Source organism: Sceloporus occidentalis, unplaced genomic scaffold (genome assembly GCF_023333645.1).
Source record: "Sceloporus occidentalis isolate IW3139 unplaced genomic scaffold, rSceOcc1.0.p SCAF_143, whole genome shotgun sequence".
In the NCBI taxonomy this organism is placed as follows: Eukaryota; Metazoa; Chordata; class Lepidosauria; order Squamata; family Phrynosomatidae; genus Sceloporus; species Sceloporus occidentalis.
In genome coordinates this window covers 870,295-942,383 of record NW_028317123.1, presented here as the reverse complement: position 1 = coordinate 942,383, position 72,089 = coordinate 870,295, and the positions used below count along the sequence as shown (strand labels likewise).

The following is a 72,089-nucleotide window of genomic DNA, read 5'->3' as shown; positions in this document are numbered from 1 at the left end:
TTTCATTCCGCAGCAAATTCTATAGAAACTAAACGCTGCTAATGTATTCAGAGCACGCCTTTTCCTGACACGCCGATGTCGCCGGAGGGCTTTCGATGTCTGCGATCGGGAAGGTGTCTGAAAGCGTGACGCATTCGTAGTAAAATCTCTCCCTGTCGGTTTTTTCTTGGTTTAACCTTTTAGTTTCCAACGGCGAAAGCGCTCATAATGTCCTGGAACACAGCGAAGAGCGTCTCGCTATCAGAAGGCAGTCGACGTCCCTGTTTATTTTGGACGACGGTCCTCTAATTAAAGCTTCTGTCCCCATTCTCGATGTGCCTCTGAAATTACCCCCCAAAAACCCTCTAAAGATGAACCATGACTCAAATGCCTTCGTAGATTTTTGATATATTCGCTGCCACTTCGATACCCAGGTTGGTGCCAGCGGGGATCACTTCTACACCTAGGGGGGGGGGGGCCGTGCAATGCCGCTACTTACTCCATCTCCCACTCACATGAAGTCTACGTGTCGCTGGGTGAAGCGGCACTTTAGGAGATGATGTCATATGCTAGCACTCTGCTTTCTCAATGATACAAAGTCCACAAGAATTAAGGACAACAGCCCCCCCCCCCCATAAAAGGGGCAACAAACCCAGAGGACAGCCTACCCCGGCCATCTTATTTATATTATGGAATACAACCCTTAAAAATAACGTCACATATTGAAAGTGATAAAACTGTTTACATCATACGTACATCTATGACGAAACAAGTTTATTTCTGATTAAGAGTCAGACTAAAGCAGTTGACGGTCTTTGAATCTTGGAGGTCATGTTGGGGTTAGGGTTGGGTGAGTAGGATTTGACTCCACCGGGGGGAGGCACAGACCACACACAGTATACTAGCGAGGGGGTCATGCGTAGTAGACTCGTGCATTTGGGTTTTCTCTAAATGCCCCTCAACCCCCTCTGCAGACGGATCCACGGAGAGAGAGAGAGGTGCAGAAACGCTTCTTTACCTCCGCCAAGCCGTCTGGGCTGTTCTGCGCTCTTGGAGAACTTCTGCAAAAGGGCCCGAGCCGTGGGGGTGCACCGCAGAGACAGCCTCTCTCCTGATCCTCCAATCGGGGGAGAGGGTGCGCGCAGAGGCTCCGCCCTTTTCACAGAAGCACTCCAGGAGATTACTGGGGAGAAGCGGACAAAGAAAGAAGAACAAGAGAAGTGGGGCTGCGGAAAAGGAGACAGGGACACTGAAGCGTTCGGTGGAGAAGATTGAGAGAGCGAGTGAATGAATGAGTGAGTGAATGAACAACAGCAAATTGTTTCCAAATGGAAAAACCCTCCGAACCTGAAACAAACTTCTGTTTTCCATACATTTTGCTTACACCCTGTGATAATAAATATACATTAAGATATGGTGCGGGGAACCCCCGGCAAGTAACCTCTTGCAATCTGCGTGATCCTCCACCAGTCTAACAATTTAATTGGTATAAAGATGCCGGTTTCGGCCGGCGGATTATAACTGCACAAAAGAACCAGTTCCCCGGCGATCTGTACAGATTATAAGAAAACTAATGAAAAGCAGCGTCTTATATTAGATTCTGATATAAAAAAAAAAAAAGTGCATTTATATACTGTATGTGAGTATTGCTATATTAACCCCTTAATAGCCCATTGTCAAGGTTCTATGTAGAGACTCACCAAACGTCTAATACCGGCCCTCATGGAAACCTTGAATTCTAAAGATACACTTTACCTGCATTCAAGCAGGGATATCAACCATAACATAACTGGGAGCAAAGGCACATATGATCACAGCTGGGGTAGAATAGGAAGGGGTCAGTGCCAGACTGTGTGACTGAGAACCTGCCCCCTCACCCTGAGACTCAGGGGCAAATCATGAGTCCCTGGGTATGTTTATATAAACTATTATAGAATATAATATTATACATTATTATTATATATATTATAGAAACACCAGCGTATGCTAGATGTGTTTTTTTGTGGCCATTTATTGGAACCAGTAGATTGTTGACACGGCCCATAGCCCATAGCAGACCGCCCCCCCCCCCCCCGTCTAGTCACCCCTTTCTCCTGCTGTAAAGACTCAAACCTTAATCAGTCGTTGGTCTCGTCTTAGATTCAGGAGCCGTATGCCTACCCCATGCATGTTTAATCCCCCTCACTGTATAAACTCTACCACCTCTGCTGGGAGGCTGCTTATCTAAACAGTTGGCTACATTACTAGCCGGACGAGCATAAACTATCTCTCTGCTGGGACAGACGCGGCCTGTGAGCGCCAGCAGCCCGACACGGCCCCGTTCCAAGAAATATTCACCAAACGGAACACTCCACATTATCAGCAAGACAAAAACAAAATGTCATTTTTTGTGAACCAGACCATAAAAATTTATTAACAATTGTTCATTAATGCTTCCGATGCATAGATCCCAAAATATACAAATGTTTTTTTGTTCGTACAGAAATAGATTGTCTTTAAAAAAAACAAAAAAAAATAAACATCTTTATAAGAGATTACTCTGACCACGACTGCACGGCTGAGAGGTTTCTTAGGATTGCATCATCGTGTGAAGACATATTTGTCCCAACCATGCTGGAAGTATTGCATCACTGCGTATAAAAAGATTGCTTTTTCTTATTAACTTAAATAACATTAAAATTGAGCCAATAACGTCCGGATTACATGCAGAGTTAAAGGGTATTTTTCACGTTATTAAAAAAAAAAAAAAAAAAAAAAAAATTAAGAAAAAAATAAAAGGCACGCTTTGCAACACTGACAAATGACATGTTTTCGGGTTAAATTATTGTACCTCTAAACATGGAGGTAAATGTGCTTTGTTACCTATCCATTGCTTAAATGTGGTGTATTTTGTACAAATTTTAAGAAATGTCCTCATTTTAACATTTTTTTTTTTTAACCTTATAAATATATAAAAAGATTCCATTAAGTGCAGCGAGCGCAGTCTGTATCCGATAAACTCCGCCTCCCGCGTCTCTTAAAGTGCCAACGCATTGGGTACCAGGGGGGGAGCCAGGGATGCGAAGCAAAGCCCCCCCAACTCCCATCAATCCGAGCCAGAACGGCCGAAGGCTGCGAGAGATGCCGGCCGAATACACTGGAAAGGTTAGGGTCGTGTAGTCTTTGGCCTGATCATCGCTCCATCTGATGGGTTATTGCATAGAAGGTCCATCACTGACAGAAGGGGGGGGGGGATGGGGTATTTGAAGGGGTAAAGGGGCATTAACCAGTACCCTTAATGGTACGATATACGACTTCTGATGATATGCCTATCCCATGCACGTTTAAACTCGCTAACTGTATTAGTCTCTACCACTCCTGCTGGGAGGCTGTTCCCCTTATCTACCACCCTTTCACACAGATGCTCAAACTTCTAGAGGATAAGAACTCGAGGTTGAGGTCAAATTAAGATTGGATCCTCGAGCGGCGCATCCAGCGCAAACCACTCCAGCTCTTTAAAAATAAACCGCAAATTCCGCTAAAATACAGATTTATCACCGGGGCTCCCCAAAAACTGCAGCCGCTATTCTAGAAAGTCCTGGGGTTTCAGGGTCACAGGGCGGCTCGTAAAAAGTGCAAGTCTTCCCGTCCAATATTAAAGAGAAACGGGACAGGCGTAGCAGCTACAAGTGATCCATATTCACCCCCCCAGCAGGAAGCCTCATCGGCCTCTCTTTGGTTTGTTAATGATTAAACGGTTAAGAGCGGCGCAGGAATGCACGGGCAAACACTCAACCTGAAGGGGTTAATTAACCCTATCCTATCCCAGAACAACAAGGCACGCCGAGGGCAAGAGCCTCAGCAAAAGCCAGGATAACCTACCCCACGCTGTACATGAAGACACGCCAACTGTACAGTCCACAGCACCAGAGGGGTTAAACTATCACACAGAAGCCCCCCCCGTAGTCGCACCGCTAGGACACTTCTTTTAAAGCTGAAAACATCCCCCGTCTCCAAAACTGGTCTAGTTTTAAAAAATAATAAAAACCTGAGAAGAGAGGTTCTGCAGCAGCTTGGTCGGCCGCCACAGAAACACATACCTTTGGACTGGACAGTATACGGCCCCGGAGGCTCGCTTACGTTCTATATACATACAGGTACATTTTGTGCGCTTTAAAAAAGGGGGGGGGGTATAACTTTCAGCTTGGGAGGGGGGGGGGGCAAAGCCCTAAACGCCCTGCACATCGGGGCTCCTGCCCATCACATTCATACAGAGGGGGTAAAAAAAACACTTCACAGGAGCCCAGAAGGGATCCAGTATACGATGTAAATGCCGAGTAACATTCCTGATACGGCGCGCGCTCTAGCGGCCATCTGCGGAACTGCAGGCGTCACAAACGTTAAACACCTCCGCCGGTAAATGTTTGAATGAGAACATCCCGGGGGGGGGTATTTGCCCTCTCCTCATTAACCCCTCCAGTGCAGCCCAATTCCAATACAGTCAACCCATTTCTTCAGCATAAGGACAGCCCGACATAAGAGTTATTTGCACCCCCCCCCCCGTTATATACATATAGTGCTTATACAGGAGGGTCACCGGGTACCGGCAGCTCTATAGAGTTTGCACAGGGGGGGTCCGCACCCCCCGCGGGGTATCTGCATCTCCACGTGCCCCGGGTGCCCCTCTCCCAAAGAGTCATTCCGTGCCCCGGCTCAGCACCGGCCCGTGGCCGCCAGCAGGGGCTCGGGCAGCTGCTTGAACAGGTTCCGTAGGGTCGCCAGCTCCCGGCTCAGCTGCTCCACCTTCTTCTGCAGCCGCTCGTTCTCGGCGCTGAGCTCCAGGACCTTGTGCTGGGTCTCCATGTTGCGGATCTTCGCCTTGTCCCGGCTCTTCCGCACCGCGATGTTATTCCGCTCCCGGCGGATCTTGTACTCGTCGCTGTGTTTATCCAGCGATTTCTTGCACTTGCTGCCACCCGCGCCGTGCCTCCCGTACCCGCCGCCACCCTTGCGATCGGACGGATTTGGGGTGCCGGGCGGGCTGCCCGAGGACGTGCTGGAGAGGTTCCCGTTGCTGCCGCTGGGCACCGCCTGGTACCCCAGAAACGACCGGATGGTGAAGGGGCCCCCCCGGGCTCTGCATGGCCGCCTCCTCCCGGGCCTCCTTGGACGAGCCCTTGTAACAGTCCAGGGACTCCAGCACGGGCTCCACCTTGGTCTCCCCGATGTGGGGGAACCCGAGCAGCGCGGACGGGGGGTGCTGCTTGGCCGCCCCGCCGTACAGCACCGCCCCCTTGCGGCCGCTCTTATAATCGTCCGCAGACAGCAGATCCACTAAGAAGTCCCCGCAAGGAGGCTCGTAACCCCCGGCTCCCCCGAGGGCCACCGCCGCCGGGCTGCCGGCCCCTGTGGAAGGATCCAGGTACGGACTGAAGTCTATGGTTTTCTCGTGCTCGCCAAGCTCCGAGCCCGGGAAGCCTCTGCCCCTCCGGTTTAACTTGCCCCCTAAGCCGGCCAGGCCGTCCGTGGCACCAGTGGCGGGGTCGTAGTAAAAGTGTCCGCCTTCCATGGATCTAACGGCCGGCGGGGGTGGTAGACATGCTGCCGGATCCCAGTGGAGCAGGCGTTGCATCAAAGCGAAGGGCCGGTGACGGGGGGTAACGGGCCGCTGTCCCGGGGGTCACTAGGCTGCTCGGGGTATCACGGCTCCGGTTTGCGATCCAGTGCTACTCCGCGTGTCTCCCGTCTTACTAAACACTGACTGCTCGGGCCGCTTCCCGGTACAGCGCTTTATACGCCTGCGTGACGTCACCGGCAGCTTGTGCCCGGTCGGAGTCATGGCAACCGTGACGTTGCCGCTGACAGCTCCACGCCGCTCCGCCGGTCCAGGTGCGCACAGGTGCCGGGGAGACCCCCGAGTGCGGCAACACAATGGCGCCCACCTATTCCATGGCAGAGCAACAGCCGGGGAGGAATAAAACACTACGCCGTTTATTAGTACCAAACAGTAGGCGTGTACAAGGAGAAATTACCCCAAGAGCTGACAGTCCAATATCCCAGACCTCAGCTGCTTCAGAACATCTTAGCCAACTCAGCCATATTATTATAATTTCTATATTATTCTTATTATCTTTATTATTTATATAATTTCTATATAATTATTACCTATGTTATTATTATTATATATTATTATTATTATCTATTATTATTATATATTATTATTATTATCTATGTTATTATTATCTATTATTATTATTTATTATTATTATCTATGTTATTATTATTATATATTATTATTATCTATGTTATTATTATTAATATCTATTATTATTATATATTATTATTATTATTATCTATTATTATCTGTTATTATTATTATATATTATTATTATATATTATTATTATTATATATTATATTATTATTATCTATGTTAATATTATTATATATTATTATTATTATCTATGTTATTATTATTATATATTATTATTATCTATGTTATTATTATTAATATCTATTATTATTATATATTATTATTATTATTATTATCTATTATTATCTGTTATTATTATTATATATTATTATTATATATTATTATTATTATATATTATATTATTATTATCTATGTTAATATTATTATATATTATTATTATTATCTATGTTATTATTATTAATATCTATTATTATTATATATTATTATTATCTATCCTATTATTATTATTATATATATATATTATTATTTATTATTATTATTATCATCCTCAGAGCTGATTTTCATGATGTTTATTTGAGATAATTCCGCAGTATTTCTGGAGCGAAACGAACCAAAAATATTACATTAATAATTAAATTATTAATCAGTATATTCTTCTTATTATAATCATGTTTACATTATTATTACCCGGCACAGATAATTAATATCAGATTATCATCCCAGTAACATGCAGTTACATTGGCGTGGCGTTTAATTAAATCCAAGATGGACATCAGTTGACGCCAAACAATTAACCCAGTCAGGAACGGGTTAATAAGTGATGCCAAATACGTAACCCTTACACAGTGAATTAAGTCTGACTGTCTCTCCCCCCCCCACCCCGGCATGGAATGTGGGGGGCCAATAAAGTGTGAGGTAAGGAAGTTTGACTTTACTGAGACGGGGTACAGAAGTGGAACAGCCTCCCAGCAGAGGTGGTAGAGGGTAATACAGTGACGGGATTTAAACATGCATGGGATAGGCATACGGCTCCTGAATCTAAGACGAGACCAACGACTGATTAAGGTTTGAGTCTTTACAGCAGGAGAAACGGGCGACGGGGGCCGAATGGGGCCGATCTGCCGGCAGATTCTGTTTCTATATATATATATATATATCCCAGTATGATTTGAGTTGAGCCAGACCACAATACTGCGTTATAGTTGTGATGATGATGATGAAATAATCAATAATACTGTGCTGAAAATACCCCCGTTTGAACGTTATTATTTTATACATTGTACAGGGAACATTTTCTTTGTGCTGAGGTGTAACGCGGCGCCCGATCCGCCGCCCCGCCTTCCAAACAGCTTTTTTTTTATTTTTTGGTAACTATTTATGAAAACAGAAAAAAGCCCTTTCCTCTCTTTTACCCCCTGCCCCCCCCCGGTTATTGTGAAACGCGCAGCGTTGATGTAATTGGCGTCTCCGGCCGCGCTTCCTCTTCCACGCGATGTATCGAGAAATAACGCCACGAAATCCCCGCTAATTCATTAATAACGACATCGACGAGTGCCACTGAAACCCCGGGGGGGGGGATATATAACCATCCCTTTCACGGGGAGGAAAAACTCGCGCAGATCCCGAGAACAGGAACCGCAAACTTTGTTACTGCTGGCAAAGCGGGACATCAGCTTTAACAGCTAGACAGACATCTGGAGCTTCGGCCGAGCAGATAACGGGAAGCTTGTGGGGCAATCATGTGGTGGGGGGGGGGTTATTGCAAAAGCCAACAACTGTTTCCAACTGTGATAAAGCAGGAGCACTTTCCGTGCATGCGCAGAGTTTGACACCGAATCTCAGGGTTTTTGCCCCAATCTTAGAGCGAAGGGGCAGATTCTGGAGCCGACTCCTTACTACCCCCGCTGGGATCATATATAAGACCCCCAGTTGGTGCTTTTGCTCCCAGTATGTTATGGCTGATATCCCTGCTTGAATACAGGTGTCTCGATTAAGTGCATCTTTAAATAGACAAGTCACAGTTTCCATGAGGGCCGGTGATCTCACCCCATTGTACAGCGCTACGGAATACGATGGTGCTATATAAATCGTTTTCTACATAGTAGTATATTTTATTTATTATTCGTTTTTGCTGCCTTTGGAACTCGCTGGGATTCTATTAATAAAAATAATACGAAAATCTCCCAATCATCACGGATTTGGGGTTGGTGAGCGTCTTGTTTGTGTTATTTTTTTGGAATGATGTAACTATTAGGGAGGAGCAGCGGGTTCTGCGCTTCCTTCTGGTAACTTCTTCCTTATCGTTGCAACATAGACTATAGTTATGTATGCGATGGAACAATATCTGAGAGAGAGAGAGAGTGAGAGAGAGAGAGTAAGAGAGAGAATGAGATAGAGAGAGAGAATGAGATAGAGAATGAGATTGAATGAGAGAGAGAGAGAATGAGATAGAGAGAGAGTGAATGAGATTGAATGAGAGAGAGAGAGAATGAGATAGAGAGAGAGTGAATGAGATAGAGAGAGAATGAGATTGAGTGAGAGAGAGAATGAGATAGAGAGAGTGAGAGAGAGGCCGTATATAGAAAGTTAGCCTCGTAATCTTTCAGCACATTAGTGACCTCCAGCTCGGGGCGTACAGAGGAGGAGTAAAGATCAGGGAGGATGATGCTGTCTGAAGAGACGGACCCTGGTCCGGCCCCCGTCTAGTCGTCCGTTTTTCCTGCTGGAAAGACTCAAAACCTTAATCAGTCGTTGGCCCTGGCGTCAGGAGCCGTGTATCTATCCCATGCATATCTAAATCCCCTCACTGTATTACCCTCTACCACTTCTGCTGGGAGGCTGTTCCATTTATCTACCACCCTTTCAGTAAAGTAAAACTTGCTACTGTGACATTTAAACCGCTGCTCCCCTGGTGTTAGATTCCCGTCTCTCGTTCTAACGTTTCTCCTCCTGTGGAATAAACTCCCCTCCAGTACTTCATTAAAGTCGCTCTCCTCCTTTGATTGTGTTAAAGGGAAGTAAAGAGACACTCTGGCCATCTTAACCCTTTCAGTGCCTCAGACAGTCTTCATTTGGTCCCTCCTTGCAATCCCCCCATATGCATCTCTCTTGCCCACCCTACCGTTCCTAAGCTTACAGGAGACGTGCTTGGCCAAGAAATGTCTTCTACTCACTAAAGTGCATGCGCAGGATACTGATCACCAGCTTGCTCCAGCATCGGCTTGTGTGAGAATTCCAGGGGGTCTAATGGGACCCTCCGCGCGCATGCACAGAAAGCAATCCCATTGATTCATTGGGTGGGCTGCGTAGGGCATGGAACGTTCCTGGCATCGTGCGGGTTGCTCAGCGGTAGCCCAGAGGTAGGAGTTAATCTGTACCCCGCGTACAAACGATAGGGGGGGGGGGGATTTAACTGTTAAATGCTCTATGAGTTCAGTAGTAAAAGTTGCTGCAGAGAAGCTTTCCTCTTCAATGTGCTGCAGGGGGTCCGGGGGTCTCCACCATAACTTGTATCTCAGTTTCCTCTGGTATACCGTTCTGGGTTCCTTGATATGATGGGTATCTGGAGAAACAGTCCCTGCACTCTCCAAGTTGGCACCTATGGAAGCAATTTATTTATAAACAAAATACATGATTATTTGTAAACAAACTACGTGTTTATTTATAAACAAAATACTTTTGTGTTTCTGTTAGAGACTAAAGGAGTCTGCAGATAGATCGTCAGCTCTCCGCCACGCATGGATTGCAAGCACAGGGGATCTTATACCCTGTATATTATATCGTATATTGTATATTATTTATTATTATATATATATATATATATATATATTATAAAATATATAATATATAATATATATTATATAATATATCTATATTGTGTATTATATTATATATATTATATTGTATGTTGTATATTATTTAATATTATATATATTATATAATATATATTATATGTATAATATATATAATATATATTATATAATATATCTATATTGTGTATTATATTATATATTATATTGTATGTTGTATATTATTTGATATTATATATAATATATAATATATGTATATTGTGTATTATATTATATATTATATTGTATGTTGTATATTATTTGATATTATATATATTATATAATATATGTATATTGTGTATTATATTATATATTACCGGTATATTGCAAGTCTTATACCCATTTATTGATGATTATTCCCTTTTGTCAGGATGCCTGCGAGGGACAAGCTTATCGAGTTTTCTTTCCATGATGTCCTAATCCGAAATGTAACAAAAAGAAAGGCAACAAAATGAACTTTTTGTTAACTTTAAACACAGCGCCACTTTTTGGAACTTAATTATCAATGTCTATGGAAGTTTCCAAAATAAAAATCTCTTCAACATTTTTGAAAATTAGCTCTAGGGTTGTAATCCATATTTTTTCTAAGGGTGGTATATAAAAAAAAAATCTGGTGCAAATTGTGGTCTTATCACCATAGCAACCAGTGGAGGGATTGCACTGATTAGATTTCCTGCTTTTGTATCAAGATTTGTTTTTTTATTTACATAACCTCTAATGTTATAATAATAATAATAATAATACTATAATAATTAATAATAATTAATAATCATATTTCTCTGATCACTTTAATGTATAATTTAAGCAGCGTCTCCCCCTAGTGGCCGGTGACGCGCAGAACATGTTCACCTTAACCACATTGTGAAATGTTCCCGTAACTTAACTATTTATGGGAAGTAGCGCAGTGAACTTCTTTTGCTAGATTTCAAGTGAAAACCTTGAGCTATTCTAAGTACTGATTCATGACTCATTTTCACTTTGTTTTTCTAGAGAATTGCTGTTTCGTTTTATATATATAGAAAAAAAAAAAGAAATATCACTGCATTTTTTAAAATCTGAGAATTCAGTATTCTTAAGAAACCTAATAACATTTTATCTTGGTGTTTTTAGTTTCTGGGGTAATGGAGTTAGTAGATTGGCCCCACTATCCAGAAAGTGATTGGCGCCCGTGATTTATGTACATGGGCATGTAAGGGTTAAGGAATCAGGAAGAAACTTGTACTTGCCAGGGCTGGCCCTTTATAATGGTTTAATCTGTACTGTATGAAGGGCCGAAATTGGCCCTGTATGCTGCATAATTAAATCTAATAAGAAATCCCGCCTCTTTAACTATTTGTTAAGCAGGGATAACTCAACCATTAATGGAGGACAAAAAATGGGAGGTTTTACCCTCCATTGAGTTAGCAACCTAAACAATTTAGCAAATCAGGATTATTGTTGAATTTCCTTTTTTATTAATGAATTCTATAGATACAGATTGTAAGCCTGCGAGCCGGGTCCACATTACCTAATGCATCGGTTCGTAATAGTCTCTCGGTTCTAGTTTTGTCACACGCTTTTAATGTATGGACAGTAAGGAGATCTATACAAATAAACAATAATAATAATACTAATAATAATAATTCAGGCTGGGTTTGTTGAAGCTCATATACTTTTATTCAACTGAACATTTAAATGAAGACATTATAGTTGTTCTGAGGTTTGAACACTAGGTGGCGCTATAGCTTGTGCGGAAATATATGTCACCCAAATGTACAGGCGGAGAATAAAACATAAATAAAGTGTTCTTGCAAAATTGAAGGAGCAGTATCTCTGGTGAGTGAAAACTTTAATTGGGACAGTCCTAATAAATCTGCTCCCTTCCACTTACATCCATGCGCACACGCTATCCCTGCGTGCACACCGGGCGGAGGTCGCACGTGCGTCATTTTTCACCCTTTAAAGTGCCAAAGCAGCACCCTAGAGCTACACAAATGCATACCACCCAACCTTTCAGATGTCTAAAGCGGGACACCTGTGTTGGGGATATGTCAAGGGGGTGGGCTAGCTCCATCGTTCTCCACCTGCCCACCTTTCCCTCCGAGACCCCTCATAGAGCCCTGTGTGGCGGCCACGTTGGAGCTGCAGTGGAGATCTGTGAAGCAATTAATTTCACAGCTCCCTGGGCCAGTCGTTGGAAATGAGAAGATCTCAACAATTGGTCCATGATCCCCACTGCCCTCAAAAGCCGGGACTGACAAGAGGTAACCGACATACCTGGGAGCGCTCCGGGTGAGTCTTTGGGTCACCGCGGGGAATCTCCAGGTCAGGAGAGCGGCGTTGAGGGATGCCCTCCGCCACTTCCCTTCCTACCACTTACAATTTTTCCATTGTTGTCAGCGGATCGCCCACCAACATCAGGGACCCCCTACCTGCACTCATTCATACAACTTATAGAAAAGATGGACAACAGCGCAGGGAAAGTGATGGGGTGGGGGGTATGAAGGACACCAGCAAGTAAAAAAAATGTAGAAATATGTTTTATTGAATTGATTGGTATAACAGCGATGTTTCTAGTAGCTAAGAAACTGGTAGACAATAAAACCAAAAAAGGTAAAACTTAACTTTTAATATTATTAAAACGAACTGCCCCGCACAGCCACTAACGACCCTTCCTGAATATAAAGAGTTAACTTCTCTATAAACGATGGAAAACCATAAAATAAGCTGCCGCAGAGGGTGAGCGGGTACTACTAAAAACGCAATGTCATTAAAGTAATGCCATTTAGTGGTTTATTGATTTCCATTGGTTTTAAAGGATTTAACCCTTTATATTCAGGACTATAAAGCTAGGAAGGATCGCTAGACTTAGCGGCAGTGAGTTTCTCCGTGCACCCGTGCATTGTGTTACGCGGGTCAAAGGAAGAAATGCTGCATACAGCACACCGAACGCATACCGGCCCCCGAAAGAACGTGCCATGGGGCCACAAATTGCCACTCCTGTCAAAGTGGGGAGACCCGGCTCTGCCTATGGGCTATTATTGGACTTGGACAAAAGTTATGTAGGGAGAAGTCAATAAAGAATATTATAGAATTGGGTTGGTGGTGGGATTTTTATATATAATAATATTAGAAGTTAAGTTTTATGTTCTTTGGTTTCTGGGGAACTCCCTTATTCAATTTAGAAGAAGACAAATAGAGAGAATTTTCAATGTTTCTAGCATCCCGTATTTCAGAGGTATTCTCTTGATTCTCTTTGTCTCAAATTGTTATAATAAAGTCCCTAGTTTTAGCTACTTGTGTCCCCGTCCATGACCATCTGCTGGAGCTGGTCCTCTACTGTGTCCTCCACTTCTTGGTTCTTTGTAATCCAATATATAAAAGAATTACAATTGGGACCAAATTGCTGGGCGCCCAGGATAATTACTGTTTAATTCTGAAATCATGGTATCAACAGTGAGATCACAGCAGGTGATCCCCAAATCCTGTACAAGAGGACCAGAGCCGCAAACACAGTTCCAGGAGGTCACGAGAGATGTGGAGCTTAGAGAAAATCTTTGATAAAACCAGGAGGCACCGACCCCGAAGCAGTTTCTGTTGTCTCCACTCCTGATCTAGTCCTTGAGGAATATACCACAAGGTGTACAGGCTTTGGAGATCCAGTGCTTCCAGTTTGGTCCTTGACCACGGAAATGGCAACAGGTTGACTGACGCCTATGTGTCCAGAACTGCAGGGTCTTGGGTATTTACCGAAACACTCAAGTGTATCAACACAGTTCCTGCAGGTCCTTCGGTGGTCCGTGAAGTGACCTGCCAGCTTAGCAGGGATCCTGACCTCGGACGGTCTACATGGTGACCTATTCACTGGGGCCCTGCAGCCACCACAAACCACCGTACACATCGTCTGGAATAAAGACAAGTCTCTTAAGACATTTAAGAAGTTTGGTTTAAGTAACAGGTACATAATGGGGTTGTAGAGCGTAGAGGACTTTGCAAATACTGCCGCCAGAGCAAACGCCATGGTAGGAACTTGTGTAGCATCTCCAAATGTTGCCCACATGGCCACTATTGCATAAGGGGTCCACGCCAAAAGAAATCCGATGCAAACAGCCACACTAAGCTGGAAAAAACACAGAGTAGGTGTCACTAATGTAGCCAACATCATAATGTAACATCTAAAACTAAAAGGCACCATCCTCAACGGTCAAATGAGGTTGTAACTTGGATTTGGAGACCTTCCACTTCACTCCGAGTCAAGCCAAGTGCATAAGAAGCTCTGACATTTGATGAATATGCTAATTGTGTATTCTCCCTCATTATAATAACGCTACAGCACCTGCTGGAGCTCTAGAAATGTAAAGTTCTACATAAGGGATTCTAGAACAAGCGAGGTGATGCAGGACAACCTTGTAGTGTGCTTCTTCCCAAAATATGGGAATGAGCCTCATATTTTTAAGCTAATTAATTACATATTGTAGTTAAATTGTTTATAAAATAAATGTTGATACTAAACTTTTTGGTACATATATCACCCCCCCCCCCAATTTTCAAAGGGGCAACATGTAACACTTCTTTGTTTAGGGAGTGTGGTTGGCATTGTGGGATTTTCTAAGAATTTGAATGCGACTGTGACTTATCGAGTGAGGGATGTAGGCAGAGAATAGCATATTCCATCTTAGAAACAGAGAAGATACAATTAGGGTAAGGAATAATCTCCTTTTTTTGGTGATAAAGTTGCTATTCTAATTATCTTTGGCCAGACGTCATTTTAATGAGATTTCGCGCGCACCTGTCGTGAAAAAATGACTTGGTGACGCTTTAACATTTACAAGCCAAATTAATAGCTAATGAGTGGCTGTAGAGATAGCTTCTCGTTAAGGTCCTAATTACATCTGTCTGCCGTCGGTGTCAGTGTAAATGCCACGGGGTGGGTTGTGCACAGCAAAAATTAATTTCTACCGTCGCTGTGCAAATGTGTTGTAATTAGCATATGGGGACGCAAGGTAACGTTACAGATTTGAAAACACTTCGTCTCTCTTAGCCGTGTATAGAAAGTCTCCAGTTAATTCATTAAAAATGTTCTCTTTGTGACATTAAAGGCTTGAGTGTGATCAGCTCCTTATTTATTAAAGGTGGGACATCCTGATCCAGTAACATACGGATCCTTCGGTGGGAGAGGAGACCCTTGGTGTTAGATGACCAGATTCCAAAATGCTTAAAGGGACCTTCCAGTGGTGAGGCAGGGAGCTGCAGCCTCTACTGAAAGTTTTTTTTTAACCCATTAAAGAAGGCATATTAATATACTCATAAAGTACCTTTAATAACAACGTCAATAACATTAAACTGTCCCTTCAAGACACGCTTCCTCTGCTGATCACACAGCAGTTCAACTTGTTGGTTGTCCCCCCCTCCTTTGAGTACTACTACGCCATGCTCTCCACCTGCTCCATTGGCTCTTTCTGTTGGCTACATGTCTTATCTCCATTGGCTACTGTATGCCTTGGCCCCATTCTCTCATTGGACAAGAGCCACGAAGGCCTCATTTCCATTACTGATCTTGATACTATAGTTTTGTACTGCATCAAAAAGTGTGTTCTCGCCCAATCAAATTAGACCTTATTTTCTATCCCTCGTAACTGTGTGTCAAATGGTTACTTCTACCGAAGGGCGTATTTACTTACATTGTTATATAATAAAACGTAAGCCCATTGAGGTCAACCATTCCAAAATATCCCAATTACACTGCATTGACCCCCTAAATGTTGAAGAACAAGCCAGGTTCCTTCAAGACCGCTTAAGCAATCAGAATAAATCCCGACTCAACAAAATGAGCCCCAGAATACCCTTTCTTGATACTTCCTAGTAAGTGTAAAGTTGGGGATCTTGACCTCAGACGGAACCTTCACTGTTGCTTTTAGGAACAATAGAGTCACAAACCTTTATTATCAAGCTATGGACGCTGTTCCCTTTGGTTTGCGGAGAGAGATGTTGACGCACAGCCTTCCTCGATCCTTTCACAGTCAGTAGAATGAGCGTGTAGGAGATGATTATCAACGTGCAAGGGATGATGTAACAAAATACGAACAGGGAGACGGTGTAAGAAATGGCCCTGTGTTCTCGGTTTGAAGCTTTCCAGTCTATACAACAAGCCGTTCCATAGGGCTCCGGCCCATAACTGCCCCAGTCTGCCAATGGAGCGATGGCAAAGACGAACGCGTAGCCCCAGACACAGAGTAACAAGATCCGAGAATGCGCAGACGAAAATTTATTTCCTGGGTGAGGAGAGAAACAGTTATTCTAAATGTACTAAATAAAGCGGCGGTCTTAGGAACTTCTACGGGCTGTTTCCTGGAGCTCTACTGCTTGTAGGAGGCAGGAAGGGGAGGGGTTAGGAAAACAAGGATAGCTGCTCATAGGTGCAGAGATTGCTGCCAATGTCTGTTGGGCGGGGCAAGGAAAGGGCAGGGCCAAACACAACCCCGCCCATACATCAAAAGATGCTTCAGGCATTCTTGAATCGGCAGTCTTTCCCGGAGCCTCCGAGACAAACCCGAAGACCTTCTAGGTTCGGCAATATGCCAAATATTACATAATTATTACGATCGGAGTTGGGGACCTCTCCTTTTTTATGTTAAATGTATATATTATGATATGATGATGATATTGGGGGTTTATGATTGGGGTTTATTTAAAGGGAATTTTCCCATTCTGGATTATTTTTTCGATGTATTTGGCAGCTGTCATCTTGCTGCCGTATTGCCCATCGAATTGTTTCTTCGCTCAGACAGATTTGTGGCAATAGCTTTATAGAGGAACTGCATGATTCTCTAGAACTACAAGGTCATGCGCAATCTGCTAAAATAATCCATAGATGGTGTTAGGGCTTGTGCTGATTATGGTCTGACCCTGAAATTTTGGTCTTGGAGTCAACTTTGTTGAAGGCTTCTTAAGTAGCCTAGAACTCTAGGTTGACATCTCAGGCAAATAATGTCCTACCAAGATGCTTCCTGAGCTCTTATCAGAATCAGTGACTTAACCTACAGGTGTTCAGACATGGACTCTGGGAGCAGGTGGATGTTCCTCTTGTTTTAGTGAAGCAAAGCTAAATCTCTAGGGTTTCTTGATTTTAATCTTCAAGAAATGCCTGTAGCTGAATGTCAGTTGAAGATAAAAAGGGCCGAGGCTCCATCTGCCATTGGCTGCATAAGGTAAGTGCATGGAACGGACATTCTCCCCACCACGTAACATCGCTGAGATGGATTATAGGCTTTGAAAAGATTGAAAAATGAAACCTACCGTAGGCCGGGTAACAAACTTTCATACAGCAGACAGTACTCAAGACGGTGAGATTAGTGAGACTGCAAAGACCAAAGAGCACCCCGCAGAATGCGTAATATTTACACGTGAGTTTATCAAAGAGCCACCTGCGGAGAGGAGAAGACCATTCAATATGTGCAAGGTACCAAATGCCTTATTTCACCGACTAATTACAACTACCTATCGACCATAGAGCCAATGTCTCCAACGTGGGCTTAAGATGACCAGTCACATGGACATCAGAGGGCATCAGCACAATCGTCATCTCCAGAGACACTTTACCCAATGGATCATATGGACCAGGGTCAGCCATGGAAGGCAAACCTACTTTATCCTAAATTTGTTTCCAAGCTGCAGCACTGTGATGAATCATAACATAGTTCATTTTCTTATTTCATTTAGTAGTAGTCCAGTCCGGTCCCTAGCGGGCCATAATTTGGATACCCCTGGTCAAGATCATCCAGCTTGAGGTGTTTTCCAATCCTTGGAGAACCAACTGTTTTGAAGCCTTCATAGACCGGCATTAGTCTAACTCCCCAAATGCTTATCATGGTCAGCCAGGAATATGATGACCCAACATGAAGAAGTATTGTCAACAGAGCACAGAGAGACTTAAACATAGAATATTCCGGCAGATCAGATCCATTCGGCCCGTCTAGTCCCACTCAAACCTCAATCTGTCCTTGGTCTCGTCTTCTGATGTGAGACTATTCGATTCATCTACCACCCTCTCACTAAAGTAAAACTTTCCTCCATTCCATCTAAGCCTCTAATTCTTACCTCTCATTCTAACGCTTTTCCTCCTTTAAAATAAACCTCTCTCTTGTACATACATATTTTCAAGCATTAACCTGACCTTAAGTTCTTGTTTGGATGAAAACTTTCTTTCAAATGAGTTCTCAGCTCATGTTCTGTCTCATGGTTAGTTTTTAACTTTTCACATTTCATAACTCCTTTCTTTCTGATGAATAACAAAACCGGAAGCCTCTTTTTTTCTGAAATTTGAGTGGGAGGAAGCTCTCTATACTTTGAATCTCCATTCACATAATCTCCTTGTAAATTACACATTACACAATAACATGCTGCTTATATAATACAGAGAGGACCAAAATGAGCGTACTTCATACATATATGATACAAAAATAATAGTTAGAGACAAAAGTTTCTATTTTGCTCTTTGAAAACTGAATTCTTTTGATCTAATCTGTATCGGTAATGGAGAGGGCATTAGAAAGGGGGCTGGTGGCAGCTATAAGACAGTACCGGCTGTAACGATGGTGGCATACTGGAGTTACTGTGTCCTTGATCCAAGAAAAACCAAGTGAAAATGAATATTGACTGGTTCTGTCCATTCTAATGATAGAACATGACCATACCTGGGAGCTTCTGAGACTAACTCAGCTGAAGCTCTCCTGCTCCATAGCGGATCAAGGGGGCAGTGGACCAGGTCGTGAGCCCCACCACAACACAAAAGGAAAGTGGAGTAAAACAGATCGGTCCAAATGTCAACCCCCACCTCCCAGAGATGTTAGGTGATCAGCTCCGGTACCATCTGGGGCAAACCTATAGGGTTTAAAGGTATTGAGAAAGCTCCAACGTGATGTTGTTTGTCCAAAGCTTGGATGGTTGTAAATCCAATATTGGCTTCTCACTGACCTACGGACTTGTTCATAGTTGGATGGGCCAACCAGACATTTGCCAGATAAGCTAGCGGCAGAAGCAGTGAATGAAGTACCTGTGAGCAAACAATGAAGGAATAGCCAGAGGGAAAAGAGTACCGGTCATCCCCAAGTCACTGATCGCTAGGTTAACGATGAAAAATTCGGCTGGTTTGAGTATCAACCTCTTCCGGTATGCCACCAGCAGAAGGACCGAGTTTCCAGACAGAGAAAACAGACCTGAAGGATTAAATGGACAGTTGGATTTACAGTAAAGAGTTGAGTGCACTCGATATCTTTGCCCACTTTAAGAATGTAGAATAAACATTGTCCATTAGAACCAACGTCCCGCTGGAAAAAACACCGATGTCTCCCCTTAGATCCAAGTCATATACAAAAAAAGTACATATACAAAATATTAAAAAAGTACATTACCCAAAAGTGAATAGATAACTCCTAAAATTAAGTCGCTGGTTTGAGATAATGATGAATGGAACTCTGAGAACGTCGATCCATTTTCCATCTGAAATAAAAAATAAAAAAAAACAAATGTCTTCTTCAATAAGAAAATATTTCATTTTGGATATGATTAAAAATCTTTTCTATGTGTGAGATCATTTGCATTATTATTGATCGGCGTTTGTTAAAATTTGCTCTAAAAAAAATGCTGATTTTGGTGAACGCCAGTACTTTTATTTAAAATATTTCCAGTAGGGATTAAAATCAAGGCTGCCCATACAAAAACATATTCCAACTAATTATTCATATTATTGTTCAAATATTATTAATATAAATACTTGCTTTAGATTCTCCCAAACAAGCGGCTTATTACCTTCCGCCCGACATCTGAATTTATTATTTATTATAATGAATTTATTTTTCTTGTCTTGACTGCTAATGAATTACCTTATGGAGCATGAGGTCTGTTTAGCGGTGTCTGGCCAGGGAAATCCGTTTTTTTTTTTATCGTCAGAAGTTTATCTCTGTTAAGAAGAAATAAAACCAAAATTATTGTTTTCCCGATTAATTGCTTCATGTAATAAGAACCTACTGAGCACACATTGCTCGTTACCTACCGGCGATATAAATATGTCACGTACCGAAGGTGAAATAAAACACAAAAATGGTCAGATCTCCTCTTTAATCCTCCGCTCTCATTATCTCTCTCCCTTTTTTAAGCTCCTGATTGTTGTTGAATGGTTGAGGCAGCCTTTGTAAGGAGGAGGGAGAGAATTTTTTGGACAGGTAATTCAATTGTCAATTGAAAACAATTACATTTAACAAAAAATGGTCTGGAATAAGTAGTTTTATATCATGTCCATGGCTCTACTTTAATAAAAAAAACAAAAAAACAAAAAAAACAAAAAACAATGGCCTGGGATATACCCCACAATATTAGAATAAAGCACCATTGGGCACCCTGGGATGGATATAGCGTCACAAATCAGACATAATGACTCTTTTTCATACAGTGACGATTGTACGAGGGCATATGTTTTGTGTTTGTCCTTCTGCGGTGTTGCTGATCAATAATCGGATACGGGTTCCAATATACAAGACACCTCCGTAGTGTTTATGATGAGACTATGCTCTACATCAATGCTGTCAAATGAGATTTACATAGGCCACCATAAATAGAATTCTTAATGGGGAAATAATCCATAGGAAAAGGTGACAAACGCTTTCAAAAGACATATTGATTGGAAAAAGTAGCTCATACAACAGGTCTCTTCAATGGAAAAACCAGTGGTTTCTCAACCTTCGGCACTCGCTGTACCATTAGGGCTTTGAATAACAAAAACAGTAACATTGATGATAATCTAAAGTCCTTCTGATTGAGTTGTAGTTATAGAGTATCTGCCGTTCATCAACCAAAAGCTGACCCTACAATATTGACTAATATGAAGAAGACAACCTAGACAGGTGCATCAGGAAGATGGCGGCCGTAGGTTGGCAGGCAGGTCAACACTGAAGGTTTTCTCCAAAAAAGTTAAGTGATTCTCGTGGAAGTTGTATGAAATCAAGAAAACATTAAAAAATAACTTCTGGTAATTCTTGAAAAAAAGCATTTGTTGTACAATATCAAACTGGTTGCTTGAGACCTCCTGCCAATATCAATCTATAGTCATTAGATACTGTATATTAAAAAAGATGTACCCTCTCTCCTCCTTTTGAGTTTTCGTTCCTCCGGGGCCCGTAACCATGTCTACCGATCCCAAAAGCTCAGCTAAAAACAATCTGGTTTTTTAATCCGTTTTTCTTGCAAAACTGCACGTTAATGGGAAAGCCGACTTTCGAAAATGAAATGTTTTTTGTTGATAGCATGCAATAAAATGATAATTCTCATGAAAGCCTTTCTAAATGAGATCTAATTACGAAAGTTCTTTCCCAAATGTCCTCTTCAGTTAGAATATTAGATTACACATCTGCGTTATTTCTGGTTCCTCCAAGCATAGGCATCGAAGTTCTCATAAATCTGTTCCCTCTTTGAACGTTTCCCGGGCATGTCCTGGTCTCACAGGGCACCAGTCATCTTTCCATGAGTGTTTTAAAGTTTTCACATAGACCACTAAGCTTCTTTGATGGTTTTTTAATGCAGGTATTGACTGAAGCCAGGGTTTTTCCCATCAGCAGTTATTGAAATTATAGGAAAGGTCCCGTTGAGCAGGACCACGCATCACATCCGACGTCCCGCGAGTCCTTCTTGTGTATTGACCCGAACCATTTCTGCTTATGAAATAGCAAGCGATCAAATTTACAATTCTGACCCAAATGAATTTCTGAAATGATAAGGAAGGTAGCAGTTTGATGATTGGGACAGAGACCTGAAGTTTCCATCTCTGGTGAAAGTTTTTTTAGGGACCCTAAACAGAAATATCTAGGTGGACCCATCTCAGAGCTAAGACACTAGATATGTTCATGTTTTGTGTATTAAGGTAACACAACATTATGAGAGATCTCATTACTACGTTTTGCAGTTGGGTCTCCTCATCTTCTGGGCTTGTGGTCCACAGGTCAACAGAACCAAAGCAGCTGTTTGGGTTGTTTTATCAGATATGCCTTAAGATTAATAGCAGTTGGATAATCACCCAATGATCTCAGGATGGTCCTTGGTGCGTTAATACATTTCCCGCGTAGCATTGGAATGAGTCGCACAGATCCTCCTGCCAGATGAAGGGATAAGCTCCTCCATAATTGTATCCTTTCAGTTCAAGATGACATTTCTCTCCACCGCATCAATGCACCCTCATATTAATGGATACATAACCCAGTAAATCAACTCTTAATCAGGTGTCACGTCCAGTTATAATAGCCCTGTCTGGGTTCTCATGCCAGACTATCCATTATGACTTTAAATAGCACATCTTCTACCGGCAGATAGATCTATCAGTAGGCTTTTTTGCCAAATTCTCTCTGGGCTATGACCGAATCTCAGATAAGGTGTTTCTTTTTTTCTTCCATTCTACACGCAGTTTCTGTAATTTGGTTATTCGTGCGCTAATCTGGATTACATCAATACAATGGTTTTTCCAGTTAGCAGAGGGTTCTGCTTAAATTACGTTGATGGATATGGATTTCCTGGAGCGGCTCCCTCCTGATTAGCCGGTCTTGCTGTCCAAGCGCAGCGCGGAGGCAGACGAGATTTTCAGCTACCAACAATAGAATGACTCTAAAGCAGACCTGGGCAAAGCACGGCCCGCGGGCCACATCCGGCCCGCTGAATAGCTCGGACCGGCCCGCAAAGAGTGTCCTGGTGACTCACCAATGAGTCCGGTGTCCCCCCCCCGCCCCGGTCACTTACCTTAAACTCCTGTGTTGGAAGCGTTTGTCTCGGGTGCCGGCGCTTTACGCTGGGCGCCGGCATATGACGTCAGACGCCGGCGATCAGCAGTGAAGCGCCGGCACCCGAGACAAACGCCTCACGCTTCCAACACAGGAGTTTAAGGTAAGTGACCGGGGCGGGGGGGGAGATCCTGAGAAGGGGGGGTTAGGGAGTTAGAGGGGAGATACTGAGAAGGGGGGGTTAGGGAGTTAGAGGGGAGATACTGAGAAGGGGGGTTAGGGAGGGAGGTCTTACTGTGTGTGTGTGTCTTACTGTGTTTGTGCGTGTGTGTCTCACTGTGTCTGTGTGTCTCACTGTGTCTGTGTGTGTCTTACTGTGTCTGTGTGTGTCTCACTGTGTCTGTGTGTGTCTTACTGTGTCTGTGTGTGTCTTACTGTGTCTGTGTGTGTCTCACTGTGTCTGTGTGTGTCTTACTGTGTCTGTGTGTGTCTCACTGTGTCTGTGTGTGTCTCACTGTCTGTGTGTGTCTTACTGTGTCTGTGTGTGTCTCACTGTGTCTGTGTGTGTCTCACTGTGTCTGTGTGTATCTTACTGTGTCTGTGTGTGTCTCACTGTGTCTGTGTGTGTCTCACTGTGTCTGTGTGTGTCTCACTGTGTCTGTGTGTGTCTCACTGTGTCTGTGTGTGTCTCACTGTGTCTGTGTGTGTCTTACTGTGTCTGTGTGTGTCTTACTGCGTGTGTCTTACTGTGTTCATAGCTTATTCAGTTATTGTAATAAATATTTTAGCCCATTTTTTAGCTCAAAATATTTTTTCCTTTTTTTTCTCCTCTAAAATCTAGGTGCGTCTTATCAGCAGGTGCGTCTTATAGAGCGAAAAATACGGTATGCACTCCGAAGCCTTGTTCATTTTGTTCACTTCTGTGCTGTGCTAATAGTTATTCAGGCCTTACTTATTCAAGCACCTCTACCAATGACGTAGGCTTGAATAACTTTATTAAACAGCACATAAGTTAACAAAATGGACAAGGCTTCGGAGTTTGTAGTTTGTAGAGGTCTGGCCCTCTAAAACCATTCCAATTTCTCATGTGGCCCCATGGGAAAATTAATTGCCCACCCCTGCTCTAAAGTGTTACTTGAGAAACCGCACCAGAGTTGACATTTTTTAACGTCTTCCGTACTACCACTAGAATGAAGAATGAGATTATAGTCAAAATGGGCAAGATCTCTTTATATTCACAATATCTTTTTTTTTCCTGAACATTCCAGATGTTCTATAAACCATAACTGGGAACTTTCTAAATGAGCTGATCCCAAGACTTGTGCACTCGGATTCGTACCAATTGCAAATTTACAATTGCAAAGATTGTGGTAAATCCAGCTTTTCATACAAAGCCAAGAAAAATGAGGCCACGAATCGGACAAAAATGAAGTAAAAAATTTAACCCACCTTCACTCACACTCTCACACACTCTCGTCCAGGCTCGTCCACTCTGTCACAGTCTCGAAATGGTTCCCTACCTTCTCTGCCTACCACTTCCGCATCTTCTTTTTCTTCTTCATCTACTATCTTTTATCTTCAATCTTCTATCATTGTCCGCATCTCCGCAGACATAACCCAGCAGCAACTTCCTCCAAAATGGTGGCACTTTCGGTGACATCCTCTCCCCCATCCTCCAATCGGGGGAGAGGACGTCACAGAAAGAGCCGCCATATGCAATATGAAGGAGTCAGCTCCAGACCGTGTGACCCTGAGAATCTGCCCCTTCACACCGAGACCGAGGCACAAGCCCTATGACTCAGAGGCAAACTCTGATAGCTCCCGGGTATGCTGTTAACCATGATATCCACCATGTACCCACAATGCATCAGTCGCCTTTCTATAACAAGTGAAAGGGAAGCATTTGATCTGCGTACTTGAAATTTTGCAAGCACACCATTTCATTTTTGCCCGAAACATACACTTAAAGCAGCGTAAATAGCTCTAAATTTTATGCCAAAAAATACTAATCTCGTGTATTTGATGCAAATGAAAAAATGTGCGGAAAAACCCACAGAGATTACTATATATGAAAATAAGTATTTGACAAATAATGGTATTTATGTGTTTTCGGCGCTGAAGTGCTTTTTCATGTTAATTAGTATGAGATAGAATTAGTACTTCAATTATTTAGAATGCACTTCAACTACAAGGACTGTGAGCCAAATCCAGAAATAATATCTCATTGTAAGGCACGGCCGTGCTAGAAGAAGAAAATCAAGTACAAAAAAAATAATGCCGAAAGACATTTCATTTCTCGCAAGTTCAGGCAAAGGTTGCGGCGAGACCCATTGTACGTAACGAGGAATCGCTAACATTCCATCCCCTTGTGTGTTCCAAACATAACTTTTAATACCAATATTTTAATCACATGGTTTAACCAGCTATGGAAAATGTTCTAATCTGATTGTGAAAATAGGAAATTCTTTGTTGAAACCCTTCTATTGTAAATAGAGCTAGCATTCACATGACATCTATATATATATATATATATATATATATATATATTTATTTATTTATTTATTTATTTATATACCGTGTGTAATAATAATATTAATAATATACACACTACCATTCAAACATATATATATATATATATATATATATATATATATATATACACACACACACACACACACAGTATATAAATATATATATATTTATTTATATACTGTGTGTATATATATATATATATATTTATATTAATAATATAATAATAATATATATAATATATAATAATAATATACAGACTACCATTCAAACATATTTATTTATTTATATACCGTGTGTAATAATAATAATATACACACTACCGTTCAAACATATATATATATATATATATATATATATATATATATATATATATATATATATATATACACACAGTATGTAAATATATATATTTATTTATATACTGTATATATATATATATATATATATATATATATTTATATACTGTGTGTATATATATATATATATATATATATATATTAATATACTGTGTGTATATATATTTATTTATTTATATACTGTGTGTGTGTGTGTGTGTGTATAAATATATATATTTATTTATATACTGTATATATATATATATATATATATATATTTATATACTGTGTGTATATATATATATATTAATATACTGTGTGTATATATATTTATTTATTTATTTATATACTGTGTGTGTGTATATATATATATATGTTTGAACGGTAGTGTGTATATTATTATTATTATTATTATTTTTATTGTTATTATCATTAAGACATAATTATGATACTATTTTGAACTGAAGAAAATAAGTATCCCTACCATGGTAAAATGGTATAAAATACTGATTAGTGAGGGTATTTAAGGGGGGTTGCACTATAATTTGCCCACTCTGGGTGTTTTTCCTTTACCAGATGAGTGGGGGGTCCGCTCTTAGCCTCCCACTGCGCTCGTCTTCAGTAATCCAGACGGGGAAGTAATGAAACCTTTGTGTCTCTAATCAGCCTTTGAAATGTGTCAAGGTCACATAAAGGTTTATCTTTGATGAGAAAATTATTGACTTTCACTTCTTGAAAAAGAAAAATAATCAAGAAAACACTGCGGTGGTTATCATTTTTTTCCCCTTCTAATTTATTGAAAAAACGGCTCAGCAAAATAACTCGATTTCAGGAAAAAAAGAAAAAAAAACCATGAAAATATTTTCATTAAAAAGGCAATCGTTCATCAATAATATTTTAATGAAACTCCCCATATTATTGTCACCTATAGAGTTTATTCATTTGTTTCCTGCTATTGATTGGCTGCTTTAAACAGCCAACCACAGCGCAAAACTGGACCACAGAGCGGGATGGAGCACTGCAGCCCTGGAGCTGCAGCTTCTCCTTAAGGGAGGCATGTTAATGTTCTTATAAAGTAAGCGGTCCCCTTAGGCATCCACATCATTGTATTTGTTACTGTGGATAAAATAAAGCCCTTAAGCTCAAAATCAAATACCCCAGTGGCCACTGTACCGCCCCTCCCCCGTTCTTCTTACCCATACCCTGCTATCCTAACCCAGTTTGTGAACCTGGGGTATATTTTAATAAATATATGTTATGCCGACCTAAAAAATAATTTCAAGCGCATCGACATATCGACATCAACGTTCTTGGCGATCGATGAATTGACGAGTGATGACCTACTCTGCGCGGAGCTGCCGAGCGCCAATAATAACATATGATTCATCTGCTGCGATGGAGAAATTCAATAAATTCACCCGTTTTCAGGAAAGAAAAATGCTGCACGCCATATGGACGCGTCTCAGCCCAAAACAAAAGGTTTATGGAGTAGCACGGAGCGCTGCGTACTCTGCGCACTTATTTCTCTTTTGTCTGATCACATCCCTGCCGTTTGTATCTACGGAAAATAAAACGAAATTACCATTTGGCATGTTTTTCTACTGCGTTATATTAATATTTAGATTATATGTTATATAATATACACACACACACACACAACTATTCAAAAGTTTTGGGTCACTTTGAAATTTCCTTGTTTTTGTAAGAAACGCAAATTTTGTCCATTAAAATAATGTGAAATGGATCAGAAATCCAGCACAGACGGGGTTAATGTTGCAAATGACTATTGTTGCCGGCTGATTTTTAATGGAATATCTTTCAGGTGTACAGAGGCCCTTTATCACTCCCATCACTCCTGTATTCCAATGGCCCTTTATCACTCCCATCACTCCTTCATCACTCCCATCACTTCTGTGTTCCAATGGCCCTTTATCACTCCCATCACTCCTGTGTTCCAAAGGCCCTTTATCACTCCCATCACTCCTGTGTTCCAATGGCCCTTTATCACTCCCATCACTCCTGTGTTCCAATGGCCCTTTATCACTCCCATCACTCCTGTGTTCCAATGGCCCTTTATCACTCCCATCACTCCTGTGTTCCAATGGCCCTTTATCACTCCCATCACTCCTGTGTTCCAATGGCCCTTTATCACTCCCACCACTCCTGTGTTCCAATGGCCCTTTATCACTCCCATCACTCCTGTGCTCCAATGGCACGTTGTGTTCGCTGATCGAAGTTTAAGAGGCTAATTGTTCGTCAGAAAACCCCTTTTTGTTAGGTTACAGCCAGAAATCTCCTTGTTTTCCATGAAAACAGCCAAGTGACCCCAAACCTTTGAAGGTAGTGTATTTATATAGATACAGTACATACATTTATATTATGTAGAGTGGTCAATATGAAACACAGAATAGATTAAATTATTGAAAACATGATCTTGGTTTATTTAATTCTCAATTGAATTAATTTGAATGAGTTATTATTTACCCTAAAGGCACACTATACATACAACCATGTAACGTACATATCAATGAGCAGCACGGGGAAACCACCTGAATACTAATTTATCATCTCCCGCAGGCTTCACGTCTATATTAAAATGTAAAAAGATAGGAGAAATGACTAGAAAACCGAAAAATGTTTTTCGACTACCAAGTTTGGAGGGCCACCAAGAAGCCACCGCTTGCCCCTTGATGGATGTCACCATCCTAGACCAGAATAGCCTTCAGCCATATCCTTTCTGATCCAGGCTTGGATCATCCCTCGTACCCCAACCGAAGGACCCATGAAGCTGGAAGTGTTCCTCATCTCTTGTTGGGGCAAAAGAAGTGTAAATGGAGAATCCTTGGCTTCATGACCATGACCGTGGTTATCTCATCACACAAGATGTGAGTGAATGTGCCATTGCGTCATACAACAGTGGAAAGGTCCATTAAGTGGTTAAGCCATGTGATGGCCAAGTTCATTGTTGGTAATATGTCCTTATCACATTATTTAGCTGATTTCATGTTGACAACCTTCATTAGTAGCCTAGAACTTGATGACAGATAAGGTCCATCTGGACTTCCTCGCCGTAGATCTCCAACCCTTATGCCATTACTCCATACAATACTGGAAAGGTCTTATAAGTGGTTAAGCCATGTGATGTTCATTGTTGACAATACTTCTTTATCACATGACTTAGCTGATTTCATGTTGCTAGCCTTCATTAGTAGCCTAGAACTTGATGGTGGATAAGGTCCATCGCTGTAGATCTCCAAACCTTATTCGATCGTTGACCTTGTAGATTGATTCTTACGACTTAATACTCTCTATCGCTGTCGTCTTCCCATAATTGATTTTATGAAAGTAGCAAAGTCTCCGGTTTCTCGTTGTTCTTTTATGTAACGGACCTTAGGTGGCAACCAGAGAGAGAACTAACGAGAAACCAGCTTCACCATCATAAATACCAATAACCCCAGTCTCATTCTGATGAATGAAATCCTTTATGAGATCCTGTATGCAAGAACATATTGCACCGTTATATTAGATATTCTACGAGCCCGTGGCAACGCAATCAGCGGGGGCGACCGGCTGAGGTTTCTATTGTGTTCTGATCATAATCAAAAAAAGATGAGGCTCCTTGCCTTTGTGTTTTTTGATCACATCACATACCGTAGGCTGAGCGTCCGGGAAACTGGTTTGTAATGGTAGAAAACGCATAATTGGTGTCGTAATAATACGGCGGCATAACCGGCGCCAAATACTCGGCAGCTGTGCTGCTGCAGAGGCAGATCAGGCGCCGCGGTGTGCGGCCGCCGGCCTTAAAGTGCCAGTGCCGCCTCATCATCCCCAGCCGGCCCTGAATAAAAGCTCCAGAGCCCTATATCATACCCCATGTATTTATCCGATCTCTTTAACCCCTTCACGGCAAGGCCCCAAGGCTCACAATGCATTGTCATTCATGGGTTAATGTATTTGGGGACTTTTAAGGTAACGCTATTTGGTGAAGTTATTAACCCCTTAAGGACAAAGGGCTAAAGGACAACCCTTTGTCCTTAAGGGGGTTAATGACATGCAATGCACGGCTCGATTATAATCATATGTGTTTTGGGAGAGCTGCGAGGAGAGTTTGCGGGAGAGTTGTGGTTTTAATGCCTTGATCGCATTATACATTATAAAGATCCAACCCCCCCAGCGAGCTTCTGCTTCAGGAAGAGCTTGGCCGGCCCTGGACAATGTATAGTTAAATCAGCGAGATTTCCTTTTCCAAAGTCTCCTCACCCATTGAATTATACATTCTACGGCCCTTGGGGAAAGGTGAGCAATGGTTAATTTGCTACACAACGTCATATAAGGGGAGGAATCAGATAGAGGAGCTAATTAACCCTTAGTCTCCGTGATTATTCAGATTTATGAATATAACTACCAGAAGCCTGTCGGTTCGCACACAGACCGTGAAATGACATTTTAATATTCTATATAAAATCCACGTTCCAGGGCTTTCAGCTTCAATGTTTTGTTACGTTATTGCATTTGGTTACATAACTGGCTACATTGTTGTGTTGTATATATATATATACGGCTATATGCTTTAATATTCTAATAAATATATATTATATGCAGATCCAGCACTAGCGACTCGGTGGGGTTAGCGTGTAAAGCGGCGCTCATGTTTCTAATTGTGTGATTTTTACAGTTTTAGTAGTAAATTTCCCCCGATAAATCAGTAGCCTCTACCTTCTGGGGCTTTGACAGCGATCTCCTGAAAAGTAAAGAATAAATGACTTTATGAAACGGCGTTCACAAAAAAACCCTCCAGGCTGACGAGAACAACTACTGTAAAGCCGAAAATACGTACAAATCCCATGGTACTCAGCCGGCCCTTACACACCCGGCTGTTGAATAAGAAGCCTTAAGATTCATTGATCGACAAAACCTTCGGGATTATCCTTGTTTTTAGAAGCATAGAATTTGCCAGCAGATCGGCCCCCATTCGGCCCCCGTCTAGTCTGCCCGTTTCTCCTGCTGTAAAGACTCAAACGTTAATCAGTCGTCGGTCTCGCCGTAGATTCAGGAGCCGTATGCCTATCCCATGCATGGTTAATACCCTCACTGTATTACCCTCTACCACTTCTGCTGGGAGGCTGTTCCATTTATCTACCCCCCTCTCAGTAAAGTAAAACTTCCTTACCTTTCATCTAAACGTCAGACCCTCTAGCTGTAGTTGATGATCGCTTGTTCTAGCGTTATTCCTCTGTTCTCTTTAAGGAACCTTTTAAGCTGATTTCATTGACGCATCAAATGGGGGAAAAGGGACTTTTTAAAAGACCGTTTTCAAGACAAAACAAGCGTAGCTGGAATTTCAGTTCTGTACAATATCCACATAACATAGCCTTTAAGGCTTGTCTGTATACAGGAACATAGAATCTGATTCGGGGACATATACCTATCCTATCCACGTCTATATTCCCTTACTCTATTAATCTCTACCACCTCTGCTGGGAGGCTGTTCCACTTATCTACCACCCTCTCGGTTAAGTACTAAAGCATATAGCCGTATATATATATATATATAACACAACAATGTAGCCAGTTATGTAACCAAATGCAATAACGTAACAAAACATTGAAGCTAAAAGCCCTGGAACGTGGATTTTTGTTACCAAAAAGGGGTCACCCTGACCTTAGACTGAGGAGCTTACATTCTAACACCTTTGAAATAATTCAGGTTAAAAATAGCCAAGTTTTCTATTAATATGTTTATTTTTCATGTCAAAAGAGAGATAATTTAATTATTTGCACCCAAAAAGCTCTAAAGTTAACCCTAAACCCAATGCTGCCAATTTGAGTTTGTATTTATTCATAATAATTAGAATTTTCAGACGAATTTAACATCCAGGGTTTATTCTATTTGTTATCTGATCCTAAATCCTTACTATCACCCAACAATTAATAAAAATGGGTGGCCATACCCCCCCCCCTTTAATCAGGGGCATTGTACAATTGGACCCCCTAATTTGAATTAAAGCTGATTTCCATAGTCAATTAAAGGGACAGTGCCCAAAATCCATCATCATGCAAATTAACTCAAACTGCAAATAAATCTCAGCTATAAAAAAAATGTTATTTTCACATTAAAACTGCAGAAAACACAAAGACTGTCCCTGTTGAGTTGATTGGATGACTTAAAGAAATCTGTAGAATAGAATTTACCTTCTAGAGGCTGCAGATCAGGTCTGAGTGGATTCTGGGCAAATCATTCATAGAAGTTTCTTATTTTCCACGTTCAAAGTTCTGCAATAAGGTGGCTTCATCATGTCCTGGTCACCTGGAAGCAGCTCTGATCATTCATGAGTCTGCAGACCAAGTCTTCTCCTGCTGCTGGCTGCAGCTCCTGCTCCTCAGCTTGAAAGGATCTGGAAAGGCTGGAAGGCAAATAGAGATTTCTTCATCTGCTGTTTCTCAACACACAGTCCAAAGGACCCAGCCACAGAGAGCCAGCAATACAAGAGCCTGCTGCTAGGGGGGGGGGGGGGCAATCATACCTGGCAGGGGTCTGCAGCACCCCCAAACTGTCTTACTCCAATTATGAAAGTGGGGGAATTAATGAGATTCTTCATGAACAGAGGTGCTTTGCTGTGCAGCTGATATTCCAGTGTTAGGTGTGTCCATGAGGTCCTTTTACACAAACAGCCTTTTTATATGTGGCAATAAAGTGCCCCCAATATGTAGCTGGGATGTACACCCCCCTATTCAAATACTATTAACCCATGAGTATCCCCAATATGTAGCTGGGATGTACACCCCCCTATTCAAATACTATTAACCCATGAGTACCCCCAATATGTAGCTGGGAAGTATACCCCCCTATTCAAATACTAGTAAGCCATCAGTACCCCCCAATATGTAGCTGGGAAGTATACCCCCCTATTCAAATACTATTAAGCCATCAGTACCCCCCAATATGTAGCTGGGAAGTATACCCCCCTATTCAAATACTATTAAGCCATCAGTACCCCCCAATATGTAGCTGGGATGTACACCCCCCTATTCAAATACTATTAAGCCATCAGTACCCCCCAATATGTAGCTGGGATGTACACCCCCCTATTCAAATACTATTAACCCATGAGTATCCCCAATATGTAGCTGGGATGTACACCCCCCTATTCAAATACTATTAACCCATGAGTATCCCCAATATGTAGCTGGGATGTACACCCCCCTATTCAAATACTATTAACCCATGAGTACCCCCAATATGTAGCTGGGAAGTATACCCCCCTATTCAAATACTAGTAAGCCATCAGTACCCCCCAATATGTAGCTGGGAAGTATACCCCCCTATTCAAATACTATTAAGCCATCAGTACCCCCCAATATGTAGCTGGGAAGTATACCCCCCTATTCAAATACTATTAAGCCATCAGTACCCCCCAATATGTAGCTGGGATGTACACCCCCCTATTCAAATACTATTAAGCCATCAGTACCCCCCAATATGTAGCTGGGATGTACACCCCCCTATTCAAATACTATTAAGCCATCAGTACCCCCCAATATGTAGCTGGGAAGTATACCCCCCTATTCAAATACTATTAAGCCATCAGTACCCCCCAATATGTAGCTGGGAAGTATACCCCCCTATTCAAATACTAGTAAGCCATCAGTGCCCCCCCCCAAAAAAAAATGTAGCTGGGAAGTATACCCCCCCTATTCAACTCACTTCAGGTCTGTGTGCTGTGCCCCCTTTGGTATTATTATTCGTTTTATTTTCCAATTAATGTAGTGATAATTTACAGTATTGATTGCTAGCCCTATAGCATGTAATGCATACACCAGGGGTATCTCTTTACAGCTCATCTGACTTAATGTAACATACTAAGTATTAGCTCTTTTATTTGTATGTTGGGTGGGAGGCATCAGGATTTAAAGGATTGATTTGTATTGTTTATTAGTTATTTTTTCAAGGTGTCAATTTATACTACACAACACAGATTTCACTGCTGTCTATTTTTTGTGGATACATCTCCATAGAATCCCGCATAAGAAACACACAAAGGCTTTATCTTGCTGCAGGGCGATAGCCATGAGAATTCAGCTTAGTCTATAAAAACAAGCTTTGCTTTAAATAAATAATCGTAATCTGGTTTCGAAGCAAAGTATAGAGAACAAAATATCCCATGGCATAGAATGAGTTATTATATATTTGTATTTATTTTATATATGCTTAAAGGGTCTTTATCACCTAAACAGATTATAAAAGTAAGCATATACTATAGAGAATGAATACACTTCCTTAGCAGAACTCCATAAAACTCGCCTTAGTGACACTGCAATGTGGCCCCATATGCAAATTATTTATTCTTCTTTGCATATGCTCATTTGCATATGGTGCCTTACAGTGATGCCATAAATAGGGGGCAAAGCAAGCAAACGGTAAACCTATTTTCTCTTGCTCTAACGCTTTTATTGCTGTTCTCTTCATCGTATACACTATATACTCACTATAGGTGGTGTTTAGGTGACAAAGCCCCTATCAAAGACATGGTTCGCTTTCATGCTTTAATGAAATAGCCCATTTAACCCATTCAGATAATTTTATAAACAAATAAACATATTATAAATAATGTCATTTTAATTCTTTTTCAACAGAAAGACAACATAGAAACAATATGTTTTTTTCTGCTGATATGGCAACAAAGCATTTTAACCCATCAGTGCCCTCTGTGGCATTTATGTGTATCTGGGTTAATATGATTTTTAAATATAGACCCTTTTGGAGCAAATGTCGTTTTTTTTAATGAAAATTACAGTGCATTATTCATCTGCCATTGGTCTTAATATAGATAAACCGTAGTCCATCGTCTTAACAAAATGAAGACCCGTCCTTGGTACTTGTAGTCTCTTCTGCAGAGATATATTAGTTACTCTAAGGGAAGTATCTTTGTTCATTAGCTTTTTGTTGTTGTTTTTTTTTCTCTCCTCTTTTCTCATTTTTACAGTAGCATGAGAAAATCTATATTTTTCTCTAGAGTAGCTTACTGTCAGCAGGAGAAAAATCTAGGTCTTAAAAAATATATACTAATAAAATATATGAAAAAAAAAAAGAATTAAAGAAGATGCTGAAATATTTTTATTTCCAATCGAATTTATTAAAATATATTTAAAAACATAAATATTTAAAATAATAATAATAATATTAATATATAATTTATAAATATATCATATTTATATATTTATATCATATAATAATATATATTTACATACATGGAAATATTGTCAATTTACATCTATGTGACAGACCAAACATAATTCTAACTACTATAATTTTAGAGTAATTAATTAAATGAATGATTAATCACTAAATTGGTTTTGTGTTAGCGTTTTTCAAATTAAGTAAAGTAGATATTTTTCGTATCGTCATCAATATGTGTAATTTTGGCCACTATAACAATTTTTCCTGTGTTGACAGGGAACAATAAAAAATTTAATGTAAAATATGATTTTAATTGTTATTATGCATTGTACTAAATGATCCTAGGAGGTCCCCGTATTCTTAAGGCACATCCAGTTTATGAAATAGAAAACAGCAACGATATATAATGACTTCCCAGACAATGAAAATCTTATTCAAATCATGTCTTTCAGCGGATCGTTGTTCTATTCATGTGAAAATAATTAAATCTGGGCTTCACAATGTGAGGTAAACGTAATGACTGTGAAAACAAAAGGTTAATATGTTTCTTTGAAGGAAAACCAGGGTGTTTCAGACAAGCCGTGGTTACAGAAAGCGGAGCTTTATCAGAAAAAAAAACCAGGTATTTTTTATACTAAGAAACAACCAATCAAAAGGGTTGAACGATCAAAGAACCAATCAGGGAGAACAAAGAACGACGGAGAAGCCAATCAAGGTACCGACGTGTCATGGGAACCAGGTAGACCAGATGGTCCTTCGTTGTTCTTGCCACCTTGACTTGCTAACAACCAATTATGATGGCTGAAGCTGGACCATTTACCGATGACCCAAGTGCTCCATTCCCATTGTGGTTTAGAAAGAAGTAGGTTGTTCAACGTGAGCACCAGCCATGTCTTTGAAGGGTTAAGGTGTTTCTTTATCTGTCGTTGCCACCTTGACCAGTTATGATGGCTCAGGTTGGACCGTTTGCAGATAACTAAAGTCGTCCGTTCCGGGTTAGATAGAAGCAGGTTGTTCAATGATAACGCCGACCATAACGTCTTTAAGAAGGTCTTTGAAATGAAACTTTATTTGAGGTCATTTCAGTGAATTTCCATGTTGTCTTAGTATTAATATCACGTCCAACAAATACTGTTTATGGTAAAAATTCACAGAATTCTAAATTGAATTGTGTTTCATGGTTAGTACCAAGGTGATCCTCACGGTAGTCTTAGAAGGAGTTTTGGCCGCTTCTACCTTTCACCCTAGATTGGTTTAGGTGGCCCATAAAGGCCTCCAACAGTTCCATACTCAGGGCCGAATTTTTTGGTTAGGAATATAAACCCACAAGGCTCCAAGCCATGTTAAGAACTTATATATATGTCAGTGAAAAAGCCTTCCCGCGGGAACTTACCTCAGCCATCTGATCCGTGTTATTCATCACGCGTGTGACCTCAATGTGCATTTTTAATCAAATCTACATAAACAGAAACTTCACACTTTGTAAAAGTGTAAAATCTGACCCAACCAAGAGTTTAACAAGAAGGAAGATTCCAAAACAGATACACACGAAGAACTTTTTAGAATTAAAAAAAAATCTAAAAAAAAATTGATCATGTTTATATTTAAAAAATCATGGTATCTTTGGTGCTGTAAATAGAATAAATTGGTTATTGAAAGGAAAGGCATCTCAGAAAGAAAGAAAGAGAGAGAGAAAGAGGAAGACAAAAGAGAGAGAAAGAGAAGGAGAGAGAAGGAGAAGAGAGAAGAAGGAGACAGAAAGGGAGAGAAGGAGAGCGAAAGGAATGAAACATCTCAATGGAGAATAAGTAAGCTTTATATCTTTCCATGTCCGGAAGCAGAAGTCAAGCTGGAGGCGCATTTCCCCTGCTGGATCCTCGGCTGCGTGACTCCGCACCTCCAGGTCCTTAATCCGTAGGATCATTTCAGATTAACGCAAATGCTAAGTGACATAAAACGATAACTTCTTGGAATATTATATTTTTCGATATTCTGGTTTGGACATCTCTTTATCCTTCTCATCCGGTTAATGAAACTTATTGGGACGTGAGTTTGGGTTTAATCATTAATGTCGATTTAGATTTATACATCATGATCCTTGAGTCCAACGGGTGACTGAAGAGACCAGGCTTCAAAATTGGATTTAACCCCTTAATGACAAAGCCCGTACATGGGTTTAGGGACCGCCCATTGTCTTTAAGGGGTTAATTGCAGGTGAATCATAGAACGTGACAGCAGGTGAGACCCATTCTGCCCTTCTAGACTGTTTTTCCTTCATCAGTCATCTTAGAACATTCTCAAGGAAGACCCTCAGTACAGATAGAGATAACCCATTGGTTACACAAACATGGACGACATGACCATTAAAAAAAAAGAAAAAAACATCTTCTGTGAAACTGTAAACTGTATTTCTTGTTCTTTCATTCCAGCAGGTATGACACATTCCCATTTTCGATTAATATCATGTTCAGCGCGACAGAATAATAAATATTTATGGCAGCCTTTCTACATTGTGAGGTTTTCGGTTGGTTTCCTCTCGATATTGACCGCGTAGTGACAATATGTTAATGCGCATTGATAAATCTCTGTCTGCATTTCTTGGCACGCGGTGAGATTAAGGAGGTTGGAGGAAATGCCAAGTATTTTAGATCAAGCTGGGATTTTTTTTTTCTTCTATTAAATGTCTAGAAGACTTTTTAAAACTTAAAAAAAAAAAAAAGTGTCTCATAAAGTTGAAGGATAACCTTTGATGATTAAATTCCCAGCTCGTCTACTCAACAGGTATTGGTCTCAGGCCTGAGATGTACCCAACTCCAAGATGTTTAATGATTGTCTAAGTGTGAGATGAAGAAATTAAAACATGTGGATGCAAATTGGAAGTCCAAGCCATCCCCAATGGTTAGCGCGGTTAGTTGTTAGCCAAACAAGACACAACCTTGATTAGGGACCTTCGCCTTTGAAGGAACGTTAAAGGACTCAGATGAAGATACAATGACAATGAGTGAGGGGGGAAATGGGGCTGTCTCTTAAAGTGTTTTTGGATGCCATATGTTATGAAGTCACATGAAACACTCAATAATGGCTTACAGCACCCATACCCCTAAAACAAGAGTCCCTTTTGACCATTGGGGTAGGTAAGTTGAATGTTCTTCTTTCTAGATAAATAGATTTTTGATCAAACCAAGACTTGGATCCTAGTGATCTTTTCCAAGTTCATATAAATGATCTTACGGGTATATTTACGACACCAGCTACCTTATCCGATGAGACAAGAAGGCTTTGGGCTCATTTGGTCATTTTTGAAGACTCAGCTCAATATTAAAGTATTTACTCATAGTAGAATAGTAATTTAGGTTGAAAAAAGACACAAGTCCATCAGGTTCAACCATTTCATAAAGTATGGGTCAAAAGTTGACCACCAGGCCTGATATGGAAAGTTCTGCTGGGCATCTACACCAACTAAACATGCGCCAACACCAGCTCACGCATCTATAAGGCTAAGATATCTGAGGTTCAGCAGAAGAAAGACTGGTTTTTAAATCCCAAAGCATGTAATAAAATGGGAAAAAAAAAACTACATACACACTCGTAATAAAATAAACAAAATAGTCTAAATACTTTACCCATACTCATTTCTCAACCGTGTAAAAAGGATCTTGGTCAGGCGAAAAAGTAAGAAAGAAGAAAAACAGGTTATTATAGCTACATTTTTGTCTTTACTTTGTATTAAATTATATATTTTTTTACATTAAATACACACTTTTCACTCAACAAAGGAACACTTCATTGAAAAGGTCAAGTTGGAGCTCTTCCCCCAACTTGAGTCACTAAACGGAGAGTGTGATAAAACGTCGAGGGCAATAAAGGTTGACTCAACGATAAATCGAGTGATGAAAAGGGTCACATGGGCATCATACCAAACAAAGAGTAAATATATAAGGTTTTCTGCTGGCCACTAACCCAACGCAACATTTAGGGTAATCACATGCTTATACTGCATACAAAAACAGTAGTCATTTGTCAAACGCAACTTTCTCTTACCATAACAAGGGGTTATTTAGCATTGACTGCTTAAAATTCTAGTTATTTTAAGAAAATGTGGAGATCGTCATCCTCTGGGCCGCTGGATGTTGCCGGGGTGTTTGCAGAACCCGAGAGGAACGTAAAGCTTCCAGTGTTCTAGAATTCCATGAAAAGTGGTCCTCTGGATTGCCCATGGGTGGATTTTTACGCAATACCACACCAATTATTCTAGCAGGGAAGGTAAGCTGGACCAACCAATCAGAAGAGTACTGAAAATTAGAACTAGAAGCCAAAAGAATGACCATCTTTCCCCCAAAAAAAACGTATTCATATATACATACATATTTGTAGCCATTGCCTTAAAGAATATCTATTGATTGACACTAGTAAAATTATATGATCTATTTTAATTATATTTTTTTAAAATATTTTTTTGTATATTTTTAGCAGAATTTCTCTGTGCTCTTGGTCGATTTGCGACTAGGACCCCATCATCAAACGTTGAGCCGCACGATGCCACAGAAATCTTCAGAGGGTGAGTTATCCTAACGCGCAATGATGTTCAGATGGACAAGCTTTGGAAACCGGATGGAAATGGTTACTTTAATGTTCATAAATATACTGATCCCCGGTGGAAAAAGGTTTCAGTTCTATAGCAGATATCGAAGAACTCAAATCCCATGGGCAACGTTAAATTTATGGAATAACCCCGTTGGTATTCTTGGCTCGTTCAGTCCTCTGCCATTGACCCTCAAGTTACATGAAGTTCTTTCTGGATGAGGATCCCTGGATGATTCTGCGTTGGAGAAATACATACATATTTAGTAGCTATCGCCTAGAGAAAAAAAGATAATATGTCCCATTTCGTATTATTAGGTTGTTTTGTTTTTTTATGTTGTAGCAGTCGTATAATTAGCTCCGTTCCGAGATGTCTTCTCAAACTGCAGAGTTAAAAAAACCTGTTTTGTTCTATTTTTGGTCCATTTGTTTTTTAAAAAAAACAACACATTTAGTTTGATGCCCTTTCGAATTCAGATGAAATTCAGAAAAAAAGAAATGTGTTGTCTTTTCTCACTCAATCTCTCTTACTTTCTCTGACAACCACTTCGTGTCTCCTCTTCTCAGCCTGTATTCTTCTCTCCTATTCAGCGCTCTTTAGAGTGCTTACACAACAGGGCACAGCCTCTGCAGACACCACGGGGAAAAAGGGAGACGGGGAAGAAGGGAGACGGGGAAAAAGGGAGACGGGGAAGAGGGAGACGGGGAAGAAGGAGACGGGGAAGAAGGAGACGGGGAAGAAGGAGACGGGGAAAAAGGAGACGGGGAAAAAGGAGACGGGGAAAAAGGAGACGGGGAAAAAGGAGACGGGGAAAAAGGAGACGGGGAAAAAGGAGACGGGGAAAAAGGAGACGGGGAAGAGTAGACAAGAAACGGCAGATTAGGAAGAGGAGACAAGGAAGTGGTCGTCGGAGAAGGTAGGGAGAGAGTGAGGGGGGGGAGGAAAGAAACTAATTTGAAACAAAAGTTCGATGCTTTCTCCTTCGTTCTTGTTTGTGTTTTTGGGGGCTCCCTCCTCATTTTCGTACAAATTAACAAACGAAACAAAGTTTGTTAAAATAAAAAATATGTACAAATCCGAATGCACAATTCTAGTATCTGTAATAACTTGGCATAGTGGAGAACGCGCATGGTATCACAGACTTTCGTTGGAGGTAAGTTGTCCTTGACTTTAGCAACTTGAAGCATTGACCTCAACTGGAACAGGAGACGCCAAAGAACTCAATCACTGAAGGTCAAAGTGTGGAATAAAACGGGAAGAGCAATAATAATCTTATGGTTATTTCTTTTTTAAGGAGAAAAGGAACCAATTGTTGGGTAATTGGGAATCAGCCTACTGTTGGAATCAAGATGCCCCCCTTTTCCCATTTCAGATATAATTGGCTTTATAGGACCTTAGGTTATCCAGAGCATTGAAAGGGTGGAGGGGATTTTGGAAAGGATGTAATTGATGAAGCAATACCGAGTATTTTTTTCTGCCACATAAATTACGTTACTATTTCTCCGCAGAAATTAAAGTGCACGGCTGCCAACAAAAAAAGGCAAATTGTTGCCAATCTCAGTTTGATTTGGCCGACCGTTTCTATGTATCAGAAGATGACAGCTGTGCAGAACACAAAGAATTCATTGAGGAAAGACTCCGTATTGTTTTCTTATACCTTCCCTTTAAATGGTCGGGCAGGTTGCTAAGCAACATCACAGATGATAGACAAGGCGGCAAAAAAAAAAATCTGCTGAGAAATGTGGGTGTAATTCTCAGAAATCATAGCTAGGACTATATAAAAGATGTTATCGCTCAGGAAAAACAAGGGCTTTAACATAAGTTGTCTTAAGACCTATTATATACGAAGGTAAAAATACGCCAAAATCAATTTTATTGGAAATAATAAACTGTTTTTTGTTGGTCAGTCTCAGGGTTCAATATATTTAGAGCCAACATTTCTCCAATAGTATCCTAACTAGATGTTACCCTTTTATTTGGCCACCACCGTGGAAAAAGACGTGGTCCCATAAGCTTTCAGGACCTCAGATGTCTTCTTTTGACCAATACCGCTGTTTTCCTTATAGAATCCCAATGGACGCGATGATCCGAGCGCATGCCTCGTACGTGTTATGGAAAGTTTGGCTGGTGTTCCCCATGGACCTGCCATTGATTCCAGACCAATTTATTAGATGCCAAAGAGTTCTCTCTTCTTTGAAAAAAATATTGGTGTATCAACCAGGTTCCAGATGCTTTTCCCCAGATTGTTTGTCCTCTATTCCAGATGACACGGGATCTTAAAATCAATTGTTATCAGTCTCTGAATCGGCTATGCGTAATGCAGGACCATCCGAGTCCTTCATGCAGAAGACGCTGGCTGAGGTTGGCCCTTGAAGATGCATAGCTACCTTGGTGGAAGGAAACACTGCACCGGATAAGCTTCACTGTTTAACAGACAGATCCGAATATCAGTGTATTTGATACATACTGATCACCAGATTCCATACTTAGCTTCAACGTAACAGAGATCCACCGAGGGAACTATTGCTTTTAGGCCAAGCAGGATATGCTAGACTGAAATCAATGGCCGTTAATACCGGTCAAGTGCCTAGACCTGACAGATTAAAAGGGTTTCCCTTCTGGTGACGGAAAGCCATGAGACTTACTTACTTACCAATCAGCATATTGAAAAGCGATAAAGCTCTGAGTCCGCATAGTAACCCAGTGCTTGAAAACGCATGAATTAGTGTGAGTGACAGGGAAATACTTCTACTGCCACATAATCAATTAACACAATGCCTACAGAGGTCCACCTGTATCGGTGGCCACCGAATAATTTCAACAGCTCTCCTTTTGTCTCCTGAATGGACATTTTACTTTGTGCATGATACGAGGGAAAACAGTCCTGGGAAGATACTTATCTGCTTGGTTACATGTTCCGCATGCTCTCCTGATCTGTTGATACATATGGCGGACGTGGTCGACCTATGCCAGCAGGTGTTGTGGATGAATATTTGACAAATGTTGGATTAAAACAGCAGTTGACCATCCTTGAATCAAGGCCAAATCTGTATTAGATGACCTCTTGTAACCTCTTATGCCTTGTAGAGATCTGCTTCCAACTGAAGATAATGCAGAACCTACTTTTGTTTTGGGGTCTATTAACGAGACATTTTAAGTTGCAATATAGTGCACAGGCTATACACCTAATCTCAAAATGATCTACAGGAAAGCACAAGGTCTGGGCATTACTTTGCATGTCTAATCCATTGGCTCTGAACATTCTAAGGCCTAATCTAAGTATTCCAAACGTAGGTCTAATTTTGTATATGGTCAGTTTTAATGGTAATTGTTAATGTTCACTCTCCCCTCTGTTGTAACTGCGCTATGGAACCTGCTGGTGCTCTACAAATGAACGTAATATAAGGTAGGTTATAAATCCAGCCCTGGTTACACATGGTTTCCATAACAGGCATACCGTAGAAGTCATAGATATCACGTGAAATGACATCGCAGGTTTCGAAGTTACATCGTAACTGTGATGTAACTGGTTGTCTATGTTTGCAATTGGGTCTAGAGCGCCATCTAGGGACCAGTTCATGAAGGCATCTTTAAGTTTCTTTATATATTCAACACCTGTTCATGTACAGTATATCATTTGTTTTTTATGTTGCAGAACATCTAAAACATGAGATTTGAGATGTTTCCAGGAGCTTTGACTCTGCCTCAAGGACTTTACAACAATATAAAGCTCTTGCGTGAAAAGAGGACCTGGTTCATTCTTATTCTCATCTCAAATGGGTAGATTGTTAAACTAAACGGGCAGTCTCCACGTAAGTGGGGAGACTTCCAGTGCTTTGGGGAGAATCACAGGTTTTAGGACACTCTCCATCGGCCCCGTTTCACTAATGTCTTTTGCTCATGAAAGAGTCGAAGATAAACCCAAAACTTCAAAGTAAATCAAAGCACGAGTGAAATCTTGTACAGAGGCCCTTTATCGCTCCCATCACTCCTGTGCTCCAATGGCACGTTGTATTCGCTGACCCAAGTTTAAGTTTAAAAGTCTAATTGATGTCAGAAAACCCCTTTGCAATTATGTTACAGCCAGAAGTTTGCTTGTTTTCCATGAAAACAGCCAAGTGACCCCCAAACCTTTGAACGGTGTATGTTAGAAGCAATGGCAGAGACTTAATTACTCAACATGTCCTGAATCGTAATGTGTCGGGTGAATGGAGAAGAAATTCGGGCCACTACTTCCCATTCGTATCTCTTGCATGAGGATCTAGAAAATGGTTTATCTGTGGAAAATAAGGTAAAATTCTAAAAAGGGATGGCTATGTAGCTCCTACCACTCCTTGTTTTAATGCGATCTCCCCTCTTGCCAAACCTATGTGGCATCTACGTATATTCTGCCCCAAACACACAGAATACATAGGCAAATGGAAATAAAATCCCAAACACTCGAGATTTTAAATTAAAGCGGTTATATTTTAGATCTTACTGTCATCACAGCAATCTCATACGACAAAAATTCACAAAAAAAAAAATAAAAAATAAAAAAGCAGCATCTGATAAACTCGCAATTCAACACATCTTCTAGTACTAGACTGTATATGGCACTATGTACAAAGGAATCCTTTGTAAAGCAAAATAAACTTTCCTCCGCTATGGTCACTGTACAAGTTACGTGGCATTACAATTTATTACTTCTGTGGATGTGATGGAGACCAGAATACCTATAGTGTACCAAACAGGCGATGCAGATCTGGAAAATATATATTTATATATTAAAATAACATCAAATCATTAGGCACTGTACATATATATTTTATACTGGTTATTTTTTTCTCATAAAGGCGCACTGAATATATACACGGCATTTATGTACATTATGAAAATGCAAAATATGTTAATTTTCAAGAGCAGTCAGTGTTCCACGTTAGCGAGATTTAACGCGCTGGATAAGTAATATGGCAAACAGGTTACGTTGAATTGATTAGGACGACCCCTGGGGTACGATATTCATGCGTTGCTATCTGTACAGTAAGTTCTTACATGTTTAACAGTAGTACGGTAAGTTAGGGAGCTGGCATTGGCATATCATTCGAACAGCATTAATACGAACCCTCGCGTTACCCAAGCCTATGTTACACGGCATTATTTATCTGAACCCTTGCTGGATTAATAATTCTTACAGGCTTGTAGGTCTGGGCAGAGGGGGTAATAGGGCCAACAATAGGGGGAGACCCTAAGGGGCAGACGATCTCAGACGTGCCCCTAAAGCTTTTTCATTCATACACATAAAAAAAAAAAAAATACTAAATGGCTACTAACCCTTAAGGGGAGAGAAGAAGCCCAAATCTCATTAATATTTGGAAAAGTATTTCAAGTCATGGGGGGACTATGGCCCCTAGGTAACCTAAGAAAAAAAAAAAAAAAAAAAAAAAAAAAGCATTATACAGTCACTTTTAGCAATACTCGTCATTCCTCACTGCGCATAGAAAAAATAGAAGTGAAAAGTAAACAACGGATATATTTGATATATGGATCAGATCATTATGGCACTAAAAAAAAAAAGCATTTTTTGGCTTAAAATGAAGCATAAGGATAAAAAAAAAAAAAAAAAAAAAAAAAGTATAAATACACACATACACTGTTCAAAGGTTTGGGGTCACTGTAACATAATTGCAAAGGGGTTTTCCAACGGTCTTTTAAACTTAAACTTCACTTTTAAATTTAACCTTTTAAACAAACTTGGATCAGCAAACATAACGTGCCATTGGAACCCAGGAGTGATGGGAGTGATAAAGGGCCATTGGAACCCAGGAGTGATGGGAGTGATAAAGGGCCATTGGAAGAGATTCCATTAAAAATGTGCTGGAGTTCCGATCTATTTCATGTTAATAGGTTTTCTTAAAAAGTCTAAGTGACCCCAAACTTTTGACCGGTAGTGTATAGAATGTATATTTATTAAATTAGAAAGTAGATTATTGGTGGGACAATATGACTCCAGGAAACATGATGGAGGAAACAAGAAACCTTGGCGTTGGCTACATTGGGATTTTACAGCTGCGGGGATTGATGCTGGTAAATCTCATCCTAAAACACTTTCACCCCGGAAACCTCCGACGTGCACGGTGCTAACGAGTGGGAAAATGCAAGACAACGCCACCCGACCTTAAGCATTTTTCTTTTCTAATTTAAAACCAAAAAACGTTAAACAGTTTTGCGCGGAGAGTAAAGATTAAGTTTCTACCATGACTGGCGCACGTTGCCATGAGAGGACCACGCAATGCAAGGGGCAACCGGTGGTCCCCAACGAGGGGTAGAGGAGGAATAGACAAATGCGAGAGATTGGCGCTTCTGGATAGATTACCGCTGGTGTCCAAGAGCTTAATGCCTAATTTTACCCTTCAGCTCCCAAAAAGGACAATATTGAGAACAAGTGGGCCAATTATGTCTACGCCACAAGAGGCACAAATCTCCAGTTTGGAGCCCCTCGCACAACCTCGCAGCAGAAGCCAAGAGGAACGGATAGGGGGAAAGCTGAGTTTTGTGCTGGATAAAGTAGAATTCCACCCCAACCTACAGAAGAGCCTACCTTGGCTACAAACATGTGCGGGGGGGGGGGGGAATATGCTATACATTGAACATTCAGAAGGTACTGGCATACTGGTACTGAACACAGCAATGCCTAAAATATATATTTTATTTTTTTTAATGTGCCCTAAAACTAAGAGAATTTTTACCCTCTGATGTTCTCTATCTTAATTAGCTTCACCTTATCTTTATCGGTGTTTTTTCCCCATAAAGCATCTTTTTGAACTGGGGAGGATTATACTTTGACTTTGAAACACACATCCTAGATTATAATGCTGGGATCTGTGATCATGTGGACAACCAGCTGCAGGTCCACCGTTTTTGGGTTTCAAAAAAAAAAGAAAAAAAGAAAAAAAAACGGAAAAAAAAAACAACAAAAAAACAAAAAAAAAAAACATTCTTTGAGGTGTTTATTAAAAACACATCAGGCATGGCGGGTAGGATTATCAAAGCTCTCGTAAGAGCTAAGAAATGGACATCTTAATTAAAAGCCAAGTGTAGACGTGTTGGCATCCCAGGTACTTACCCACATTACTAAATGTATCACCAAACACAAAACTAAAGGGCCACAGCCTCCAGATACACTTTATCCACCCAAACACTGCATGCAGACCACACATCAAATACCAAAAACCACCTCAATTTATTCCATCTATAAAGACGTTTACAATAGGAATGGCTTTAGTGAGGACCTCCGGCTGCGCAGCTAACTGCCCCCCGACGCTCCGTCGGAAGGAGGAAAACCATGCGTCGCCCATCATAGTGCAGCCATACGGGATTGGGTGTTCACTTTTCTACTCTATCCTTAAGTGCTCACTTGCTATATGAATTAAATATAATAATATAAAACAACTTTGCGTTTGCGTGACCGTTCGCCCAACCTTCCAGACACTGGGGGAGCGAGAGAAAGAAGGAGAAAAGCCGTCTGAGTTGGGGCATATTAAACGGATTATAAGCAAAGCCAACTAAAGTTTTCTTTTTAATCATACCAGAACATTACTTGATTTCTATCTCATTTTTTTTCTATTTGATATTTTGAAATATATGTGTAAAGAAAATATGCACGATCTTGGCTCCCCGGAAGTGTGTTTCAATTTAAATAGCAAGCCCATAAGGATTATTGCACTGTAGTAGCAGCGAGGACTAGAAGGATCTATAGTGTTTTTGAAATCACAAAAACACAGATTTTGATTTTCTTAAGACGACCAGCCCCCCCCCCCCCAACCCCACCACCACCCGAACAGCTCGAAGCGTACTTGTTCTAGAGGTCAGTAAAATATTTCCGCCGCAGTCCAAAAGGTTCTGTTCGCTAGCCCTTTTATCGATGAGATGTTGCGAGTCTATCTATACACAAGGTGAGACATCGGGGACGATTTATAGTTTAACTGATTGTTAGGTGCAAACTTATGGTAATCGCTTTTTCGGCAACAATGTTCACGACAGTAAGAGACGACACAGGCGTCGCACGAGACTTTGGAACAGATTGTGCAAGTATTTGATGCCCCTAATCGGTTACAGAAGCCACATCGCAAGGTGCTGGAAGGCTTTGTTTTTGGAATTTGCAGAGCAGCCCTGTCCTGCGAAGACGACGACGACGACGACGTCCCGTAACAGGCCTTCTCTCGTAACGCAGATCCGGAGGAGTAAGAGTCATTTTGAACAGCGGTTTTGATGGACAAGCTGCTTTGCTTCAGCGCAGGACCGTCTGGCCTGAAGATAAGCATGCCGTCACATTTTTGGCACAAAGGGCCACCACAGGATACACCACAGCTTTGGCACTTCACGTAACCCGTCTCTTTGGCTAGATGCGAACGCCGGTGACAAGACGGAGTCATCTCGTTTTTGTAGAGCCACACGTCAGGCTTGTCCTGCCTTTTGATATTTACCATTCTAGACTCTTGCTCCGTGTATAAGTCTACGTCGTCTTCAGGGGAGTAATAACCGTACGTCGGGTTCGCCCGCAGCACTCCGTTTGGATTGGAGGAAACATTCAAAAATTCATCCGAGCAGCCGTGTAGAGAGGGGGACATAGTCAACAAGGAGGGAGACGGACGTATTATTTCGTCTTTGATGTCGTCTTCTGCGTCGACCAAAATCGGCTCTTTCCGTAGACTTAGCGTGGCCATCAGAGGAGGTTTGTTTTTGCTATCCCAATAACTGTCATACGTGTCGACGGACTTGGACGGTTTGGTTACCTTTTGTTTGAAGTAATCTTTTGAGGGTGCCCTCTCGCTGGCCGACTTCTGAAGGACCATCCTAGCCATGGATATGTTTAAGGTTTCCTTACACTCAACACGCCGCTTCATTTCATCGGTGCACCCTCGGGCGTCTTCGTTGCTGTTTTTCCGCTCGTTCACGACATCGATCTCCAGGTACCCTTTGTCCTTCACTTGCAAGTAGATCTCAAGCAGCAGCTCGCACTCCACGCGTGCTAGGAAAAGCTCAAACGAAACCCTCTTGACTTGAGTGGGGTCCACGTGATCTTTCAATCTGTAAACGGTCCCAAGTTCTTGAATGTAACCCATATGGTTCAATACATGCCTGATGTCATCATCGATGAGAGCAGCACGGACATAATAAACAAACGGCCCAGTGTAAGTCTGGTAAGAAAAGGGATAAAAAAAAAAAAATAAAAATAAAAAGGTAAATTTGTATACGCAATTAAAAAAAACATCTAAACAAAGACAAAACTCACACCCCCCTGAGCTTATATATTGGAACCGTTCTGATAAACAGCAGCTCGTTCTGTGCCAGTGCCGGCAAATTCTAGGGAAAAAGACAAGTTCACACAAGCAAACTAAAGCGTGAATAGGCCAGCGCTGACGCAATGGACTATTACACAATAAGCCTGACAACAGTATGGATAATTAAAGGTGCTGCTCCACCACTTAACACTTTTGTAACTAAACGCAGCATTAGACGCATCCTTTCATAGTACGGCTGCATGACCACATCCTAGAAATAACTTTAATCATGTAGAACTTTGCACCCCCCCCCCATCATTTTTTCTAGGAACAGTTAATTGTCCTATTACAAAAAAAAAAAAAAAAGGCAGCGATCTTTATGTTTCTATGTTTTTACGTGATAAATAAAAAAAATCAGAGGCGGGAATAAAACACGGGTGCGCAAAGGGTTATGTGCGTAATATACCGCCGGGGGTCTATCGGTAAGTAGAGGTGTGAGCTTTCAGATGCATACATCTCCAGCTCTGCTTTTGTGTGGGTTCATAGTAGCAGCGACATTTAAAATCAGTCACTGTAATAAAAGAAGCCAAGCATGGCTGTCATATCAAAAGTGCGACTTTAGTGAATAAGCCCCTCTTTTCTTAAGGGAAAATTGTGTTTCAGCGACATATTAAGAAGGTCCGACTCCCTTCAACATCTACTGCATGCAGAGCACGGCTTGTACTGTATAATGTACAGGTTAATAAGCAAGAATTCTTCCGTCTCCATGCACGTCGAGTGACGCATTGTACAGGGCCAGCTCGGCCCTTCTTGCCCCGTAATAATGAATAGCAAAGCGTAGTTGCTCCATCCAGATAAAGTCCCAGAGCCTGTGCCCACAAACCAAGCCCCATTCAAATAAACCATTCTTCCCATGGGGGGTCAGAGAGAAAAGGGTTAAAACAAGGTACAACATCCACTGCTCTAGTTTTGGATGACGTCCTAACCTTGATAGTTTTGTATTCTTTTTTCCACGGATAAAGAAACAGATTAATTCCCACCGTCTCCAGCATGGCGGCCGCATTGTGAAGGGAGCGCAGGTTGGACGTCCGCAGAGATTTGAGAGAATTCTCGCAGACGTCGTAGAACCTGATCAGCCGGAATCGATAAAGGGGGTCGATTTTAGGCAAGCTGAGGAGGGCCGAGGCCGCCGTGCGGAGGTATTCGTCGTTGATGGCGCGCTGCTTGCTGTCGGGAGCTTCCAGTTTGGATTCGTGATATTGCACATATTTTCTGAAGAGATCTTCCTTGTACTTTGTATCCATTGAAAGGCAGTTCATTTGACGGCAGAGAAGTCACCTCATTTCATCCATGGCTCTTCTAGCATGTGTGGGTTCAGCTTAGTGCCATAGCCGACAATCTAAAAACAGAAAAGAAAAAAAAACCCAGATTCAGTACATTTGGGGTCCGTATATATATATATATATATATATATATATATATATATCAGAATATTTGTACAGTCTTCTTTATGAATGAATCGTGAAGGGTGAGCAAGACGTCGCATTAGAAACTCTCCAGCGCAGCAATTTAAGAACAAATTGGTCTTTTCGATGCATGGATCAAAATTCCGTCCCATAAAACAAGTATTTATCCATAAAAGTGCAATCGGAGCCTGGTTCCTGATGCCCCTAAGCTCTGAGGGAGTATACTGACCAACAACCCCGCGGCACAGAAGGGTTAAAGTACAATTACTGAAAGAAGAAAAACATAGAATTCCCAAATTGTCTCCTTCAGCATAAAAGCCGGTGCTGTACACAGCAAAACCCCCCCAGCACCGTACCCAGCAATAATACCAACACTCCCCCCCCCCCTGTAATGTCAGTCTGTATTGACAAAAACCTGGTTTTATCATTTAAAATCACTCTATTTGCAGATTTGGAGGCTGACATTATCAGTCATGTGATATTTCCCCACACCGAGCTGATGCTTTATGGCAATGCTAATGAAGTCCATTCCTCCATCGACTTATTACTTCCCACAGGCGGTACGATAAGGAGCGGGGTGTTTGTCTAAGTAGGTTTGGAAACCATACAAATAACTGATATGCAGCTGCCTACAAACATTCTGCAAAAACTAGAACCATTAGGGGAAAAAAACAGTGCAATCGTTCTGGAACTATTGTTTTTCTTTTTTTTTTTGGAAAAAACACTAAGCCGGTAGTAGTTGCAGTTTAAGCAGCGTTGTCTGAAAGCTGATTCTGCAGCCAATCCCCTCGACCTAATATCAATACACCAGTCTGGAAAAAGAGACCACCGGAGAGAGCTGCAGACATCTGTTCATAAACCGTACCGGGGGGCTCTATTTATTCTTATCCGTGTAAAACCCGCCCGCTGCCAGAACACAGCCGAGAAAGATTTCATGTTTTAATATACAGAGCAATCCGCAAACATTTTTTTTTAATTATTATTTTGTTGCTCTGTATATTAAAGCCAGAAATCTCTCTGTATAAACGAGCTGCGCTACTCAGACACCGCCAGGCGCCCGCGCAGACCGCGGGAGAAAGCATCAGCTACGCCTGGCCGCTGCTAGACGGGATAACGTGCCGGCCGGCGCTCGGCAGGAGTAACGCCCAAAACCTTCTGCTTGGCTCAGGACGGCCGGAGGGACGTCGATGTTAAAGGGAGAGAGGGGGCCACGTTAAAGACAGAGCAGCAATATTAATAATTAAGCGGTCGGGTCCCATTTGGGAAAACCATCTTCCGAGCCAAAAGTGCGCAACGGTAACACATTAGATGCGTTTAGGGAAAGGCACCGGTACAACGTAACAAAATCCACCGCGACATCTCTCACTATATTAAAAAAAAGATTGTTACCCAAACAGGACACAGAATACAATATACACGCACACGTACATACACACACGCACACGTACATACACACACGCACGCACATTCTACCATACAAGAGAATACAATCAGATACCAGCTATGCCCCGTTCTGTCTGTTTTACATAGACCCCAAACAGGAGTGATAAAGGGCCGTTGGAATACAGGAGCGATGGGAGTGATAAAGGGCCATTGGAACCCAGGAGTGATGGTAGTGATAAAGGGCCACTGGAACCCAGGAGTGATGGGAGTGATAAAGGGCCACTGGAACCCAGGAGTGATGGGAGTGATAAAGGGCCATTGGGACCCAGGAGTTATGGGTGCGATAAAAGGCCTCTGTACTCCTATGAAGAGATTCCATTAAAAATCCCATCCGCGCTGATTTCTGATCCATTTCGTGTTATTTTAATGCACAAAATTTGCTTTTCTTTCAAAAACAAGGAAACCTCTAAGTGACCCCAAACTTTTGAACACGTGGCCATGAAGGTGCTCACTCGTAGCGAGCAGCGTTCCGTTACCCCGCATGCGTTTTCTTTTCACTGCGCCAGAGCAGTCCTAGAGTCTGCGGCCGTATCAGATTTCATCGCACCTATCGGTAGCCGCCCGGCGCTTTTTACTTTTGCCGACAGCAGACCTTACAGGAAAGGTGCGCCAAGGGGGCTTCCATTGTGATTTCCTTCTATATCACGCCCTAAATCCCCATCTCCGTACGCCAGTATTTGGTGTATTTATTGCGTTGTACAGCGCTGCGGAATATGATGGCGCTGTATACCGGAGTATCGTGCCGTTACCTGCCGGGTACCTTCCAGGTGACAGAGAGACTACTACGCCGAACTGAATGGAACGCACGATCACCTGTAACTGCATTATAAACAACACGCGCAGCACGGCCTGCTGCACCTTATATACTATATACACTATTACATGTATGTATATATATATATGCCAGGCACAAAGTGCTCATTACACCATTATATATACGCGTAACCGCGCGTCACAATCTGCCGGCCATCTCTTACCTCCTGCAAGGTACAGTGTGCGATACATTCACGCACACTCACAGCACACCGCACACTCACAGCACACCGCACACTCACAGCACACCGCACACTCACAGCACACTCACATTATAAGGAAGGTAAATTAACCCCATCGCTCCCAAGGTGGGGAAGCCACATGACTGCAGGATATCAGAGGTTTCCCGTGCAATGTGCTGCTCAGCGAACGGTTACACCCGGTTTACCCCCCCCCCCCAGCGACGGTGTGGGGAAGCAAGGTGGAGGGAGATGAGGGGTCTGCCCCCTGTCAATCTACCTCAAGAAGGATGCGCTCTCCCAGCTCCAAGGCCTTAGAGGGAGGCAGTCTACACCCCTGCATACCCCATTCATAACCCTTAAAACCCGCCCGGAGAAGCCTGAAACGCACCCTGACCCACTGTGACAGCGATCTCCTTCACATCCTCAATCGCAGGTTCGCTCTCACCGCCGCCATTATGAAATAACGCTTCACTTCCTTCTTCTAGCGACGTCACCGCGCAGCCGCAGTGAGAGGGATGGGGCGGGAACGCGCACGCAAGCGCGGTGTGTCCCAGTGCGCGCACTCTTTCACCAAGGTAGTGCTGGTCTTATGTGCAGTTTATGATTATTATTATTAATAATACTTAATTTTATATTATTATTGTTATTATTAAAAATTGGTCTCACATAAGCAGAAATAAAATCTATATAAAGAGTACATATATATATACACACACACCCACATATACATATACACACGTACACACACACATATATACACATACGCATACACTGGCATCTGAGTGCATCCTGGCAGGCCGGAGTCCTTCTTCACAGCCACGTGGGCACTGTGCGTTTCTAAAATGGGCAAGTTTGGGTCATTATGAGGGTGGAGTTCAATGTCATATGCCTACACCCCCCTGCAGAATTGCAGCGTGATGTCACCACTGCCGCGTGACATCACTGCCGCATTCTGCCTTTTTTTCTACGGGAAACAGACTATTGAAAATATGTTCCAAGAGCGGACGGATTATAGTATTTTAGGGGTGGGATTATAGTGGTTTAAGGGTGGGGTTATAGTAGCTCAGGGGTGGGATTACGGTAGCTCTGGGGTGGTATCATGGACAGGACAGAACCAATTCAGTTCTTGTGCGGTCCCGCATTCGCCAGTGTCCAGGTTACCAGAGGGTGAAATTGGAACCGCGATATTCTGGTCCCGAATCCCGCCGAGCTCTTCCTCTGTAGCCTAAAATGTGACAGAGGTAGAGCTCGGCAGGGTAGAGTAGCTAAATGGGGACTGTCCCTCACAAAGCAGGACAGTTGGGAGCCATGCTGATGACCAACTCTGTCTTGCACATCATAGAGATGTATTTGAGCCCCCAAATTACGGTCCCTCTTCCAATATCGGACACATCTGTCCGGTAGATGACCCTGACACACATGGCTTTTTTTTTTTTGCTGGCATCTACTTATTTTCGGTCCCGTTATCACCTGCTTTGGTGCCGGCGTGGATCTGTATCTACAATTTGAAATGAGTAACTATTTCATGCGGCATGTAGATCACTTAAAAAAATCGCAGAATAGAAACAAAAGTCGAAATATTTTCAGTTGCCACGGAAACGGGAACGAGTTCCACCAAATGCTACGGATAGCTGCACAGCTACAGGGGTGGTTATTCTACCTACTTCTCAAGATATTCAGTTTCCTATAATATATGAACATTTTTTAGATATATAACATATGTACATTATTTAGATATTTAATATATGGACATTATTGAGATATATAATATATGGACATTATTTAGATATATAATATATGGAAATTATTTAGATATATAACATATGTACATTATTTAGATATATAATATATGGACATTTTTTTAGATACATAATATATGGACATTTTATATATATATATATAATATATGTACATTATTTAGATATATAATATATGGACATTATTTAGCTATTTAATATATGGACATTATTGAGATATATAATATATGAAAATTATTTAGATATATAATATATGGACATTATTTAGATATATAATATATGGAAATTATTTAGATATATAATATATGGACATTACTTAAAAAATAATATTTATATGCATTTTTTTACTACACTAATATTCAAACGATACACTCGCTGGGTTAAATCTTTAAAATGTTTTCATTTGGTTATTTAAGATTTTTGCTGTTTTATGCATAGCTGCCAGCTGTCCCAATTTATAAGGGACTGACCTGCCCAGAGACTGAGGGTGTGAATTGTGTCCCTGTATGGCAGTAATAAAGTTATCTATAAAAAAAAAAAAACTTCCACTATTCATTTAATAATAGTCTGTTTTACAATAATGTCATAATCATTGTGTGTCAAAAAATAGGGATTTTTTATGAGTAGAAATCCCACATGATGAGAGTCATTGTTTAAATATTTATTTAGGCCGCCATCCACCCACATTATCCCGGCCAGGAAACGCGGCCCTCCATGTCTTAGAGCTCAACGCCAGACCGAGGCTTGGAACGCGTGACGTCAGCGGGTGTTTGCGGAAGCGATCTCAGAATCAAAACTGGAACTGTCATGGCGGTGGAGCAGCGCTGGCAGAGCCCAGGGAGAGCCCGGGATACCGACCCCATGGATCGGTTCGTGTGCCCGATCTGCCTGGAGATCTTTGAGAACCCTGTCCGGGTTAACTGCGGACATATGTAAGAGGTTTGCAGTGTGATCACGTGACCTGTACTGTATATTAAAATCGGTACTGTATTCAGCTATGATATGTAAGAATGAAGCCCCTATAGAGATTGTCTGCAGTAGGAAAGGTGGTTGCTGTTGACAGTATAGGCGGATGAATGTAAAGTTGTTCATTCTTGGCTATGGTTATATATGTGCCGAGAGGCCAGCGTTTCTCATTTATTTAGGATCTGGGCTGATTTCTTTCTTCCTAAGAAAGTGAAACTTAAAAACAGGGCAGGCCCTTTTCTTTGGATCCGCTAAATTCCATCCTAATCATCCACCTTAAAGAGAAACCTGCACCCTTATGGCTGTGCATTCACTTATGCAGCGCGCTTATAGCTTAACTTATTCATTCCCTGTCCTGACTTGCAGAGCGGCCCCATCCAGTCGCCCGTTTCTCCTGCTGTAAAGACTCAAACCTTAATCGGTCGTCGGTCTCGTTTTAGATTCAGGAGCCGTATGTCTATCCCATGCATGTTAATATCCTCGCTGTATTAGCCTCTACCACTTTGGCAGGGAGGCTGTTCCACTTATCTAGCACGCTCTAATTTAATGAATAGCGAATGAATGATACACTTTTGTGGCTGGTCCATAGCAAGTATTGCTGCTTTTACCATTTGTGTAAAATAATCCAAGGCCTCCTAGATCGTCAGCTCCTTTCCGCTGCAACCTCCTCACCTGCTAACATATCTTGCTATCGATGCAAGCATGCAGGTGGGTGCGCATACCCATACAGACCCGGCACTATTCCGTATGCCGACGGGGAACGGCCTCGGCAGAAGCGGCAGGCAGCGTAAATCACCTTTTTAAAAGTAATTCTCTAGAACGAATTGTCTCGCTGTCGCTGTAATATGACTTTATTCTCAGATCTGTTATTAAAGGGACAGTTTAATGTCACGGGCCTCCTCGGCTAAGAAAGAATGCATTATAAAGTATAGTTTTAAAATCAACTCAATTACTTAAAGGAGAAGCTGCAGCTCCTCGCCACTGATTGGCAGCCGGCCGGCGGCAGGAAAGTGAAAATGATAAATTATTAAATGAACGATTATGTTTTTCCGAACTTCGGCCCCAGATTTTGCTCCACCTGCCTGCACCAGTGCTTGAAGCAGAAGAATCCCATGTGCGGTGTGTGCCGTTGCTTGTTAACTCCGGGAAGGAAGGCTGCGGATCTCGAACGGCAGATGGAAGTCACAGAAGCCTCGTGTAAAGGCTGCAGCAGGAAGGTAAAGTCTCAGCCGGACCGGACTACCTACCTGGCGTATTTCTATATTTCATTCACAACTCCTCCCCGTGTCAGTTTAATGTCTCGGGCACACTCATTAAAGAAGAATGCATAACAAAGTGCGCTGACCAACCTGACGTAGAAGTTGCAGCCCTGCTGCTGCAGCTGCCCTACTCCTTCACTGTTATCCGGCTGCAGGCTGAAAAGTTTTTTTTATAAAAAAAAGGAACTCGATGACAGATGAGAAGAACAAATCAGTCCATCTAGTGCAGGGGCGTCCAACTGCGGTCCTCCAGCTGCTGCAGGACTACATCTCCCATAATACTCTTTCAGCTAAGGGGATTGGTGAGGAGGATGGGGGATGTAGTTCTGCAGCAGCTGGAGGGCCGCATGTTGGACGCCCCTGATCTAGTGTGTCTGCTGCAAACCCCCCCCCTAAGTTTTAACCCCGTGCATCTATCCCTTGCATGTTTGACTTCCCTCACTACATTAACCACCACTTCTGCTTAGAGACTGTTCCATTTATCTACTACCATCTCCGTAAAGTAAACCTTTACGTTGCATCGAAGCCGGTGACCCTCCAGTTTAAGGTTATGACCTTGACTTTCTAAAGCGAGTTCTATACCAGGCGTAACGGCGCGAACTCTCGCCGTTGAGATTTCTAGGTGCCGGTAACGCCGCGTCCGAGCCCCGGGGTTCCCCGCACACCGCAGCCGTGGCTTTTTATTTCCCTTCTCTGATAGGGAAAGTGCGGCTGTTGTGAGCGAAGGGAATTTCCGTTTGGCGGCTCTGCTGTGATTTAATATCTAACGGCCGTTTGATATATATACGGATTTATTACTTTATTGTAGAATCAAACCAAATACTATCACCGCGTCCTTATCACACGGTGCTGTAATCCAGCAGACATGCAGAACCCGCTGCCCCATAGAGCTTACAATCTACGTATGGTTCCCGCCACTTTATTGTGTGCACATATAATTAGAAATTGTAGACGGGGCGTAAATTGGATTCGTTTGGGGTAATTGGCACAAAGTACCCGGTCTGAGTTACTGAGGGACGTTTCCGAGATCCTCTGCCAACGTTTAGGCCTCCTGGCTGATAATTGTTGTAAAGTGAGACGTTTCTGGGCTTTAATGTGTTCTGCACGCTGACGTTATTTTTTTTCCTGCGTCCCCAGATGTACCTCGCGCACATGCGCGCTCACGCCGCCACTTGCTCCAAATACGAGAATTATGTCATGGAAGGAATCAAGTCCGTGACTAAGGAAGAGACTCCTCAGACGAGGCAAGTATTGCGTCCGCCTCTCCCGTTCAGCGCGGCCGCTCCGTTATAACAACTGGGCCGTTATCGCAGGGACAGTTTAATGCAGGGGTTCTCAAACTGCGGCCCTCCAGCTGCTGCAGGACTACATCTCCCATAATGCTCCTTCAGCTAAGGGGCTGGCTGAGGAGTATGGGAGATGTAGTCCTGCAGCAGCTGGAGGGCCGCAGTTTGAGAACCCCTGGTTTAATGTATATGCACATTAAAGTAGCAAACGCTTCCTGTAGGGCGAAGCTGCAGCTTCCCGCTTCCTCGGTGGTCCGACGAAGCAGCCAATCAGTGGCAGGAAAGCGGGACCACTTTCCACGCAACCAATTTCTAAATTCTTTCTGATTCAAATGAATTATTAATAAATTCTGTTAACCGTTGGACTGTTCCAACCTTGTAACGTGTAACTGATCTGCTAACCACTTCATTTCCTGTATCGCTCGTCGCGTGGTGGGGGGGGGGGGGGGGGGGGGCGAGGTGTTGCTTTCCCTTCTTAAATTTTGCACCCACGCAGTCTTCTGAAAATACCCATTTTTTGCCACCTCCGCCTCCAGGGCTCGTTTCGATCAGGGCCGGGCAAATCGAGGAGCCTGGTGTATTCTTCCAAGGATGAAATGTATCCAAAAAATGTATATATATATATTAATGTTATGTTCTGTGAATCATTGTATGATGTCATGACCGTGTGATAAATATTTAGAACCCTTGCTTTTTGATTATTGTTCTAAACCTGGTTGCTTTTAGAGATGTGCCTAACCGGTTCACCTTTACCTGCCCGTACTGCCGGGAACAGAATCTCGATCAGGAAGGTCTAGTGGATCACTGTAGGAAGCAGCACTTCTCAGACCCGACCCCGGTGGTAAGTCCTCCAGACCCCTCTCCTTCCTTTTTTTAGGGGACGCTCTTGATATATTTATTTATTTTTTGTTATTATTTTCAAGATACTGAATTATATATATTTTGATGTCATACCAATGATGATATAGATAAATAGATAGATATAGATTATAGATATAATCTATATTATTATTGGTATGACATTAAACCCTTAAGGACAAGGGGCGGTCCCTAAACCCATTTAAAAAAAATGCATTTTGAGGGCTTTGTCATTAAGGGGTTAAAATGTATAATGTATAAAATGAGTTGGCTTGAGGTATGCCTATATGAACCGGGGGGGGGGGGGGCACGACTCAAATCATTGTCCTGTATTGTAACTCCTCATATTAAGCATTTAGTAAGAGAGATGTAGAAGAATGAAGACACAGGAGATTCCCAAATGTTTAATAAGGGGCAACCGTCTACTCTCTCCTTTGGTAGGTTTGTCCCATTTGCGCTTCCATGCCATGGGGGGACCCAACTTACAGGAGTTCCAACTTCATGGAACACGTCAACCGCAGGCATCGCTTCTCCTACGACACGTTTGTGGTAGGTATGATTTTATGCACCAGGCTATACCGGGCGCTTAATTCCTATTTATTCGTCGCCGACTCCTCCGGGATGCTGTAGGCAACCCCCAGCTTCCGGTTTCCCGACTGATTAAGGGGGGAGCCGTTGCTGTGGTTCATGAAAACGGTCTCTAGCTTGTACCTCTGGGATAGCCGCCATTGGCTAATTAATTCCCCCCCTTTCCAGGATTTTTGGCCGTTTTTTTTCCCCCTTGCAATTCAACACACCGCCACACGGGGGAGCCGGCTAAACGCGATCGGATTTACGCTTGTATACCCGTTGATATGTTGTGCTTATATAGACACCTTTTACTATAGCTGCCCGTTGCATCATCACAGCGCAGCCCCATATGCAAATGACCGCCCCGTTGTGCAAGTTCATTAAAGTAGTTTGTGTTCCAACGCCATTGCAAGGGTATTTACAGAGGTATCTCCAATTCTTTTTTTTTTCTTGCGCTCCCCAAGGACTACAACGCAGACGAGGAAGCCATGATGCACGAAGCCCTCATGAGATCTTTGATGGACAATTGAAGTTCGTGGACTGCTCCTCGCAGCCCGGACGGATCCGTCCTGCAGCGGGCATAGAAACGTCTGCAATATGCTTCTAGCGAGCTCCTCCGTAGTTTTTTTTTTTTTCTTTTATATATATTTCTGTTTCTAGGTCTTTTAAATCAGGTGCTCCTCCTTATATAAGTCAGGTGCTTCTGAAGGTAATCGGCGAATGTATCCACACCGTAGGTTTTTGTGTACATCAAACCCTCATGTCATTTACACGGGTAATACACGCGCCCCGGACCGAGGTCTCTATCCTAAAAACACGTATTTGTTCGCTTCACCTATTCTCAAATGAGTTATGATGTCACGGGCTTGGTGAAAGCTATTGGCACTTACACAAAAAAAAGAAAAAAAACAACATAAATACAATTAAAATACAGTCCGCGCGGAGCCGGGCTCGCCAGAAAGTCTATATTGGCCCTCGATGGAGTGGAATTCTGCAGATGTTAGTAACGTTGATAGTTTTTATTTTAATTTTTTTCATATTAAGTAAAAAAAAAAAATAAAAAAAAAATTGATCATGCAGAAGAAAATGTCTGCAATATATATACATTTTTTGGTTTTTTTTAAATTAATGTATACATGTCTAGGGTTTCCTGGGAAGAGGCAAATCTCTGTTAACCCCTTAAGGGCAATCGGGTTGTCCTTTAAACCCATTAAAAACTGCATTGTGAGCCCGAGCATGTACGGGCTTTGTCTTGAAGGGGTTAAATTGGGAATAATGGAGTTCTGTTTAATGGTAAGGTGGAGCGACAACCCGAAAGCCAGCAGCTGATGGGTTTTTTTGTTTTTACAAGGAATCGTTTGGTTCATTTAGTGGCTTTAATGGGACATTCATGCTTTTATTATTATTATTATTTTTTTTGCGTTCTTTGTTGGTAGTAACGGCCTCCTAGCAGAAGTGGTAGTCAGATAGGAATACGGCTCCTAAATCTAATAAAAGACCAACGATTAAAGAAGCGTGAAGAAAATGGGCTGAATGGCTTTTATCTGCCGGCATATTCCGTGTATTTGGCACTTAATTCTGCATTAAAGGGGTCTAATTAGTTCCGATAATCGTTCTTACCCAAGCAGGGAGCACGTTTTCGGTTAATAGCACTTTACGGCGACTCTCTGGCGCTCTCCCACCTAAACCTGATGAAAATAAGCACACGCTGGCGATCTATACGTTTAAATATATCGTAGGCGGGCGGGCGGGTGACGTCTGATTGAAGCCCTTGTTTATTGTATGATTAAACGATGCATTATCCGTAACGTTTTCCATGCATCCTACTTGAGCACAATGTCTCCAATGTCTCCGTAAATCCATTGATCATAACAACTGTTTTATGTTCCAAATGTCTCCCCCCCCCCCCCCAGCATATAGTGGATCTAATTATCTAAAATTTACATTTATTTGAAGGAAACTCTTTTAATCAAATGGTGTAGTTCGTTATTATTATTTTTTTACTTTACTGAGAGTGGTAGGTAAGTGGAACAGCCTCCCAGCATAAGTGGTAGAGGTTATACAGTGAGGGTGTTAAACATGCATGGGATAGGCATATGGCTCCTGAATCTAAGACGAGACCAACGACTGATTACAGCAGGAGAAACGGGCGACCAGACAGGGGCCGGACGGGCCGATTCTATGTTTCTATTCTGTTGATGGAGGGAGTTTTTGAATCTGGCTTTCTAGATATCTTTGCATCCGTCTGTTCTAGTGGTGCTCGGTTAATGTTACCCCGGTGAGTCAGGGGTACTTCTTCATACACATTAACCCGTTGAGCGCTGCTACTATCACACAGGAGTGATGGGAGTGATAACGGGCCATTGGAACACAGGAGTGATGGGAGTGATAAAGGGCCATTGGAACACAGGAGTGATGGGAGTGATAAAGGGCCATTGGAACACAGGAGTGATGGGAGTGATAACGGGCCATTGGAACACAGGAGTGATGGGAGTGATAACGGGCCATTGGAACACAGGAGTGATGGGAGTGATAAAGGGCCATTGGAACACAGGAGTGATAAAGGGCCATTGGAACACAGGAGTGATGGGAGTGATAAAGGGCCTCTGTACGCCTATGAAGAGATTCCATTAAAAAACAGGCATTTCCGGCTACAATATTTACAACATTAACCCCGTCTGCGCTGGATTTCATGTTATTTTAATGGATAAAAAAAAACGGACCTTTCTAAGTGACCCCAAACTTTTCAACAGTAGCGTATGTGTGTATGTATATATAATATATATATATATATATATATATAATGTATGTATGTGTATATAATATATATATATATATATATATAGTATGTATGTGTATATAATATATATATATATATAATGTATGTATGTGTATATATATATATAAATTTGTTTTTTTGGATGGATTTTGACAAAAGCAGAGATTACCTTGAGTTTTTCACCCATTGGTTAAACCGTTAAACGATTGATCTCAGGATTCAGTGTATTTAACGTGATTTTAAGTGAGTAGGTATTAACTCCGAGGTAGCCAACATATATCTCATATGATGTCTTTGTACTGCAACTCTCATAAGCCTCAGTTGGACCACTCGATGATCACGGGACTTGTAGTTCATCGTCCGCTGTAACATTGATTGGGATTCCAGTTGTGATGGATGTCTACCTCTTATAAAAAAGCAAAATATAAATCGGGGTCATTTCGGGATGTTTTACTCTTCTATAGAAATTGTTAGTTTAGTATCCGATTTACTATTCAACGTTATTTGTGTCTGTAATCCTCTTGCCCCATGAAAGTGTAGCCTTTTTTACCTTAAAAGTGCTGTTCCGCGTACACAAAACATTCATTGCACTCTCTAGTATGGTAAGCGAATAAACCTTAACGGATCGATCTGTAAAAAACACACAGAAACCCTGTAAAAAAAACAAACAAAAAAAAAAAAAAACTTTCTATGGGAACACCCAATCAGTGCCTGCTATTTTGTCACATGACAAGTTTTCCCAGCAAAAATGATCATTACAAAACAACAATAATAATAATAATGAAAGAATTATTTCTGGAAAGGGTTTGTGCCGTCAACAGAATAAAAAATATTTCCTATGCTACAAAAAAAAAATAAAAAATAGGTGAAACAGCACCTTTAACAATTTGTATATATATATGTATATATATATATATATATATATATATATATAAATAAATACATTAAATAATTTAAATTGTGCAGCAAAATTTTTTCATTTCAACCTCAGGTGGATATGGGGACAAAAAGCAGCGCTTTCTTAATTATTATTTTTAATTTATAATGTAATTTTTCTTTAACTGTATAATTTCGTTATCAGTCTTTACTGTAATTGCCGGACGCCTGCTCTTACAATTTTCACATTTCATTTAGATACTTCTGTGCCCCGTTGGCATAAAATCTTTTTTTTTTTTTTTTTTTCGTATTTTATTTTATTTTTGTAATTTTTTTTTTCCATTTTATTTTTATTTATAAATTTGGTTCATCTAAATAAGGCCTCGGTTTGTAGTGCTTTTTGGGTGGGCTGTCTGACCTTGTATGTGATAAGGAGCGGACACTTGAGATTTGTAGATTGTCAGGCTGGTCAGCCCTTTCAAGTCTGTTTAATTATGCAAATTAAGTAATGTTACCTTTTCAAGGTATCTTGGTGATTTGCACATATTTTCCACAAAAAAAAAAAAAAAAATACAATGTCTTGAGTCAATCTTTAATCCTGAGTAGCAATAAAAGAATTGAAAATGAATGATCTGTCTGGTCGTTGCCTGTCTAGGGTTTATGATCTCACAGGCACCAGTTTTTGGGTTTGTTTCCCCCCCTATTCGTACTTTTCTTGAGAATTCCGGATTGCAAAATTTCAAAATAGGTAATTTGTAAATGTGGCTTGAGATCTGGAATAACAGCCAAACTCTGCTTTCAGCACCTCGGAGCTTAATTCAGCCGCTTGCATGCTCTAGAAATGGAGTAAATTATCCAGATGGAAAAAAATGGGGGGCGATTTATAAATGGGGCACAGGTGCAAAAACTGGGATTTCTTAATTATAATGTATAAAAATTATATATATTTTTTTAAATATGGAATGTGGCAGGCTCACCCCAAAAAAGATCAGCAAACAATAACATGCACATGTGTAATTACTTCCAATATATATGTATTAATATATATATACTATATAAATATATATATATATAATATATATTTACTATATAATAAATATATATATATACTATAAAAATATAAATATACTATATTATATATATATATATATATATATATATATATATATATATATACTATGAAAAATATATATATACTATATAATATATATATATATATATATATATATATATACTATAAAAAAATATATATACTATATAATATATATACTATAAAAAAATATATGTATATACTATAAAAAAATATACTATAGATATATACACTATAGAAATATATATATATATATATGCTACAGAAATACACATACAGTATATATATATATATATATATATCATTATGCCATAAGCGTGATAACAGCGTGTAAACTTATAATGTGAGTTTATGCATCACACATACTGCAAGGTAACTGTTCAGGTGGTAACCATTAAAAAGTAAAATAACAAGTCCTAGAAAGATTGCTGATATGGCAACCATGCCATGTGTGGCATGCTTACCACAGCTGTGCGTGTGCCATTAAGAGGAAGATATAGTCGCGTAACTTGTTTGCTCCTGTTTATGCCTGAAAATATCTGGGTGCTGGTAACACCGCAAATCTGAATAAATGAAGTCAACCTAGGCAGCAACCTATCAGGGCCTGGTTTTGTGTCACGTGACAATTAGGCATTCCCTGAAAAATGATGAACAAGGCAAAAATATATTTTTTATTCTTAAATAATTATTTCCGGGAATGTTGCGGGCATTAAAAATGTTTCTAATGCTGCATTTACTTTACATAGTCCCCCCCCCCCCATAAAAAACTAAAAGAAAACACACACGTATTAAAATATGGCCGATGGACAACAGGAAATGTCCTCCTCAGTCTGTTAGCTGAAAGGAAAACATTTGCAACTCATTATTTGCTCCTCACGGCTCATCTTTTGTTGATTATCAGCTTACGAGGCAGTCCGCAAGGCTAATTACTAACAACGTCCAAGTGTTGATGGGTGGAGCACAAATAAATGTGTCTGGATCTCCACTCGGGGACAAAAGAACTAATTGAACCCAATACAGACTCTATGGTTGAGTGTGAGTGTTGAGTCTGATATTCATGCGTTGACTCGGGGACATCCTCCTTTGGCCGCTGTCGCCAGGCTTCCCAACTTCCAGGTCCTTTGACCTGTGATTTCTGGACATCCTGTGTCAGCGGAATACACAACGTTGGGTAGGTGAGGCGTGCGGCCGCATAGGAAGGAAGCCTGCCGATGTTACTCCGTGTATAATTTGATTATGTTCCTCCAAAGCGGGGACTTGCCCGTGGATCTTCTGTGGATCTTCTGAGGATCTCCTGCCGTGTACGTCCATCGGCATCCCAACATTTAATGTTAAATCAAAACTCGATCAACTTTAGGCTCCTGGGTGAGTTGAATCAGTTCAACGTCCATCGCTATGCATTATGAAGGGCCAGCTGAGGAAGACTCCTCCAAGAAGGGCTTGGGTGACCCAAGAAAACTCCCAGCATTAACTATTCATTATACGGGGCCAGTTTGTGATGTCCTGCGGAAGGTGTCTACGAGGGTTGGCCCTTCATAATGCATCGTGAAGCCTGTGAGATGACCCGTTCAACTCACCTGCTCTTGGTTTAGTAAATGCATCCGTACGCGATGCTGAGCCAGTCAATAGAAACCCCGGCTGCCAGAAGACAACCTCCTCGTAGTCTACATGGAAGTAGAAACACAGAATGTGCCGGCAGATCGGCCCCATTCGGCCCGTCTAATCTACCTGTTTTTCCCCGCTGTAAAGACTCAGACCTCAATCAGTCGTTGGTCTCGTCTTAGATTCCAGAGCCGTATTTCTATCCCATGCATGTTTAATACCCTCACTGTCTGCTCCATTTATCTACCACCACGTCAGTAAGTGACGTTTATTCAATGACGTCTGGAAAAAAGGGGTCTTAACCCTTAAAAAAAAAAGCCTAGTGTTTATACCTGCTTTGCTAAAAATGGTGGAAATTTAGAATAAAAAAAGTTGATATTTTTAGTAAAAATGGCCAAAAAGTCTATCGATACAATTTTATTCTATATAGTCCCCGTTTGTTAACGTGTGGGACTCATTCTATACTTCGTCTAGTGAAAGCTTTGCATCTGGGGGTCATCTAAATAAAGATTATAGATATAACTGTATTAGTGCAGGAGAGAAGGGAGTCTTTACTTGAAAGTTTATTGGGCCAACATAGCTGAGGTCTCTCTTCTTCTTTTTTTTTTATAAAAAAAAAATAATATATAGCATTAAAGTTCATTCCTACGCATCAGAATCGACAAGCCTTGTCTGTCTCGCCTCCGAGGCGCTCTAAAGACGGACCCGTCGCGTTTTAATAGCCGGCGAAGACTTCATAACCTCACCACAAGAGGGAGCCCTTGCACCTCTATTTGTAAAACCCGCATCCTCTTTAAAAGAAATAAGATACTTGGTGCTAAAAAAACATAATTGAGTTAAGGTCTCTTCTAGTTTAACATTAAATACAATTAAATTAGGTTCATGTTATACGTTAGGAAATGCTTTTAATTAGCTCATCAGATTGACTATAACAATCGTTTTCCATGTTATTTCACGGGGATAAAATTCCCAGCCAGGAATCGAAATTGTGTGATTTCATAATATTCACTTATTTTCATATATTACTTAATGTTAACAACCATCGGTCTTAAGGATTATGTTTATCAAGGAGTCACCGGAGCAATTTGCGAGTAATTTCCTAAAATCCACGTGTAAAAGAAAAAAATGATTTTTCTTTCATAAATGTTCCACTTTATACACAAATTGTCAGCACATAAATCATGTTTTAATCACTGTATACATGCACAAAATAAAGAATTAAAAATCTTTAATGTGAGTGATTTATTTTTAAATATACAATTTAAATTTGTGGTGAAGTTTAAAATTTACGATGGAAATTTGATTTTAAGTATAATCGCTTCATAATTGGCTAAATAATCTAGAACCATAAATCATCAAACTGACTGTAACGTTGTGCAAAAAAATCTACCCATTTACGTGTCGTCACAAAACGTGATATTTTAAATTGTCTTCTGGGGGAAGAAATATTACAGGACACACTTCACTTCCTGCTGGTCGATCACTTCCTCCTGATCAGAAATTCCCTGCGATGCGTTCGAGGGAAGTGTGTGTGACTGAAAATAGCTTCCCCCCCCCAGTGTGGTGAGAAACGTATTCCCCGCGCCTGAAGTTCCATTATATTGTGTAATTATTATGTAAATATTTGTGAAAACAGCCAAATGGTGCTCAATGTAGGAATAACGTGCGCGACATATACAGCTTCCCCCTTCAGGAAAAGTATGTGCATTATTTTTGGCCCCCAAAAACAAGAAATTGTTCTCGTATGTGAGGGCCAAGCCCTTTGTACAGGTGGATCCTGAGGATGGTGGGATCAGTGTCAGTATTGGGGGCTCAGGTTATTTGCTGATGTTCTAATTGTTCTTTACTGAGTATACGCCCGTAAAAAAGTGTTTGCAAAGGAGGCCTCGGTAATTGTTCTACTTTCCATATCACCCAGGGTCACCGCAAGTGGCCCTTTATCTCCAGCTCTCCAGATAAGAGTATCATTTGCATTGCAGGTGATCCACCGGCATTAACCCCTTCGGTCCCAAGCCGCGCATTACCCAGTACAGGTTATCAGCCAATAAATAAATGGATTCATTTATTAACTATGTAGGTTCATAGATGTCTTTCTATAGAAAATCCAAAATAATGATGTACATTGATATCGCTAGGTGTGTCTTAGGGAACCCCCCCCCCACGGCTTCTTGGAACAGAAGTGAACCCTTTGATATTGGCCCCAATTGTTTCCTTTATTTATAATTATAAACGACTCAAAGCTGTATTTTTGGGGTACATACATATTGGGTACATACATGGGGAGAGGGTCCTTAGCATAGCTTCAAAGGGGGCCACAGGATTTTGTGTATGGCTGCCTACATTGTACAGCGCTACGGAAATTGATGGCGCTATATAAAACAATAAATAATAATATGTGTGAAATCTACTTCTGTACTAAATATAATTGTTTTTTTTTGCTTTTCAAAAATGTTTATAAATTATATATATATATTAATAATATTAATAGCAGACTTTTTCTTGTACGTTTTCTATTATATTATTTACCTATATATATATATATATTTTTTTTTTTAATATATATATTTTTTTTAGATATATTTTTTTTTGTTACAACCCCCATACAGTAGTCAGAGTTTGAAAGTAGAGAGAGAAACGTGCGCGTATCATCTGTATACACAGACGTAGAGATAAAATGCACCGTGAATTCCCACCCACCCATGGTTAAGATGAGAGGGGCTTGCAAGTTGAAAGGGGTCTGCAGGAGTCTGCATTCTGCTGAGACCATCACCTGCCCTTTCCACTGGTGTTACTGGAATGCAGGAACAGGTGCCATGTGCTCGACACGTGTGGGTCTGCAGAAAAAAAAACAAAAAAAAAAACACCAAAAAAAAAATCAAAGTTCACAAAAAAAATTCCGACAAACCACAGCAAACTCAAACAACACAGAACAACAGGCATGGGAGGGGAAGGACGAGATTGAAAGACATGAAAAGTACGTCAAGGCCTTCTCTATCATGGAAATTTTTTTTACAAAATGCATATTTATCTAAAAATAAAAAATAAAAAATATAATAAGGGTTTTCAGACTTTTTTTTTTTTAAAAAAAAAGCAAATTTGACATTTCTGGCCAATAAATAAAATTTGAGAAAACTGTAAAGATCTGGTGGAACTTGAATTTCCCATTTAAATGAGATTATTAAATATTATTAGAATAAAAGAAGTATACAAATAATTTTAAAATCAGTAGGTTGTGGTTTAAATATCGTTAAAATTATTTGCAAAAAAATAATAATTTTAAGATATTTAAATCCTTATTAAGTTGTTACGCCGGAATATCTCTTGATATGAAAATTCTATTGTTCCTCTTTATACAAAACTAACAAATCAAACTGGGTCATGGGCAAAAAAAAAATAAAAAAAAAATAAAAATCCACCCCAAATCTACTTTTTTTTTTTTTTAATAGAATATACGACTCTTAAGTGACCCAGAAAATGTGATTTTTTTTTATTTTTTTTTAAAGGACTCAGCATGATTTGCCCAATTTAGCCGACAATTCTATACAAACACGTGTTCTGGATGGATAATGTCCACGGATTTAAGAAAACACACAGAAGACAAAGATCTTCAGAAAAATAAAGGAAAGGTTTTTAACTTCCTTAAGACTTCTCGCATTGTGGAAGGAAAGTGGCCGGTTTGGACACATCACAAAAGTGTTTTTGTTGTTGTTGTTTGGATACAATGTATAGGAGATGTATCCCGTGCTTGTAGCGTAGATAATAAAATGAAAGACCCCATGTTGTTAGTTTAAGCTGATGGTCTACTCTTTTTGTGCGCAGTTAATAATTAGCAATGCAGGAGTAACCTGTTAGATGCCAACAATGGAGCATTTAAAGGGCCGGCACTCTTCCCGATCTCTGGCCGGACCCAATCTAGAGTTCTGGAGACCCCCATCTCGATATCGATATTCTATATCTTAATACGTACGGCTTGAAGGAAAGAAGAGGGGGGGGGTATGAAAGGAACATTTAAATGCATAAAGGGATTTAACTAAGTACGGGAGGAGAAATGTTAGAACATGAGGTCATAATCTAACACTAGAGGGTCGTTGGCTTCGATGGAATGTAAAGAAGTTTTACTTTATTGGTGATAGGTAAGTGGAACAGCCTCCCAGCAGAAGGGGGGATTTAAACACACATGGGATCGGCATACGGCTCCTGAATCTAAGACGAGACCAACGACTGATTGAGGTTTGAGTGTTTGCTCAATGGCTTCACGGGTCTGATCTGCCGTCGAGTTCTACGTTTCTAGCTATGATGTCATGTGCACGAAGTTTGCCTCGAGTCGGACTAAAGCGTGCAGATGCACTCTAATAGAGGGGTGGGGAGGGAATCCTTCCAAAATTCACTGCTCCAGGCACCTGCTGGAAAGGCAAGGAGAAGGCAGACCCCTCCTTTCAGCTGTGATTGGCTGGGAGTTGACAATGCGAATTTGCATGGCCACGCCCCAGCCCACAGGCTGCATATTAGGCTGAGTTGCTCTCTAGCAGACTGTGCCCTTCCCTTTAAACCACATGTGAGGATCTCCCTGCATTCATTCTCGCTAACCCTGGACTGAGCCATAGGCTGCTAGCTAGCCCTGCAAGATGCCTCGCTCGTTCCTAGTGAAGAAACACTTCTCTGCCAGCAAGAAGCCGAACTACAGCAAACTGGAAAGCCAAACAGGTACAACCCCCCCCCCGAATATTTCTTATGGGTATTCATGCTAAAAATATAATAATGCATTAAAATATAAAAGTAACATTTTCTTGCATAAAAAATTTTCAATCAAAGTTTTGTTCTGCATCCTGCAACAGAATTAATAATCATGCAAAACTATCTTTCATTCATTGAAATTGTTGGGATTTAACTTTTTTTTTTGTAGAATTTAGATTTTTTTTTTTTTTAAAGTCATAATTTAACTCTTTTTGGGTAAACCGTGTCTAATGTGTCTTTTTTTCCTCCTCTTTCAGTGTATATCTCACCGTTTTTATACGACAAGTTCACCATTCCATTGATACCCCAGCCAGAGATTTTGAGCACAGGGGCGTATTACCCACCTCTGGTTTGGGACACTGGGTTGATTACAACATTTTTCGCCGCTGAGCCCGACTACAAGAATTCCCCCGTTTCCCCTTCGAATGAAGACTCCAAGCCTCTCGACCTAACCTCCTTCTCCAGTGAAGACGACGAAGGCAAGACCTCGGATCCTCCCAGCCCGGCTTCCTCGGCCACGGAAGCGGAGAAGTTTCAGTGCCACCAATGTACCAAGTCGTACTCGACTTTTGCTGGACTTTCCAAACACAAACAGCTCCACTGTGACTCGCAGAGCCGGAAGTCTTTTAGCTGCAAGTATTGCGAAAAGGAATATGTTAGCCTCGGGGCCCTCAAGATGCACATCAGGAGCCACACGTTACCCTGCGTCTGCAAAATTTGCGGCAAGGCGTTTTCCAGACCATGGTTGCTGCAGGGACACATCAGAACGCATACAGGTATGTACATATCGCCGTCATTTAACACCCGGGAAGAGGGGGGGGGGAGTCTACGTGTAGCCTGCCAACCCATAAAATATCTTTATTTCTGAACTTAAGACTCCCAAAGTTACGTTTTTTTTATATAAAAACATTTTTTGGTGGCTTGCCGCTGTGGTTAAGGCGTTCGATTTCCTGAAGGTCCTGATGGCTAGTTAAGGAAAGGGTTAAACAAAACAAAAAAGAACTTTTTGAAGATAAATTTGAATGGCGCAAAGGCTTACGTAGACGCAAATGATTCCAGCACCGTTGATTTCTATTCTATTCTATAAAGACATGGTTTGAGGCTGACGATAAAGGGCTGCGCACTATGGTGTATGCTATGCACCTGTTGCTGTAACAGTTCATGCGCTGCCAGTGCCCTCCCAGCTGCTGGCTCCCTGCTTCTCAAAAGGAAAATCATTTACAATACATCCGTCCACCTCTATTATTCATGCCACAGGCGGCTTTATTTTTTTTATTATTTTTATTTTATTTTTTGTTGGTCGTATGCTAACTGATTTCACCCCCCCCCCCTTGAAATGCTAAATAAAATTGAAAAGCTTTCATTCTGCTGCATAAGTAGATCGTAGAACTTCTTTTCTGGAATAATTAGCATTTCATAAACAGCGGAGATGCTAATTTAATTAAGGGCCTGGTTGAGCTGCGTTAAAATGGTCCACGGTCCTTTTGTGTACTCAACACCTTGTATAAAAGCTAAGCCAATGTTGATGTGTCTCCAGAATATCACAGTAGGTGGGTCAACAAAGAAACGGCTAATTTATTTCATTATCGCGTCTTCTGTTTAGGTTTTTTTGGGGTTTTTTTTGTGTTTTTTGTTTTTTTTTACCATTCTAGATCATTAAAATAATTATATTTTTTTTCCTCTTCTTTCCAGGTGAAAAACCCTTTTCCTGCACGCATTGCAACAGAGCCTTCGCAGATCGGTCCAACCTCAGAGCCCATCTC

At 41.1% G+C, this 72,089-nt stretch overlaps 5 protein-coding genes across 5 annotated transcripts in view; 2 read left to right on the top strand and 3 right to left on the bottom strand.

Annotated features, from left to right (window-relative positions):
- Positions 1-4,671: 4,671 nt before the first annotated feature.
- On the bottom strand, positions 4,672-5,590 carry LOC149280945 (CCAAT/enhancer-binding protein beta-like). The gene is given in 2 exon segments (XM_089499949.1): positions 4,672-5,091; positions 5,093-5,590. Coding segments are annotated over 2 exon segments (918 nt in total).
- A 7,951-nt stretch (positions 5,591-13,541) lies between these two features.
- Positions 13,542-19,495, bottom strand: LOC149280944 (opsin-5-like). Its single transcript, XM_089499911.1, has 5 exons — positions 19,408-19,495; positions 19,050-19,212; positions 17,294-17,421; positions 15,935-16,269; positions 13,542-14,117 (listed from the first exon to the last, which is right to left on the bottom strand). Exons 1-5 carry the CDS (start codon positions 19,493-19,495, stop codon positions 13,542-13,544), a joined length of 1,290 nt encoding a protein of 429 aa, XP_089356037.1.
- Positions 19,496-47,301: 27,806 nt separating this feature from the next.
- LOC149280943 (spermatogenesis-associated protein 2-like) lies at positions 47,302-49,949 on the bottom strand. Its single transcript, XM_089499967.1, has 2 exons — positions 49,632-49,949; positions 47,302-48,561 (listed from the first exon to the last, which is right to left on the bottom strand). Exons 1-2 carry the CDS (start codon positions 49,947-49,949, stop codon positions 47,302-47,304), a joined length of 1,578 nt encoding a protein of 525 aa, XP_089356093.1.
- A 5,164-nt stretch (positions 49,950-55,113) lies between these two features.
- Positions 55,114-59,775, top strand: LOC149280942 (E3 ubiquitin-protein ligase RNF114-like). Its single transcript, XM_089499910.1, has 6 exons — positions 55,114-55,238; positions 56,339-56,489; positions 57,669-57,775; positions 58,544-58,658; positions 59,117-59,224; positions 59,710-59,775. Exons 1-6 carry the CDS (start codon positions 55,114-55,116, stop codon positions 59,773-59,775), a joined length of 672 nt encoding a protein of 223 aa, XP_089356036.1.
- Positions 59,776-70,217: 10,442 nt separating this feature from the next.
- Positions 70,218-72,089, top strand: part of LOC149280941 (protein snail homolog Sna-like) — a 1,983-nt gene continuing 111 nt past the window's right edge. The window contains exons 1-3 of the mRNA XM_089499946.1: positions 70,218-70,296; positions 70,584-71,102; positions 72,019-72,089. The exon at positions 72,019-72,089 is cut by the window's right edge and continues 111 nt beyond it. Of these exons, the coding sequence (XP_089356072.1) occupies positions 70,218-70,296; positions 70,584-71,102; positions 72,019-72,089 (669 nt within the window). The remainder of the gene's footprint in view (positions 70,297-70,583; positions 71,103-72,018) is intronic.

Bases quoted from the DNA above. Each gene is read 5' to 3' on its own strand.
- LOC149280944 (XM_089499911.1), bottom strand. From the start codon at position 19,495: ATGGAAAATGGATCGACGTTCTCAGAGTTCCATTCATCATTATCTCAA. The intron at 19,213-19,407 runs GTAATGTACTTT...TTAATCCTTCAG, and splicing joins AGTTATCTATTCACTTTTGG to GTCTGTTTTCTCTGTCTGGA. The intron at 17,422-19,049 runs GTACTTCATTCA...TCCTCTCCGCAG, and splicing joins CCTTCATTGTTTGCTCACAG to GTGGCTCTTTGATAAACTCA.
- LOC149280943 (XM_089499967.1), bottom strand. From the start codon at position 49,949: ATGGATACAAAGTACAAGGAAGATCTCTTCAGAAAATATGTGCAATAT. The intron at 48,562-49,631 runs GTTAGGACGTCA...TTTTCTTACCAG, and splicing joins AAGAATACAAAACTATCAAG to ACTTACACTGGGCCGTTTGT.
- LOC149280942 (XM_089499910.1), top strand. From the start codon at position 55,114: ATGGCGGTGGAGCAGCGCTGGCAGAGCCCAGGGAGAGCCCGGGATACC. The intron at 57,776-58,543 runs GCAAGTATTGCG...GGTTGCTTTTAG, and splicing joins GAAGAGACTCCTCAGACGAG to AGATGTGCCTAACCGGTTCA. The intron at 58,659-59,116 runs GTAAGTCCTCCA...CTCCTTTGGTAG, and splicing joins TCTCAGACCCGACCCCGGTG to GTTTGTCCCATTTGCGCTTC.